At 35.6% G+C, this 71,192-nt stretch overlaps 8 protein-coding genes across 15 annotated transcripts in view; 5 read left to right on the top strand and 3 right to left on the bottom strand.

Moving 5' to 3' along the window:
* Positions 1–2,681, top strand: part of LOC147293669 (Inosine triphosphate pyrophosphatase family protein) — a 5,233-nt gene extending 2,552 nt beyond the window's left edge. The window contains 4 exon segments of the mRNA XM_086233268.1: positions 1,059–1,090; positions 1,193–1,305; positions 2,083–2,159; positions 2,248–2,681. Of these exon segments, the coding sequence (XP_086089394.1) occupies positions 1,059–1,090; positions 1,193–1,305; positions 2,083–2,159; positions 2,248–2,368 (343 nt within the window). The 3' untranslated portion in view covers positions 2,369–2,681.
* A 1,901-nt stretch (positions 2,682–4,582) lies between these two features.
* On the bottom strand, positions 4,583–9,621 carry LOC147293668 (Pectin lyase-like superfamily protein). The gene is made up of 7 exons (XM_086230307.1): positions 9,349–9,621; positions 8,930–8,986; positions 8,209–8,283; positions 6,170–6,812; positions 5,976–6,079; positions 5,576–5,714; positions 4,583–5,468 (listed from the first exon to the last, which is right to left on the bottom strand). Exons 1-7 carry the CDS (start codon positions 9,465–9,467, stop codon positions 5,244–5,246), a joined length of 1,362 nt encoding a protein of 453 aa, XP_086086433.1. The 5' UTR covers positions 9,468–9,621; the 3' UTR covers positions 4,583–5,243.
* An 18,439-nt stretch (positions 9,622–28,060) lies between these two features.
* PAP23 (purple acid phosphatase 23) lies at positions 28,061–33,522 on the top strand. Of its 2 annotated transcripts, none has more exons than XM_086231298.1 (10): positions 28,061–28,397; positions 28,511–28,702; positions 29,326–29,662; positions 30,328–30,545; positions 30,685–30,875; positions 30,979–31,260; positions 31,558–31,680; positions 32,135–32,192; positions 32,270–32,526; positions 32,861–33,522. In XM_086231298.1, exons 1-9 carry the CDS (start codon positions 28,133–28,135, stop codon positions 32,383–32,385), a joined length of 1,782 nt encoding a protein of 593 aa, XP_086087424.1. In that variant the 5' UTR covers positions 28,061–28,132; the 3' UTR covers positions 32,386–32,526; positions 32,861–33,522. The 2 variants fall into 2 exon arrangements, with proteins under 2 accessions (XP_086087424.1, XP_086087425.1); XM_086231299.1 differs by having other exon boundaries at positions 32,135–32,185; positions 32,861–33,520.
* Positions 33,523–34,866: 1,344 nt separating this feature from the next.
* On the top strand, positions 34,867–39,756 carry KAB1 (potassium channel beta subunit 1). The gene is made up of 4 exons (XM_086232140.1): positions 34,867–35,687; positions 37,225–37,368; positions 38,105–38,269; positions 39,396–39,756. Exons 1-4 carry the CDS (start codon positions 35,112–35,114, stop codon positions 39,507–39,509), a joined length of 999 nt encoding a protein of 332 aa, XP_086088266.1. The 5' UTR covers positions 34,867–35,111; the 3' UTR covers positions 39,510–39,756.
* Positions 39,757–43,833: 4,077 nt separating this feature from the next.
* LOC147293665 (putative leucine-rich repeat receptor-like protein kinase At1g68400) lies at positions 43,834–45,964 on the top strand. The gene is made up of 2 exons (XM_086231105.1): positions 43,834–44,359; positions 45,525–45,964. Exons 1-2 carry the CDS (start codon positions 43,834–43,836, stop codon positions 45,962–45,964), a joined length of 966 nt encoding a protein of 321 aa, XP_086087231.1.
* A 3,347-nt stretch (positions 45,965–49,311) lies between these two features.
* On the top strand, positions 49,312–56,772 carry LOC147293664 (PB1 domain-containing protein tyrosine kinase). 6 transcript variants are annotated; one of them, XM_086231766.1, is made up of 10 exons: positions 49,313–49,593; positions 49,922–52,582; positions 52,681–53,013; positions 53,102–53,188; positions 54,021–54,173; positions 54,498–54,661; positions 54,745–54,892; positions 55,090–55,212; positions 55,328–55,415; positions 56,348–56,772. In XM_086231766.1, exons 2-10 carry the CDS (start codon positions 50,303–50,305, stop codon positions 56,533–56,535), a joined length of 3,564 nt encoding a protein of 1,187 aa, XP_086087892.1. In that variant the 5' UTR covers positions 49,313–49,593; positions 49,922–50,302; the 3' UTR covers positions 56,536–56,772. The 6 variants fall into 6 exon arrangements, 5 of the variants coding, with proteins under 5 accessions (XP_086087894.1, XP_086087896.1, XP_086087892.1 ...); XM_086231767.1 differs by having other exon boundaries at positions 49,854–52,582; XM_086231769.1 differs by lacking the exon at positions 49,313–49,593 and having other exon boundaries at positions 50,624–50,723; positions 50,875–52,582.
* Positions 56,773–64,166: 7,394 nt separating this feature from the next.
* NCED6 (nine-cis-epoxycarotenoid dioxygenase 6) lies at positions 64,167–66,093 on the bottom strand. The gene has a single exon (XM_086230723.1). It carries the CDS (start codon positions 66,091–66,093, stop codon positions 64,297–64,299), a length of 1,797 nt encoding a protein of 598 aa, XP_086086849.1. The 3' UTR covers positions 64,167–64,296.
* A 4,490-nt stretch (positions 66,094–70,583) lies between these two features.
* The window catches only part of LOC147293662 (protein SULFUR DEFICIENCY-INDUCED 1-like), a 4,147-nt gene continuing 3,538 nt past the window's right edge, over positions 70,584–71,192 (bottom strand). Inside the window, exon 4 of one of the 2 annotated variants that reach the window (XM_086231518.1) lies at positions 70,584–71,154. In XM_086231518.1, the coding sequence (XP_086087644.1) occupies positions 70,741–71,154 (414 nt within the window). In that variant the 3' untranslated portion in view covers positions 70,584–70,740. The remainder of the gene's footprint in view (positions 71,155–71,192) is intronic. The other variant, XM_086231519.1, reaches the window with a different exon arrangement.

Here is a 71,192-nt window from a genome sequence, read left to right as displayed (position 1 = left end):
AAAAGGTTATTGTTTATGGAATGCATTTACTCCTTTCAATTAACTCCTGATAATGAAATCTTTTGCATTTCTGAAGTAATAGTACAAGCTGAAAATGCCGAGGGAGAGAGGAAATTAAATTTCTCTTGGATGGAATTGTTAAGAGAAAATTAATATCTTACTTCTTTTCTTTAAATCTGGCTTCAAGGGTTCTTAATTGAGGAAAAGTATTGTTGTTGTTGTTGCTCCTGTTATAATTGTGAAACGAATTGGGTCTGAGGGAACAAATCCTTGTAAGCTCAATATGCCTTTATTTCTTTGTTATACCTTTCAATCCCTTATCAGTTTATCATATATATGAAATGTCATACCTGCTTTGTCTAGTCTGGGCTTTGCTGTATGATGGCCATTTGTTAATGCTACCTCTTCTATTGCCCTAATACATTTGGCAGTTCACTATAACTTGCTCGTTGCTGCTCCTTTTCCTTTTGGTTGACAAGTGAGACTGAGTATGTTGGTTCATTTTTTATTTTTTTTTCTGTTTACCATTGAATATTGTTAGCACGGTGTTTAGTAGGATGGAAGAGAGGTGGGATAGAGAGGATGAATCATGAAAGTATAAGGGAAGGAAATATGTGATTTTTGCTCCTCTTCATTAGTAGAAGAGAAGGAAAGGAGAATGGAAAATATAAGACTGTCTGTTTACAATTTTACCCTTGATAAAATGGGTTAGCTTGTGGATGAAAGTATAATTTCATCACTTTTGTTTATAAGATGTTCATCTTTCCCTCCACCAATTCACTCATATTTTGAGGGATATGTTATGGTGGGCCAGAAGGGGATCCTTCCCCTCCTATCAAACTTAGCTCAAACTGAGAGAGAATCTCCTGCAGTATTGCTATTTTTATTAATCTAGTCTGATGTTTAAACTTCTACATAATACTTTTGTTTATTTTCCAATTCTATCCAGCCTAATATTTGTTGTTTTCACAAATAGCTAGACTTCCAGTTATGTGGTTTCTTTGACAGTTTTAAAGAATTACAACAATGTGGTCCTAATATTCTTTTCGACAATGCAGCAAGTGGTTCCTGCAGAAGATTGGACATGAAGGTTGTACTTATCACACATTTTCTTGTCTATTTTTGCTTAAATGCTTATTTATTTTAACAGTGATGTCTTTGTGGTTCTAAATGCTTCTCTCATTTTTTATAGGTCTCAACAATTTGTTGATGGCATATGAGGATAAATCAGCCTATGCTTTGTGTGCCTTTTCTTTTGCCATTGGGCCCAATGTTGAGCCTATTACGTTTCTGGGTAAAACTCCGGTATGTAGAGAATCATTTTTCTAATCCCAATTATCTCTGGTTTTTTCTTTTATTTATGCTTATGTTGTCTTCCTCCGTAGAAGGTTTAGAGTAATGTACCTGTTTTTAACCATAATATGAAATCTTCTGGACATGGTTTTGAGGCTAGCTTATGAAACTTAAGGCAATGCAACTTCTGCCCTAGACAAATGTTAATGTGCTTTGGTTATAATGACTATATCCTTCTTTTCAGTAAGAGTGACATCTAAATTTAACGTGCAAATTGTTCTCATTATGGAACCGTAGTTCTGGAATCCTTAAAACTAGAAAGACTTTCCTAAAACCAGGAGGATAAAAAAAAATTGTGGCGCATATAATCTAATAAGTACAATAATCTAAAGAGAAGAATATAGGTAATTGGTCTGCCCAGTAATCTATCTACTTATATGTTCTATCTTCCTCCCTGCTGAGCATTAGTGAATCACAATTTTTCAGAGATCAATGTGTTAATTGACAATTCTATTTGACCTAAAATAGGTCCTCTTAAACTAGAGAATGTTGGCTGGATTCATATGATAAAACTAAGTTCTTGAGGATGATAGGGTTCTACAAGTTGAAAAGTGATCCTTCTATGTTTCTAAAGTGTTGTGTTTGTTTGTTTTATTATTTTGACAAATAAAAAGTTAGAATTTGTGGCTATTGCAAATGAAAAGAATATGTACCTTGTGGAAATGGTTGTACAGGATAGCTAACACTCATGAATGTGGCACTGACATGTATTTTGTGGATGAATTTTAGGGGAAAATAGTTCCGGCAAGGGGACCAAATGATTTCGGATGGGATCCGGTTTTCCAACCCGATGGTTACGAGCAAACGTATACTCAGCTTTATCACTTTTCAACTTTTACTGTATTCTCAGTGGTCCATACTTGCAGCTGATTTTTGTTTCTTGTTTTGTTGTAGTTATGCGGAGATGCCAAAGGAAGAAAAGAACAAAATTTCTCATCGCTCCAGAGCTCTTGCACTGGTGAAGTCTCACTTTGCCGAAGCAGAATACAATTTCTAGACCAACTCCTCTGTGTAAGAGAGAGCTTTCTTCATCTTGTTACGTCGGCATAAGCGGCTTTGAATGTTATAGCTTTTCTCTTAGTAGGAATGTGTCCAGTTGTCTATGATGGTCTAACAAAAACAGGAGAGAAGAAAGTTGAAGTTACAGTATTTGGTATTTGTGTGCTTGCATAAATGGGAGGATAGTGTGGAGGAATAGCCTCTTTACATATGATTTTCTAGTCAATATCACAGAGAAAACAAAACATGGTGTAAACTTTACAACTGTGATTATGCTCATTTCAGAAAAAAGCATTTATGAGCTAGATATAGAATAACTCCATTTCTAACCTCAGTGATCTTACATAGAATGCTGATTTTCATTATCTATTTCAATTTTCTGAAGTTCATTGCAGCAACCCCAGCACGATGCCAACATATTGTTGTTGGTTGATCTTATAAGAAGATCGATCACACCCAGTTAAAAATAGTGATAAGTGACTTAATGACAAGTTTACCAAGTTCTACCAAACGAAGAACTCTAAGATGGATTTCGAACCAGGTCTGCTGTCAAGTGAGCAGCAGTCAGTTTTTTTCTGTTCCAAATCTACAATAGGGTTTGGCCTCTGGACAAAACTATTAAACTGCACCAATTACAAAGTAATCAACAACAATGAAAATGAAAATGACCTTATTCTGTTTAACGAAAACGTGTGATGATCGATTTAACATGAAGTGATAGAGGAATAATAAGCTACCAGTCCTCACTGCTTTTGGGTTTTGCCTCTTAAATACAGTTTCTGTTAACCTAATGACTTTGTCGGTGCAAGAATCCTACATTATTGATTGGATTGCCAAATAGGTTAAAAGAACAAAAAAACAAAAAAACTCTTGGCACCACTATAATCATGATGTGTGGATAAAACTACAGAACACCTTTGTAGTTTTCACTCCTCCACTGTTCTGCTGTCAAATAACTCTCCATTTGTAGCAGTATCATGGTGGGCATGATATCTAGCATATTGTGTTGTGAGACTGATAATTAACGCAGACATTTAAACAAAATCTGATCTAATTAACAGTTTAGATTGACAGAATGATAACATACTATGTCAGATTATCTGGCAAGAAAAAGTTTCTCATACCATGCTACTATTCATGAAAATTTATCAAGATGTGAAGCCATCGAATCCCATTGTGTTACAGGGCAAGATTACGCAATGGAACAAAAAGGAGGTCATTTCCAAAGTTGAACCTCGGTTAAAAGCCATTGAATCCCAATGGAGAAAGAAAAATAACAAATTTATATACTTGATACTTGAAAATCCCATGGAGGGGTGGACACCTCCAAATAAGGCTGGTATGTGTGAGATGTTATATGTACACATACACAAGTTAGGGAGAGAGCAATGAGGAATGAGCTAGGATGGTCCCATGTGTATTAAGCAAGGTAAAAATCCTCACATGCCAAATGGGCCCTGTCTCACATGCAAGGGGTATCCCCAATTGTTCATCATCTAACATATGAAATAGGACTCATCATAGCCATTGTTTCCACTTATCTGCTATGTTTTGTGGTCATTTACTCTGCGCCACTACATGTTAGGAGGAGGGCTTAATCAACATTTATTTTTTGCCCCACAAGTAAAGTGGTGGGGGTTTTTGGACACCACAATGGAAATTGGGTGACTGCTAGCTGCATATTCTGCACAGCAGTCAGAATATATCCATTAGGGCTTTGGTTGCTTTCTCAGCTCTAGTTTGTACTTGTCTATGTAAGGATTGGTATAATATTTCTTCGGATATGACAGTAGAAATAACTCTAGCCTATAACTTAGAATCTTTTATTCAAGGTAGGAGAAGAAGCAAGAATCAAACTGTTATTGTGAGTGTAATGGGATATATTCTCTACCACCAATTTAGATATGATGTGGAGAATAGGAGCGTTATTTTTCATTTTCAGGGATGATTGCGGATTTAATTATAATATTTCCGAGTCATGATTGAAATGGTTAGGATTTCTTCTATTTTTGCCAAACAATTCTCAAATTAAGTAATTGCATCTAGTAATGCATCGTTTGGTAAGATGATGATAAAGGTTAAAAAGAAAAAAGGTGATGATGTTGGTTGGTTAATGACTTGATGTCATGTGGTATGCTGGGGAGCGCACATGGAAGAACACAAGGAATGCCGGCAGAGAAACAAACATTGATAAGTGAACACAATAATAGAAAAGAGAAAACCACCTTGATTGCACAACCAAAAGTAAAAGATTGCTTCCATTGCCATTTGCGAAAGGAAAAACAACAAAAAAGAAAAGAAAAGAAAAGAAAAAAAGCTTAAAAAGTAAAAGGAACAAAACATCACTGCCCATTGCTATGCTATGCATCATCAACTGTAAAGACTGACTGTAACAAGGTCCTTTCATAACTCAAGTTTTGACATTCATATCATACTATTGCTTGTAAGACTAGACAAAAGAAAGAAGAAACTCACAAAATCATTCATATCCTATAAACCCAAATGTATGCAGAAAAAGAAGAAGAAGAAGAAGAAGAAGACTGACTCTGGGAGAGGAAGATAAGATAGACACACAAACGGTGGTTAGGATGTGATGGGATGGATGAAACAGAGCAAAGACCAAAAGAGAGGATACAAAAGGAAAAAGGGAAAAAATGAACAACGCTTCTGCACCTGCTCCTAAAAATGACATTGTATTTTTCAGTTGAAGCAGACCGAGGTTGAGCAATGACACACAGACAGACAGACAATCTGAAGGGAGGGAACTGACATGTGTAAATAAATGTACACTTGCCAGATTTTGAAAAATAGAATGAAGGGGGAAGGAAACAATTGATGGAATATATGGAAATTGGGTAGTTCTATATAATTGTAAATTTGGAGATGAGGTACTATGAGCACTGACGGCCTCTGCGGCAGCCCAGTGCACCAGCACCGGAAGTTATGTCTCCGACCATGGAAGATGACTTGGCTCCCAAGCTTGAGGCCCTGGCATAGCTTGCTGAAGCTCCAGCACCAGATGGAGTGAAGTAGGCACCATTCAGTAGCAGATCTCCCTCTGACCTCCAATTCCAGTTCTTCCATTGGGTTGTAGGTGTCTCCACCCTCTTGGTAACCTTCCCAATGAAATTTGTCATCAATAATCAGAAAATTTAGTATGTGAGCCTCATCATAGTGAACAAGCATTGATTGACAAGAATAGGGTACGTAATACAATACATACCTCCTTTGCAAAGGGATTGGTTGGAGCAGCATATCTGTTGCCTTGGCTGTTGATGGTGGGTTCTGCACTTCCACCAATGGCATACATCTCCCAATGAGTGTAGTCATTGTTCACCACATGGAAATACCCGTGCCTACACCTGTATTATTCATAGTTCATGTCTTATGAGCATCAAACCAAAGAGCCATACAACAATTGGTATTGCATTTCTGCTATCAATATGCCAATCATGTCATCTCTCCCTTGTTTGAATTTTAGAATTTGTCTTGTAGAAAAGGTAAAAGAACTTCCTATCATGCTTTTGCAGCTCAAAAGCAAGCTCATGCATCAGCAGGGCTACTGTTTCTTGAAATGGACATATGAAAAATGGAATTAGAAATCTTTTAATATTGAAAGTTACCTGGGCATTCTTTGGATAAGTCCCTCTCCAAAGTGGTTGTAAGCAATAGTCACTTGCATTTGTTTGTCTCTAGTATAAGAATCACTGTGGCCCAATAGCATCACCTGATTTTTAATTACATGGATGTCAATGTCAATATTACATTAAAAATACACATGGAAGTAAATGTGAATCAGAGAGAGCAATATACACACCTCATTGTGGTGGGTCAAGTGGTTGTTGGAAATGGTAATTGCAGTTGAGCCCATGACAGCATCAACAAGGCCATCAGCACAGTTGGAGAGGGAATTGTGGTCAACCCATATATGGCTTGACCCGAAGATGGAGATAGCATCTCCATCAGCCATTGTCCGCCACCCAAAGTGAGATGGTGAGCTCCTCACCAAGGCATTTCCTGTGGGCTTGCAGTCATGGATATGCAGACCATGAATAATCACATTTGTAACAAATTGGATTGTGATGCATGCTCCATTAGCAATGTGAACATTGACTCCGCGGCCATCAATGGTCTTGAAGCTGTTCATGATGAGCTCCTGCTTCAACTGTATCACCATGTCCCTCTTGAACACAATCCAGAGAGGCTTGTCCTGGATGACAGCATGGCGAAGAGTACCGGGTCTGGGGTTCACAGGGTCATCATCACCGGGGTCAGTGACAACATAGAAGCGACCATCACGACCACCGATAGCATTTCTGCCAAAACCAATGCCACAGTCTGCAAGACGCTTGCGGTTCTTTTGCCAGTTGGGATCACAACGCCAGCAGTCATCAATTGGATTGCCAGTTCCACATGAGAAGTACCCCAGCTTCCTCCTTTCAGTGCTGTTGCGGATACTCCTGCAATATCAACAGTGTTTCTACTGTCAACATTATTGTCAAAAAAATAAAAAACAAACTCTTCCATCATAATTCAAACATGTGATGCATTACCAATGGCTGAGCTTCTAATCAATTAGAAACATAATTTTGTTTATTAATTTTATTCGTATGAATATAGTACAAAAATTTATTGTGACTATTTATCCACATTAAAAATAAAAGTGGGGTAGTAATTTTTCTGGGATTTTAGTCGTGGCAATTTCTCCTAGGTTTCTTCTTTCGTCCTGTACTGTATTTGGCTCATGACGCGGCCAAAACACCGAGCACTACATGGCGGTAGCACACGAAGCCAGGAAAAAGCCAGTATTTTGTCCATTTGTGAGGACAATTGGGTCTTTACCAGTTAGTGTAACGGATATAATTGATGGCTTGATTTTGGTCCAGAAGTGGAAACAGAGTATCTGACCTTTTTCTTTCATCACTGTTTTGGCAACACATGGGTGAAAGTGAAACCTATCACTATTAAATATCCAAAATTCGACCTGGAGTCACTATAAGATCTAAATCTCATCAAACCCATTACAGCCAAATATTATAAGAACCTTATATAATAATGCCTTCACGTTCACAAAAAGTTAATAATAGCAACAGCAATGATAATTAAAAGCAAGGAAAAAGGGGGTGTAAAAAGCCTATAAAATTTATACTGGATGGCCTCTTTTTGTGACATAGACATGCATATGAAGTTTTATGAGTAACTTTACAAATCAAATTTAAACCAACATGACATCCCTCCTGCCTAAAACAGAACTAAAAACACCATCAAATTCATTTGCAGAGACCTAAAAGCTTGACGCCAGTTGAGTAAAACTGGGTGTATATTTAGACAAGAAAAGAGACATGCAGGCTTTTTTGACCATTAAACACGGATCTGGCCAGAATTGGCATGTGGAAGACCCTATGAGAAAGTGCATTGAAAAGGTCGAGAAAATATACACCTAAAGAAGTCTAACATGGAGCAGGGGAGTCCTTAATTATTACAGTGAATGCGACAGAAGAAGGCAAAGTGAAAATGCATAAACAGAGAGGGCAAATTCATCAGAGAATGCAAACAACTTCAACTTGAAGCATTTACAAAACTAGTAAGTGGGTTTAATGTAAATGCCAATTGGGACAGTTGGGGTTAGGTCCAGTTCATAAGAGTACTAATAAGAGCTAGCTACCACCCACCACAACCTCTCATTAGTGAATGCAATCAAATTTCAGCTGCTGGGGTTTTTTTTTTATTTAAAAAAATTATAACAAAATTTTATCTACCCATGTGCATTTGACAGTCAAATTTATTTATCACAATTATGCAGGGAGAGAGATGTAGTTGTCTTTTATCTGAAGAGAGAAAGAAAAAGAGACCCACATGTCAACCATGGAAGCAATCTCCTCTGGGTCCTCAACTGCATGCTTATTGAGGAATTCATCATCCTCAGCCACCCTGAAACAACCAATTAAACAACAAAAATGAATTAAAGACCAAAAACCCAGAAATTACCAAAACCCAATGAACCATAACACTCCAAAAACATTCACTGTGGCCTCTCAGACTCGTTGAGTTGGGTCAAACCAACCCATAAAAAATGTCGGGCTAATCAGAGAGTGACACGTTGCAGTGGCAGGCAGCGAGTAGTGAAACAAAAAGTAAAAGACACACGCGATTATGGGAAGGCACGAGGTGTAACAGTGCTCGAGGCCAGTGCTGCTGAGCAGACTGTGCCCAGTAAAAACGGTTAAGACAGTCGGCGGGGCAGTGTGGGCTGATGTGAAAATAAGAGTACTGGTCGAGGGTAATTCTGGGAATGCGGAAAAAAGCAAGAAAGAGAGAAAAACGTAACCGACTTAAAAGGAGAAGGAATCCAAGGGGAACGAACATAACCGACTAAACGGCCCAGATCTAAAGATCTGGATCTTAACGGTTGGGATTGTTAATTTACGGTTGGGATAAGAACAAGACAGCACCATCCAACGGTCTAAAAAAGACGAGGGACTAGAACAACGGTTCAGATCCATCCACGTGGACAAGGAGAAAAGAGAAAAAGTAATTAACGTTTGGAGGAGGAGGAGGGGTTTGGTTGGGTACGGACCTGGCCGCCATTGTTGAGTTGCTTGAGCTCTGCAACTGTCCTGTTTCTTCTTCATTCCTGCAAAATAAAATTAGAGAACATAAATAAATAAAATGACAAAAAGTTAAAGTATAAAAAAGTTATCAAAAACCACCCAATTTGTACGGAAAACTCCAAGAACTCTCTCTCTCTCTCTCACTAATACTTTGAGTGAGCTCTGTTACTCTGAGGCCATTAATGGAGTCGAACACAACCCACAAGCACAACTCAACCCAAAATTCTAAGAAGCTGTAATTTCAGAAGCTTGTTTCGTACTATTACCACTCAAACACAGAATGTAGCTCCATTTTTTCAACTAGAACTCTTTGGCTCACCCAAATTACACACAAACAAACCCAGAAAAAGAGAGAGAGAGAGAGAGAGAGAGAGAGAAGACAAACCAGTTGAGAGAGATCCCGTCGAAGCCGACCCGGCCTGACATTGCAGCAACGAAGCAAAACACGAAGATCACCGAGACGCAAACACAAAGCCATCTCTTGCTAGTCTCAGAAACAGCCATTTCCAAACCTCTCGCTCTGTGTGTCTCTGAGTTGTGTGGAGAAGAGAATGTGGAGCAGAGAAATTAAAGACACACACACAAACACAAACACTACACAAATTAATTGCAGTGCGTGTTTGCAAAGAGAGGATACAAGTAGTGGAGTCAGGGAATGAGCTCCCACAATCACTCTTTATATAGACACAGCACACACACACCCACTACTTAACGGCGCCGTTTACAGTTAACTAACTAACCCCCACAATATTACATTACTGTTCGTTATTTGACCCTCACCTTGGATTAGGTTCACTCTAACCCAACAACCAAACAACCCCTACAACCAACATTAACTGCTCCTCCTCACCCCTCCCTGTAACCAACCCCCTCTACCCAGCTTTTTAACCTTTTACTGCCGTTTCACTCAGACACCACCCCCCAACTAACTTTTTAACCGTTGGCCTCTGACCCTGCCCTTTTTCTTGCCACGTCACCCCAGGCCGTTACGGAGGAGAGAAAGAGAGTACGGACGGGTCACGGGAACAGATGTCACGGTAATCTGCTGGTATTGCGCCTAGACAATAAAATACAATAAAAGAATTTTTTTTTAATTTTTTAAACTATGGCGTGTTTGGGTTGAATTGTCATTCCAGGCGCTAATCACGGTCTTGTGAACGTTTTGGTTGACTGCCATTGAACGCAGCTTACTGCTTAGTGCTTACAGGTTGTGTGTGTAATACTTTTCTTTGGGGTTTTATTTAATTTTTGCTGTGGAATTTAAGGGATTGTTCGGTGGCAGTTTTAAAGGGCTTTCCTGCTTTTCTGTCTATTTTTTTTTTTTCTTTTGGGTTTGTGGTATGGACTTTGAAGATTGAAGACCCGCATTCCCTTTCAATGGTGGTCACCAACTCACCTCATGTGAAATTGCGAACCCCCTTTCTTAATATTTCTAATTTTCAGTCTAGATTTGTTATATTTCAATAAATTTTCAATAAAAGATTCAAACTCCATCTAATTAAATTTGGTAATAGAGACTTTGAACCATGCATGCATAAGTTTAGCAACATGTGAGTGTGCATATGTGGCTAACATGTGAACCCCAAATTTTGTGTTACATTTTGCTAGGCATGTGCCATTATGTATCCTATTACCAATATTGCTAAGAGCCTAAGAAAAAGAAATATACACAAAAATTAAAATTAAAGAAAAAAAAAAAAAAAGGAGGCAATGCACTAAATTCAAGTATGATTAAAGCTTTCACATGTTATGTGAAACTCTGAGTTGGGGTCAGATTGATTTTGGTAGGAACAGAATTGAAGCCATCAAAAAGCATTGGAATATTTAATGCACCAGAAGTTGGTGGCCAAAGCCCTCAGCTTTTTCTAGGCAAAAATTGAAGACTTTTTTGGTATTGCAATTAATTATCTATTCCAATTTTCCAACCCGCCCCCATTTTTTTACCATTTAACACCTACCTAAAACCCTATGACAATTTGGAGTACCAAAAAAAAAAAATTCCTAAGGCAAGTAAGTTAAATATATTGAAAACTATGTGGTAAATCAATTGAATTTTTTTTTTTTTTTTAGGATAAATCAATCAAATTCTTCTAAAGGACTTGTTTTGATGATCCCCTTTAATGTTATTGCTTTTCTCCTAAGCATATATATTGTGTTTAAAAGCCAATTATACAATGGGGGTCAAGTTCCTCACTCATTAGTATGGTGACACATTAGAGTACATGCATCAATAAAGAACTACGTACACTTAATGGTCAAAATTATTAAACTGCTATACATACAAGTATACAACTAAGAACTTAAATCTAATGTTTTGCTAAGAGAAAGAACTTAAATTAAACAGACAAAACCGTACAACAACTATTTCTTAAACGGTGATCATTATCTTTTATATATAGTATTCGTAATTACCACGTATATACATATCTACATATATATATAAATAGAACTTCTACTGTGCAATTAATAACAAAAATTTAATAGAGTAATCGAATGCACCAGCTTTGAATGCGCAATGTTTTTTCGTATCCGCACTTGCAGTTAATTAAACTGTTAAACACAAGAATGAAGCAATAGAATTTCAATAGTTCTACACATATTTTATCTTTATTTGAAGCATGCCATAACATCATGAGCTAGGATCAATCTTTTACGCTAAAAGAAGGGATAATTAACAATACGGATGCAGTTGTTATCATACATACATACATAAAAGAAATTAGCTAGCTACATACATACCTCAATATTTTAAGAGCCCAAAATTTGTGTGTACGTATAAAGCTACCTTTGCCCTCTGTAGTCTCTTCAATAAGTCGTAGGGTCATTTTACACAGTGTATATATATAGACATATGATAGGCAAAAGATGATCTAATTAGGTTTTTTTCTTTTTAATTGGGTCACAAGAAACCCCTTAATTATCTTGCCATAAAACCCTACTTACCCAAAATAATCCCAATGTGGAAAAAGGAAAAGGAAATTTCCGAAAAAGAATAACTGAAAATTAAAAAGGAAACAAAAAAGTAAACCGGGTCTTGGAGGCGGGAACACAAAACTTGAATGTCATTACATGCAGGACCCAAGATAATTAATTGGTATTTTTCTTTTTTGGTTTTTTTCTTGAAGTGCACGAAATTAATTAAGGGTAAAATTTGGGTGGTTTTTGAGAATTTACCTTTTCGGGGGCACGATTATGTTGCCATGCAACAACCAAGTGGTTCCCATTATGGCAACTCGTCACGCCTTTCCATTTACTTGGGGCCATGCCCTCATTCTCGATCATCATGTAGTACAAAAAGGTACACATTGCACATGAGACATAGCATCATCATCATCATCAACTACTAGAACCACCACCATTGATTGTATGGACCAATCTTATTTACTACATGTGTTAGTTATGAGCAGGTTTGACTTTTTGAGTTAAGAAGCTTAATTGAATCATTAACTTGTAAAAAAAAAAAAAAAAGTTGATCAAAGTAAAATTATATTTGTACATACTATTACAAATCAAAGAAAAAACTTGTTCCACCAATTAATTAGCTAATCTAAAAAAGATGTGTATACTTTGATCACAAATCATTAATTCGCTTCTGCTTTTGGGTTCGCATAATTTTAGATTGTTGGATTAATATTTAAAGAATTCATAAGATCACAAATCTTCTAAAGATTTAGAGGGTCATAACAAGAAAATATGAAGCTAATTAAATCTTAAAAATATAGAGGGTGAAGAAAAAAGTAAATCGAAGAACAAATTAGATAAGCATGTAGAATCAAGTAAAATTGACTCGATCATATTTTTTCTTTGAGTTACACTGGAGGGAATCAAATTATTACCTTATCTTAATTATAATGGACATATTTGTCTATGTTTCGTTTTTCTCACTAATTAGACTAACCTCAAAAACTTGACTTTAACGCATTACATATGCACAAATTACATTAAATCAAACATATGTGTATATATATAGGACAGTGTTTATCATGTTTATGTCGATTTGTGAAACCCTTTTATTTATCTTTTGCATCACTCTAAAAATATTTGTAGCAAATGAAAACCATTGCATCAACTAATCCGATGGTCGACATTTGTTGGCAATTATTTGGCCAATCATTTGACGGTTAATCAAGATGATTCTCTATCCTTTGACATTAACCAATACCAATTAATCTCTTCCTTTTGCTTTAATAATAAATCACTGTTTTTGATTGATCAATTTGGTTCGTTAATTTATATGAGTGAGATTTCTGATGGAGGCCCACAAACCCATCAAGCATGCATGAACACCATTTTGACATAGCTTAACATACACGCGAGAGAGAGAGAGAGAGAGAGAGAGAGAGAGAGAGAGAGAGAGAGAGAGAGAGAGAGATGGGTTGGGTTGGGTTGCTTTTGACAACTTCTAATATTTACTCAATTGCATCTTTTTACATAATGAAAAGTAAAAGAGAGATTTTGTAGGGCAATGTTTGGTACCACAAAAATCTGGCGGGTCTAAGTCCATGGCTTTTTTGCTTTTTTTCGCTTTACCCAAAGTAAGTGAGTTGCAGCCAGGACTTGCACAGTCTTGACCAAGCCTTGATTTGTGCTATGGAATGTTCTCTCATCGATGGACCATCCGGACTCTGGAGCCGCCGAGTATTTCGGCCATTATAGAACCATGCCGGTTTAACCTTTTTCTTTTTTAACGACAAAAATAATTCATATGTGTTTTTTTGGTCAAAGATAATTCATAAGCCACAAACATAATTCATATCTTTAATCTTTATCATATGTGTTTGTGACTTTTGTCAAACAAAAAACAATTTGTTTTCTATGAAATTCCTCATTTAAACAAAAATAAAAACAAAAAAGAGATCAAATTAGAATACTTGAAAGAAAAAGGGATTTGAGTTAGAGTTAAAATACTATGGATGGCAATGCCCTAAGATGGTGCGCCACCGCGATTATCCATGGAATGTCAGGCCACACCGAAGATGGAACATTATAGTTCTAAAATAGTATAACATAAGGCTGTGTCTATGATCTTCTTCATTACTGGAGAGTATTTTAGAGATATTAGTGAGTTGATCGAGTGCTTTTTATTTTTTAAGCCTAAGTATATGAAATGAGTTATTTGACAATTAATCCAATTTTATTTTTCTTTTCCACCTTACACGACATATTTATATATATATATATAATGAATTCTACAAAAAAAAAAAAAAACGTAAGAAATAAAACGATCGATATTAAATGAAATAATGTACGTAAACTAGAAAACAGAAGTTGAAAAAAATAGTTAGAAGTTAGAACATTAACCATTTTCAAAAAGGAACACTGATCAACACGTATGTCCACTCTCACATGAAAAATCCGATCCCCACGAAGCACAAGAGGTGACCTTCCCTCTCTCTCTCTCTCTCTCTCTCTCTCTCTCTCTCTCTCTTAATTTTCACCTATTTTCACTGCAAAACACCAAAATATCCTCATGTGCCTCTTTCTAGTCTAGAATAAAAACAAATTTAATTATTATCGCACATATATGTACCTTTTTTTCTAGAGGGCTCGCTAGAATTCATACCCAATATAACCCCACCTGCAATAATTAGACAAGTACATCAGTTAGAGCCAAAGATTGCTTAGTTCTTCATCCCTTTATCTCACCAGCCATGAAGTACTAGACGTATTTGGAAACTTGGGCTTATTAATTAGGTAAGGTCCTCATCCTCTGATTCTTTTTTCTTTATTTTGTTTTGTTGTAACTATTAATTTTAAGAGTTTATTATAAATTTAAGAATATATAAGCAAAAATTGTAATGGATCCGATCATAACATTTTTGAAGTGTTGTGACATTATATGTATACATTTATAGTTATTAGATTTGTAATATATTGCTAGAATTGTAATAAGTAAAAATATTTATAACCAAAACAATCCAATTAATCACATTTGGCAACATGTGTTATAGACTCTAGTTGTGGCTTTGTCCCATCAAACCGAAGTAAACGTTAAAAGGAAAATGAAGCTAAATATTTGGTTTCCAACAAGAATGGCATATACATGTTGTTGGATTAGGCAGGTAATACTGTAATGCATTGAAGCATGTAGGGTGGCTAACTTCATAGATAAGGTTGGGGTTAATATGGAAACCACCAAACATTTAATACCTAAACCTCTCCTACATGTTTGCTTAATTGAGATGATGGGTGCGTAAATTAGGTTGTGCTAAACGTACCACTCATTTCAACCTCTGGAAACATTAATGCAAAAATGGGTTTTAGTCTTTCTGATAAGTTTCTTCTTCCCCATTCAATTTGTATCCATGGACCATGGAAGTTCCTTGTGTGAAATTAAGGAGATATATGCTAGCCTTCTGAGCCCACAACTAAACCAATAAATATTAATTACTCACACATATATAATCATTAATATTTAAAATTTTAGGTCTTAAAAATTAGGGTTTTTTTTTTTAAAGTCTATTTTAAAAAATACATTGTTCATCCGGCCCACACGCTACAGTAAGTACTGTAGCAACCTACTTTTTAACAGCCCGGCACTACAGTAATGGCGCTACAGTAACAGTACTGTAGTGTATTGTTGCACGCAATAGTATTTTATTTTTATTTTTAATATGAGTCTTTTTTTTCCCATATATGGAGAATTGTCACTGTCGAATAGCAATTCTCATTGTACAAAAAAAACCCTGAAACAAATAATAACATGTTGTTATTAGTAGTAAACAGTAATAATAACATGTTGTTACTTGTAATTTGCAAACAGTAACAATGACATGTTGTTACTGGCAAACAGTAACAACCATAGCCTCACTTACATTTTCCAACAGTGGCAATTATAGTCATTGTTATACAGTAGTAATTTTCATTGTGTAATAATATTCAAAAAAAGATCACTTATATAAATCTTTTGTCTTTTCTTTCATAAACATGTAAAAAAAAGCATAAAACCAACACAAAACACAAAAATTCAAGTTTTTGGAATATAAATTTTTAATTTTAACAGTAACAATAATTGTCACTGCCTGATAATAACTATCTAGGACGATAGTTACTACTTGACAGTAACAATCGTCCAATACTTCCAAATCACGCCCAGCACATCCAGATCACACTCACAGTAACAATAATTGCCACTGTTTGATAGTAATTATCGTCCTAGATAGTTACTACTCGACAGTAACAATTGCTCAGTACTTTCAAATCACGCCCACAATAACAATAATTGCCGCAGTCTAATAGTAACTATCATCCCAAATAGTTACTCAATAACAATTCCCCAATACTTCCAAATCGCGCTCGGCACCTCGTCCTTGTCTTTAGAATACCTTTGTTTGGCTCTTCCATAATTACACAACAGAGTTTTTGGTCCATTCACAACATCTTTTACCAAATAAAAACAAAAATATAATCCAAATGAAAGCAACCCAATTAATTACAACTGCATTGCAAAACTAGAATCCTTAGGTTTTCTCAACAGATTTGTGGCAGTATAGCATGAAGTGGGTATAAAATTCTGAGCTATTATTAAGTAAAAACCTTTTATTATACTTGGGCTGAGAACACATGAATTGGGTATACTCAAATCAATATGCATACGTATTACTACACATCGCCATTAGGCAAGCTAACTACATAGTACAAACCCAGTAATTTCACAACAGAGCACATTTGCATACTTAAACTCGTTATGCATTAATTTAAAGGGAATTTACTATGGTAACGAAATCCGCTGCCATATTATGGTAACAAACTTTAACATTACATTGAAAAGATTGCAGATATATTACAAATTCTAAAACCACAAATTTAACTTTAAACATGAATTCTTAAAATAAATTGAATATTTAAACACTAATTCAACCAAACTAAGTCAATTCACTAAAATTTTACAAAAGGGAAAAATTTACAAACATGACATACTTTGATGGTTGTTTCATTTCAAGATATTAATTTTGATTCGTGTTAATGAAAGACATATTCTTTTATTTTGTCAGTTAATGACCCTGTTTTATCTCAACTTTGGCCCGACATTGGACCCATCAAAACTCTACCAAACTTAGCAAACTTATACTTGGTTTAAAGCTATGCATCTCCTCTTTACAACCATATAAAGATCACTCAAATTGGACATCTACAACTCCAGATAATTGACCCAAATGTCGGATACCCGAAAATGTCCAATTGAACCTCTGGGAAAAAATTTAGAAAATCGGACAATTTCGGGTACCCTACTTTGGGACCGATTATCTGGAGTTATAGAGATCTGTTTTAGGTGATCTTTATATGGTCGTAAAGAGGAGATGTATATCTTTAAAACCAATATAATTTTTTTGAATTTGGTGGAGTTTTGATGGGTCCAACGTCAGGCCAAAGTTTAGATAAAAACTGAAGAAAAAAAATATGGTCATTAATTGACACAAAATTGAAGTATGTGTCCTTCATTAACACAAATCAAAATTAATGTCCTAAAATGAAACAACCATCAAAGTATGTGTCATCTTTATAAATTTTTCCCTTTACAAAACTTGTAAGACCTATAAATGAATAAAACCTAATTAGGTTTTCCTAATCAAATCCACACTTGAGATAGAATGCCGGAAAGAGAAATTACTGAAGGGATAGATCACCAGAGAGAGACATCACCGGAGAGAGAGATCGCTAAAAGGAGAGGTCGCCGAAGGGAGAGATCGCCGGAGGGGGAGATCGCTGAAGGGAAAGATCATCGGAGATAGACATCAGCGGAAAGAGAGATCGCTGGAGAGAAATCTTTGGAGTAGAGAACGAGGAAGAGAAATAATTGAATAGAAGAGGAAGAAAGAACAAATGATTGGGAGAGAAAATTAAAAACAACACACACAGAGAGATCGAATACAGATATAGAGATTGAGAAGAGAGAGAGAAGGAGAGATCACCAAAATAAGAGGGATGAGCACGATGCGTGAAAATGAAATGTACCAAACATAACGTGGACCGGCTTAGGATTTATTGGGCCTACTTAAAACAAATAGGAAGGAGGCGGGTACAAGAGAGAATAAGAGTCCAAATCTGGACTTTTTGATCATGTACTTTAAAAGTTATACACGTGTTATAATTTGAGTAGATTGGTAACACCAAAGCATCATGTTACGTGGTATTATTGTCACACACAATAATTTTTCCATTAAGACCCTTAAATTAATATCCAAGAAAAATTAGTATAATGATGTCATATGAGTGTCTCACTCAAGTTTTTCTTATTAGTATCTAGATTTCTTATTCTTTTTATATAATTATATATGCCAAAATATAATATTTTATTTTAAATAAATGATATAAACATAAAATATTTTCTTGTTAGATAGTCTAATATGTTAGAAAATACATTTTAAATATGATATACTCTAGACTCGAATGTAAAGCATCCCCCACATACTATAAGAAATACTATACTAGTAGTCAAAAGCATTATATTTTTCCCGACTAATTAAATATAAATTTCAAGGGCATTTTAAAACTTTGATAGGATAAAAACTGAGCATTAATCATGAAACATCAACCACTCCCCATCAAATAATGAAGTTTCTTACAGGAATAATTCCCCTCTAATGCATGATCACTAAGGATTTAGGTTCATTGACGACATACATTCCCCCTTACTCTTCACATAGCCAGTTGACTTTAGACGCTAAAAATTAAGAATAATGCTATACTTACCACATTCTTATATTACATTTTTATACCATCTGACGTGTTATTACTTTATTGGACAATGTTTTTCTTTTTTTTTTTGGGTTTTTATTTTTATTTTTTAGTATCCAATGTATGAATGCCATGTAAGTTGCCACATAAGGTGGTATGAAATTATGGTATAAAAATGTGGTATATGTAGCACTACTGAAAAATTAATCAATATAAAAAACAGATTCCTACAACTGTTCAGGGAAAAATTGTTGTTTCCAACTCCTTACTATTGTTATCCTCATTGTCCAAACAGAATGCACCAAAATTATTTTATAAAAAAAGCAAGATATACTAGATTAATTAATTTAAAAATAAACTAATTGCTCAACAAAATAATTGTCTATCAATGATTGACAATGCCAACAGACTCCTTATCCCCCTGTATTGCAAAATGGGTTTATATGCTTGATGATCATATATATGAAGTTGTATGAATATTAACGATGTATCTTATAAGTTGACCACAAATTGATGTCCCAAAAAAATACCCAAATGGTGCACATCAGCACATGGGGAAGGAAGCATTATGTTATATGATTTTCATGAATTGGTGCTCAACCACTCATAATACTACAAGTTGTCTTCAAAGCCACATTTAATTGTTTGGATAAGTGTGTAGCTTCCATGGCTGAATTTGACTTACATGCAAGCGAACGTCAATTGGTTGGGAGGTGACCATCTCGCTACAACATGCATGTGCAGTGCCATGTGCATGGTGGAACCATGGGTACCACTAATTATCACATAGTTTCGATCTCTACGTATCAAACCACTATTTCATTAATACTTTTATATATATTTTTAATATTTGTATAATTGAGCAAATTTAATTAAGGAATTGAAATCCTCATATAAAAGTAGTACGTGCCATTCAATAGCACCTTTATTTTTCATTTCTCTTTTGGATTGAAAAAGATTAATTTTGCTCACTTATGATTTTGGGTCTACTTCAACAACTATTAAGTCTTTTTTATGTTATACAATTACTAAATATAAAAGATTTAAAATGCAAGGGAATGAGATAAAAATGTATCTCAAATTTCCTTTATACTTTAAAATGAATTGGGCTGACATAAGAACGACAAGAGTCCAATAATGAAAAACAGCATGACACAACGATTAAACATAGAGAAGCACGAAGGTTTACTATATTAATTTTAAGATATTTATTTTCATGTTCTAAACTAGCTGGTAACAAAGAAAATATACAAAATGGGTTGAAGTGACTTAATTATTGACAAGCAACGTTTTATTTGAATGTACAACATTTTCTAACCTCGATCTTAAGTTTATAAAATGATATATAAACCCGTCCAATATTATTGACACGTCAACGTTAATTATTGTCATTAATTTGTTTTCTTAATTCGATATTGGACCCCTCAATCCCTCATTAATATTGCACTCAAAAATAGATTTGCATTAAAATGGAAATGAAAGTTAAAAAGGGATCGAGGAAAAGAGAACGCAAACAATTAGATCTCAAAAGCTCCATAGAATTAGAATGTGCCAAATTATATATAAACATTCAAGTTGTATGCTACTCAATAAAAGGCATATATGTACACCTATATATGCCTTTCATGTCCAATATTACATGGATATGAATAATGACAGCAGTTAAGAGGCCCCAATTTATGCAATCCAATGTACATCCCCCTAGCTCCCTCCGGAAAAGAAAAAGAATCATGTAGAGAATCGTAGCAGCAGTATAAAAATTTGGTATTTATTGGACTTTCACACATAAAATTTAGCCTAGCATAAGCAATATTTTGATAAGAGCGTAGGATTTTTACCCGGGCATATTTTATGGGGAGTCAAGTATGACCCTATTTTATTACGAAAGAATGCATCATAAGACATGCTTCATTAAAGACTCTCTCAAACTTCATAAATTACCTTAACCCACCCACAAATTTTTCTGCACGTATGCATACCGATATACAGCTTGCCATATTAATTACCATGTCAATTGCCAAATGCTCTTAGAAAAGTTTTATAATGATTTAGGGGTAAGCAAGAAATTGATATTGAGAATTTGGGATGAATTAAATTAATTTATGAAGTCAATATATTTGAAATGATTGTCTTTAAAATAAAATTCCGAAGTAAAGAGCATAAAGTAATTAATTTAATTAATGCGAAGTGTCAAATCTTAGAATTCATTTTCCCTCCTCCTCACATTCTGAGCAACCAAACATCAATCACCATCACCATCTCCAGTTAGTCCAGTCCAGCTTAAATGGGTGGTCTGCACTCTGAACCCCCAACCACCTCCCAACAAGGCCTCAGCGGGTCCCACCCGAATGAGGAAGTGGCTCCGGATCCGCATGTGGGACCCACCCATGAACCAACCCCTTCTCCCACACCGACCGCAGAGGCACATGCCTTGCCCACCCACATGCCCCTGCACCGCTCATTAAGGAACTTTCCTTTTTCCTTTTTTAATTTTTAATTTTTAATTCTTCTTTATTTTTTTTAATTTTTTATTAATTGCTTGCTTGCGGAGTGATTGGCGGGGCTACCCTTCTTCTGACACGTCAACGGGAGAGTCCACGTGGACGTACGGTCAAGCAAGGTTGGTGGGAGCAATGCAAACGATCCCCAACTGAAAGAATCTTGTCTTTGAAAAGCTTCTTATACACAGATGATTACAAGGAGAGAATTCGGTTTTGGTGGTTGACAGAGGGGAAAGCTGATATGCTATGTTCTGATGATATGTTCAATTTTTTTTAATCTCCTTCTTCTTATAACATTTTCTATTGTTTAATTTTTATTTTATTTTTTTTTTTCCCCAACAAAAAAAAAATGTTCGGTTTTTGGTTTCAGAATCTGAAAAGGTAATTGATATTGAATTTATAGTAATGTTATGTTCCTCAGTTTAGATAGACATGACGCGACTTTGAATAAATAAAATACTATTATATTATTGGGTGAATATATAAGTACTTATTTTGAAAAAATTAAAATACAATTGCCCCCATTTATTTAAAAATTACCTAAACTAGTTATTAGTTCAATGATATTTTTCTTTATTTTGTTAGAAGATATCCAAATTGAATAACCCTAGCCTTCCTCCCAAGTTAATGAAAAAAATAATTCAAGATTTGACCACTCATCCAAAATATTATATTTTTATGATTTAATTTGCTGAAAAGTTTTTTGCCAAAAAATATTATTTGCTAATATAGCACATCAGCGTAAGTGTTGTAAGAACAAGTCTTTATAATATTAATAATCGAGAAATATTTCGGTGTGACTTTAACACTGTCACCTAGTATTATTAATTTGCAGTAATGTTACAATTACACCAAAATTTACTCTTACAACCAAACGAATATTGAGATTGAAAGCCACAAATGACAAATCACTCCATGACTCAATAATCACCAAATATTGTTAAAATAAATCTCTTTATACAAGAAGTTAAGAACAACCTTCCAAAATATGAGGGGGCCGGGTGTAATAGCTAATAATGTGATAATAAACTATCTGCCACAACTCACAAGAATCAATTTATAATATATACCTACGTAATATTTAAGAAGAATAAAACAAAAGGAAAAATTATAAAGCATGAGCGCACATGTAAAAGGGTTGGTGTTCAATTAATTTAGGGTCTAGCTTTCCTAGTTAGACTCCTAATTACATGTCAATGAGTTTTTTTAACCTATGAGACGTATGATTTTCTTCTTTGGTAGAATGGGGGCACAACGCCTAAATTAACAACAAGAAAAGAAAAATAATAAGAACGAAAACCTATGCTACGCATGGAATAAAGGTTTTTTTTTTCTTTTGTTTTTTAACAAACATATGTGATATTGTTAAATTCAGATAGTGGAATTTATAGAAATTGTGGATCAAATACAATCATCTCAAAAATTCAAATTTAATTTTTACTCCAATTTATCATAATTTTTTTTTTTAATTTGGAAAATGAGGATTCGAACCTATACCTCTTCAACATTTTAGAGAGAAATATCAGTAAACTAATAGTTAATTGGTTTCAACCTATTATATATATATGGCGACACTATGCTATTATTTCGGCAATGAGCAATGTTTTTATTAGTATTTTGTTCAAAAAAAATGTAATTTTGATGTATATTTTTTTCATAATAAGCAATATATACTGATGTATTTTTAGACCTGAATTTTTCATTACATATTTTGATATACGCATGCATACGGAAGTATAAACTTGTTGTTCCCATGTACTTTTTGGTTCGATTTTTCATTATGTTCTCACATAGATATATAGATCTACCAAGTTAAATACGTGCACCTATTTCATATATATTTTCTAACTATACCTAGAATCATAAAGGCATGAGTTAAGCTCTGGAAAAAAATGAAGCTTGGAAGAGTTGCATGTTGTGCCAAAAGACATATATATCAACAGGTTGAAATGAATATATGATCGCCATTAATTGTCACTTACCATTAAGAAGGTGATATGTACATGTGTTTAATTGAGTCGCTTAACTCAAATCAAAACGCGATGGCATTTGCAACAGTTTGATTAATTTGTAGATTATATATATATGTCTTCCAGCATTGGACTAATGGTTAACCTTTAACTTACATAAAAATTCAGAATAATTAAAGCATATATGTACCCACCTCAATATCTGATAAAATTTCATCAAAATGGCTTTGACAAGAAAATGCTTTTTGTGTTGATTAACCCCACACTCACATGGGTTAATCTTTGCTTTCTGTAAACTAAAATCTAGATTATTAATTAATTCATGTAATGTGGTTGGTCTTTGCTCGACCAACCAACCAAAAGACATAAGAGGGAAATACATATGGGCTCCAAAATCTTGGAAAAATGTAATAAAAATGTTGATTACCATTACAAACCCATTCTTTACATCTAACCCTAATTATCAATTTGCAGCTGTAAGGTTAATATATAGTCAATCTATCATGTTTACACTTTTTTTATGATACCAAGTTTAATCCAAAAGCTTACTTCCAATATAAAAAGGTTTAATAAAATAGTCAAAACTTTTAAAAGTACTGACCTTTAAAGATGCTTTCTCTCACAAGTGAGTATAAGTCAATATATATTATCATCACTTTGTTCAAGCTAGATAAAGCCTAACCTATTATTTCACCTTTTAATCTATATAATCAATCTTTTAATTACGCGTCTATATATAGCTTTATGCATCTTTATTTGCTTAGGGGGCTTATGGTATCCCTTCCAAAAACTATTTTTCGTTTCACCTTTGATAATTATGAATGAAATAAGGAACAAAATTTTTGAAAACTATTTTTTAATAAAATACCAAACGCCCTCTTAAATTTTCGTTCTTTGTTCTTAATTTTTGTGGATTGTTTGAAGTTTTGTAGCAACGTGCATGCTCTCAACAAAAGAAGTAGATAGATAACCAATTTTCATTCTTTGTTTTTAATTTTTGTGGTTTGTTTAAAGTTTTGTAACAAAATTGCATGCACTCAACAAAAAGAAGTAGATGTGACAACTTGTGATCACATGCTCATAGCACACCAGCAAAAATTAAGGTACATTGATTTTAACTACTAAATTTTAATAATTTTTTAGTTTAGATACTAAAATTAAATAGTATTTTAGATTATGTACTAGTTGAAAAGTCAAACAAAATAATAAAGTAAAAGGTATTATAATTTACAAATATTACATTACATGCTACTACAATAAAAAAATAAAAATAATATTACATCACAAATATTATATTAATTTATACTATATTGTATTAAAATATATATATATATCCAGTCACAACTTAACTGTAACTGTTTTGGTAAATTGAAAGAGACAACTTACACTACTATACTATATATTATTTTGAGTAAAAATATTATTGTGACCTATATTTATACTATATTGTAGTATAATTTCTCTAAAAAAAATTTAATTAAGTCACAATTTAACTGTGACTGTATCACAACTTAGATGTGATTGTCGTTCAGTTACAATTAAATTTGAAGTTGTGAGTGTCGTACAGTCACAACTAAATGTGAAGTTGAGACTACATTAGTAAATTTTCAAGATAATATAAAAGCCTCAAAAACAATTTTGTCAAAACCTAATAAATTTTAACTAACATCCATTATATGTGGGCCAAAGGACAAAAATGTCAAATGGAAAAGACTCAAATCAAAGAGGTCAACATATTTGTGACCTAATCTAAAAAATTACATTTAAATTTAGTAGTTTAATTGAAATATTATATAATGTTCATGCTATATCAAAAAATTATTAAGATTTGATATTTAATCCTAATTTTCTAAAAAAATTATCGTATGAACTTGTCATATGTGACTTCTAGCTTGCTCGTAAAATATCTTGAAGCTGATTCGGAATATATACTTTCCTTATTGGCCAAATGGATCAAACATGTACAACTTCAACATATATGCATGCATTTTGAAAAACATACTTTGCACAATTGCACTAGATGCCATGGCACAAATTGGACAGACTGTTAAGAAGAATACGTACAAAAGGAAACAATGAAACCAATAAAATTCTATGCTGTGGTGGAAGATATGATATGGTACTTTTTTTTGGACTACTTGGATCAGGGACCCAAATCTTTGAATTTGAGATTTTTTTTTTCGGTCAGATTTGAGATTTTAACAGTATTTACATTCATGGCTAACAGCTGTAGAGTACTGCTGCATGTACCCCCAGCCAAATCTCAAAGGGTTTGAAGATATATATAGTACACAAATGATTAATTGTTGCATTTCACTAAATTTATATGTTAAATTCTGTTTACTAGCTAGCTAGATAATGTGATCACAATGTTTTATTTATTTAATATGTATATTGATACATTATTTAATGAACAAATTGGGTGAGATTAGGGTATAGTACATTCAAAGTAACAAGAGCTAGTTAAACACATATTAAATCTGAAACGCAACCCAACTTGGGTCGAGTAAAGGTACCAGACATGCATTATATATATGCTGGTGTACTGTCGGTGTGTGTTAAATTGTACTTTTTTTTTTCTTTTTCTAGTGGGTGCTTAGTTAACACCCAAATAGGATTGAAAAAGGAAGAAAATACTGTGTGGTGAGATTGGACGACATTGTACACCGGCTGCTCCACATAACGTGTGGCTTTTGATTTTGTATGCATTCATATAAAAAATTTAGATATAGATTGACCATTGGTGATTTGGTATTGGATTGCTGCATATGTTGAATATAGAGGTGGTATCGATTAAAGTATATGTACAACTTATATTAGGTAAAGTGAAACACATATGACCACTTACCTCTTATGTATTGTAGAACACGAGTAAAGTATAAGTACAATTTAAATTAGGTGAAGTGAAACATATATAATCACTTAACCTAACACGTCGACAACATTACACATTCTCACATTTACAACACCTAAACCCAAATTTAAACTTTGACACTCAACCCAAATTACGAACTCGATACTAATAACATGAATTCATAACCAACTAGATAAACATATATATAAGATTGCATTAATGGATCCAATTAAATCCATACTAAAATTAACAGTACGTGTCTCATGCATATATCATATATGAGTGCACGTTTTGCATGTAGAGCGTGCACGCATGGTAGTAATGAGAGGTCCACAAGGGTCCTAGCCACATGATTTCACGTGCACCCATCAATCAATAATAAAAAAGCACTCTACAATTCCACCTTTGCCTTCATCGTTGGTTAACAACTTTACCATGCAAAATTTGCGAAAACCCAATTCACAGTTCACACGTACACACTTTTCTCTCTGGCCTCGATCTGCCCACTTCATAACTACCTGTTCCCACGTAGAAGTATTATGCATATGCCATAACACCAATTTCATTTCATGCACTGCCTGTCAACACGATCGATTAGATTCCTACCTCTATATTCTCCCACCTCATGCTTAATTGTCAACAAATTTCCTAATCCTCATCGTTTTTTTTCAAAAGAAAATAAAATATGGTTAGCTAATTAAAAGGTTAAACATTTGTTGTATTAAAAAAATGAGATGGCCAATGCGCATTAGTTACTCTAAGCTTAAAAACTATTTTATCGAGACATTTTATCAAGCAGTTTTGCCTCCACAATATTCTTTAAGAAAATTCAAAGAAGTTAAATGACAATAACTTTAACTTCAATAGGGAACAAATTGCGCATAGTGGGGTCAATTGCCCCCCTAGGCACTATGCAGATCTATCTATGCAAGTAACATTGGGGTCGAGTGGGGATGAAATCAGGATCCTTTGTTGATTTTTTTAGTACTTATTTTGTGTTTTTATTCAAAAGATTAACACCGAAAGGATAAGTAAGGGATATGCATTCAATGTGAATGTGGTAGACCCTAAGTCCAAATTATGAAATACAAATACATATACAAAATTTAGTTAAAATTTCATGCAAATTAATCGAAATCATTAAAGGACTTTGAGAGAGGATCAACAAGTAAAACAAAGTATTGACTAACTAAGGGTATTTGTGCTAGAAATGTCTCATCGTTCAAATCTCCTCCTCTATATTAAATATAAAAAAAAGTTAAACAAAGTATTAAATTGAATGAAACTGGAAATGAAGTTAAAACTTGAAAAAAAAAAAAAAAAAAAAGTCCGAAAAACTTTTTTTTCAGTTTGGTTTGGCAACTGCTGATTGGTGCTGTATGCTGTGCACAGGGCTTCATTGGACAGAAACAGGACTTTAAAGCCTTGCCTAGCCCAATATGAGATAAAGTAGCCCAAATAAGGCCCAACTAATAGTAATAAAACCCTGAGAAATGATAAGGTAAGCCCAGAAATCTGGTTAGTAATTCTTGTACAATCATGGCCATAGGCCCACGTCTCACTTTCAGCTTGTATTATAATGTTTATCGTTTCAATTGAGTAGAGAACCCTCACCCCATTCATCTCATGTCACTTTAGCTAATGTTCATCGGGGGATGTTGTGTTGCACTGTTGCATACTTTTAAGCTTGTATTGTATACAATATGTATTGGCTTTATACTTATTATTATTCAGTATTTTATGGCAAGTTTTAATATGATATTACTAAATTCTAAAGCCTCTTCTAAACTAAAAGAACAGAGGTGAGAAGCAAACGGCAAAGTTGGCAAACCAGTGGATAATGCAAGCAATAAAAACAACAAAAGAACACTGTAATTTGCATGATTAATTAATTTAATTGTATCATATTTACCAATTAACCTCTCTCTCCTATTGGTTAGAAGCTGATTAAAACTCTACATAAGCTGAGTAGCCGTCTGACTACGACGTACAATGAAACAAGTGGAGCTTAGTTCAAGCGTAATAATACCTCAAACAAATCAGCAACAAACAGCATATTCCCATATTCCATGCAGAGATGCCAAACCAATGATCAGACTTAGTTCTCTTCCCAATCCCACCTACATTATTATCGACTCTTCATCTATACGAAGGAAAAATACAGAAATGCAGCAGAACTGTAAGCTATGGATCACTTTGACCATTTTCTTGATCGTAATAGAGATGGTGGTGACTCAAACTCACATACCCACTACTCTAGAAGGCCCATTTGAGCCTATGACTCGGCGGTTCGACCCATCACTGCGTAGAGGCAGCGATGACTTGCCTATGGACCATCCCAGGCTCAAGAAGAATGTGACTCTAAATTTCCCAGAACAGATTGCCCTTGCAATTTCTTCTCCTACTTCCATGTGGGTTTCTTGGGTTACTGGTACTACTTGTCTCTGCATTGATCAATGTTGCGAAGTTTAGATTTTTTGTTTTCTTGCTATCTTTGTTTGGTTTGATAGAATTGGTGAATTGGGTTGGTTTTTGTTGGGTCAGGGGATGCCCAGATTGGTAAAAATGTGACACCACTTGATCCTTCAACGGCTGCGAGTGAGGTGTGGTATGGCACAAAAAGTGGCAAGTATAAGAGTGTGAAGAAAGGGACTTCTATTGTTTACAGTCAGTTGTACCCATTTGAAGGCCTCTTGAATTACACTTCTGGCATCATTCATCATGTGAGGATTGATGGTATGGAAACCTTTTGATTCTTATAGTAACTTGTTGATTATAACTATAATGCACATCATCTTTTGCATCCGAAAATAGAAATCTATTTGGTAGGAATGGCTAATGCTATTTATATTTAATCCAATTGTTTTATTAAAGGACAACAGTTCTGATCCGCATACTATCGGTTAAATAATGCTTAGCTGAACTTTTTGGACAATGGCACTATATGTTCTAAAATAATAATTCAAAAGAAAAGAGCAAGAACTCTTAGGTGAGTAAATTTAAATTTGTTGATGAGAAGAGAAAGATAGTAATATGTTGGGTAAGCAAATTTATGGTCAATTGATAATGGTGTTGATGGTTGCTCAAGTGTCCTGTCATACATAGTAGTTGGGGCTTAGATATATGTAGTGAGGATAAAGAGTTCTACTGTGAATGGGATGAAATTAGCTCCTTTTCATCATAGTTCAGCATGTCAATGTATCATAATTCACTTATGAAAGATATGGGTTTATAATCTCACAGAGACAGAAGATGTATTTAGGTTGCAAACATCATATCCCAATTATTAGAAAATGATAAGTGGAAGAAATAGAGTATATCAGCTCTGCTAAGATTAGGAGCTCACTTCTCTGTTGTAGGTCTTAAACCAGGAACAAGATATTACTACAAGTGTGGGGATAGCTCTATCCCTGCTATGAGTGAAGAAAATGCCTTTGAAACTTTACCAATGCCTAGCCCAAACACATATCCTCGCCGAATAGCTGTCATTGGAGATTTGGGTCTCACAAGCAATACCTCTACAACCTTTGACCATTTGATTCAGAATGATCCATCAATGATTTTAATGGTTGGAGACTTAAGTTATGCAAATCAGTACCGTACAACTGGTGGGAAAGGAGCTTCATGCTTTTCATGTGCATTCCCAGATGCACCTATCAGAGAAACATATCAACCCCGCTGGGATGGGTGGGGAAGGTAAACTTTCTGAAAGCCTTAATCATGCCATGCAGGGTGGATAGCTGTGATTAGTAATTAAACTTATGGTGTTCTCTTATCGATAATCATCTACTAACTAAATTCTGTACCTCAAGGATTCTGTTTTATTGCATCTCTCATGCACAAGCTTGTGCATTTAAATTGATGTTTCTATGATTTATTTTTTGGACAAGAAGAGTATCCACCAAGGAGACACTCAATGCACACTAAAAATAATCTCAATTATTCATTGCGAAGGTCCTCTAATTGGCTACCACTTCCAATTAACTCATCCTCCTTCCCAAAATTGATAAATTCTTAAGATCATCTGTTGCAGAAATCTGCCAATAACATGGTAGCATGAGAAGTGATAAAAGGAACTGAGTGCCAAAGAAAACAGGCATCAAATGAATAAAATTAGTAATTGTTTTTATTGGATGAATTAGTACCTGAATCCCTGTGCATCCTATTTCACTGTTGAATTCAGTTTTTGTTAGAGATTTGCCATAGAAATTATTATGTCAATCTATGATGGTAGTTAGCTAGAAGCAACATGCCAACATGTAATAAAATTTGATAGTCTGAACTATTTGAGATGCTGCTTTTTCTTGGATTAATTGATTTAGTCTGGTTTTGTTACTAACACGCTTGAAATGCAAGCTCAGGTTCATGCAGCCTTTAACCTCAAGAGTTCCTATGATGGTTATTGAGGGCAACCATGAGATTGAGCCTCAAGTTTCTGGAATCACTTTTAAATCCTATTTGACAAGGTTCACAGTTCCATCAGAGGAATCTGGCTCTAAAAGTAACTTCTACTACTCTTTTGATGCTGGAGGAGTACATTTTATCATGTTGGGAGCATATGTTGACTACAATGTTACAGGTAACCGATGCCATACCTTTTATTGATGTTCTGATGTGGGGGTGCTGCAATTCTGAAGTATGAAAATGCAACCACTTTTGCAACTAGTATATTTGACAGTTTTATTTTTATTTTTATCTCCCATCGATGTTCATTCCAGGTGCTCAGTATGCTTGGCTCAAAGAAGATCTACATCGAGTAGACCGCACAGTGACCCCATGGCTGGTAGCTGCATGGCATCCACCTTGGTATAACAGTTATTCTTCTCACTATCAGGAATTTGAATGCATGAGACAGGAAATGGAAGCACTTCTTTATCAATATGGGGTTGATATTGTTTTTTCTGGTCATGTAAGTTTAAGTTGATGCAGAAAAAACCTTAAGATCTTACCATTAAAACAAATTTCTTCTATGATGCTGAATTAATGAGTGTGATATACTGTCTACTTTGCAGGTGCATGCTTATGAGCGGATGAATAGAGTATATAACTATACATTGGATCCATGTGGGCCTGTTTACATAACAGTTGGAGACGGTGGAAATATTGAGGAAGTTGATGTTGATTTTGCAGATGACCCTGGAAAGTGTCCTTCAGCTGGAGACAACATACCAGAAATTGGAAGGGTATGCCATTTGAACTTTTCTTCAGGGCCTGCTAAAGGCAATTTCTGTTGGAACAAACAACCAGAGTGGAGTGCATTTAGAGAAAGCAGCTTTGGGCATGGAATACTTGAGGTACAAACTTAGTTTGGTCTATGCTTTGAATGAGATGACCAATTTTTTTCAGGATCATTTCCTGTAATGGAGAATGGACTTCACCTAAATGCATTTTTCTCATCTACACAAGCATTTAATAGGTTTACTGATTCTTTTGGTGTGATTTGCATAGTTTCATGTGTGTATTTATGAATATGCTTCTGAGGTGCAAATCATGAAAGTAGAAATGAACTTAGCATGATCTTTCCTGATGTATGTTTCTTATAGTTACACTTTTATATATCTCTTCAATGTCCTTTTCATATCTAAATGCAGGTTGTGAATTCTACATATGCTCTATGGACTTGGCACAGGAATCAAGATACATATAAGGAAGATAGTCATGGCGATCAAATATACATTGTGCGACAACCTCAGTTGTGCTCTCCAGCTTCAAAAGTGATTTCTTAGTTCGACACTATAAACTTTTTTACAATGATGTTTATCCTTCTCTTTTTCACTGAAAAAACAACATTTTTCAAAGTAGAAATTGTTACATCATCTAATAAATATAGTGAAAGTTGGCTAAGCTTTGTGGCTGTGATTTATTAATTCAAGCTGAAAAGAATATAGTTTCAAATTAAAAATATTACAAATACACTTAATTAATTAACTGCTGAAACATGTCATTTTCAGTGTTCAATTGGGTTAGCAAACATGTTCTAAGTGTATAGAGGTGAAACTTCCAGAATATAAGTACATATGTTTTTCAATGTTTCAATAACTCACACCTTCTAGCATTTAAGTGCATTTTTCAGTATCTCACACCTTCAAGTTGTGTCTGCCAAAAGAGTTTTTGATGCATTATTCCTACATTCACACTCACTTTCATTATCTTTTCTCAAACTGCTAGCCCTCAGTTGCTCCCTCTTTGCCCCCACACTCTGCTGCATCTCATTCTCTGGTAAGTGGTAAGCTCCTTTCTCCCTCATTCCTTCACTTTTATAAGAAGACAGTAATTCCCTTAATTCAGATTTTGATCTTCTAGGTGCTCTCTCTCACCATGCCAATCTTGGGAACACTTTCTCTCCTCTCCTCTTCCAAGTAGTCTCTTTTGCTCTATGGCTGTGCATGTGTGCTTTCTCTTTCGATTATAAATCATAGGTAAGCTGACTCTTTGAAATTAAAATTCTATGTTCTTTTATTTTTATTTTTGTGTTTGATAATTGGGAACTAGGGTTTTTTTGCCAGCTTATCTGGGCAATAGCTGCTCTATCCTCTGCTATATTGCTGCCCAAATCATAGGTACTTTATCTGACTAGACTTAATTTCTCTTATCTAATTTTATTGTCGCTAAGCAGTGCAAAAACTTCACAAATCGTTTTTGGGGAAGTTACATTTTATTTGGATATTTTTGTTTTCCTTCAATTTAGCATTTGGAGACTATGTACAATGCCAAGGTTTAATTGTGTAAATTTGTGCATCCATTGTTTTGTTGCGAAAATCCAGAAACATTATAGAACTTCAGTGAAAATTTTGTTGTTTGTTTTATGATATAATTCTTGTTCATAAGATTATCCAAATCTTGGTTAGATGAAGATGGTGTTTCTTGTGCTGAAATGTTAAGAATGAATTATAGGAACTGAATAATACACAGTGGAGATAAAGAGGCTAATGGGCTTTGGTTATGAACATGAGGTTTCCAGCTCTTCGAATTCTTGCCAGATTGCTTTAAACAATGGATTCCTTAGGCCTGAAGGATGGTATCCAGAGTTCAGATTGCTTCAAACAATGTTGTCCAGACTGTTTTATAATTTATATCAACCCTGATATGTCTGCAGAGCATTTTGATACAAAGTTGATTGATGGAATGGAAAATGGTGTGAGATACCACCATCTTGGGATCTAGAACATGAATATGTTGACAAGTTGCCGTTATGTAACTTGTGTTCTTCCATAGAAAAAAAAAAAACAAAAAAACAAAAAACCCTAATGTTTTCTAACATATGAGAATGCTGTGCTGAGATTCACTTACATTAAATATACAAGATTATGCATAATGGCTTGTATAATAACCACCAATTTGTGATAGACCAATCTACCTTTGAAGTTTGAACATAGACATTCTAGACAAATGTCCAGCATGCAATATTGTGCAAGCTTCTGCTTGTGGACAAAGAAAGGCACTCAATCTCAAATGAGTGAGTTGGGTTAGGCTTTGAGTTGGAGTTGGATTTGGGCTCAAATTGGATGGCTATGCCCATATTTTTTTGCTTTTTAGTCTTGGTTTGTTGGCCTCTAGTCCCCCATTGTATTAAAAAAATAAAATAAAAATTACATCAACCTCAAATATAATAGAGAAAGGAAACAATAGCTGTAAATTTTTTCAAAGAAGATCCGCAGGCATATACCAATTCTAAAATCTTGCATTATCTTCTAATAAAAACTTCACAAGTGACTTTTTTAAGAGTAAAAGTGAAAGTTAATCACAAAGTTATTTTCTCTTTCTTCATTAAATTTTCAGAAAATGCCACTTGTCAAATTTTTATTGGAAAGTAATGCTTTACTAGTCACCACCGTTAAAGGTGGTGAGCAAAAATGGACTCCCATATTATAAAATTAAATTTCTAAACTAAAATAATTGATTTTAATCTAATAGAATTAATAATGCAAAAATAATAATTTTTATAAAAAATCAAAAGGGTGTATTATTTATTTGAAACCTTAAAGGACATGAAAATCAAGATTTCACAACAATAACTAAAAATTTCACGTGCATTAGGCGTGTCTTTGCAGCGCCGATGGATCGACGTGGTTGTCTTGAATATATGAAATAATGTGCGTGGATTTATGAATAAGAAATTAAGTTGTTTGGATTTGGTTTCTAAAGCTGGAACATTAATAAATTATAAAAAGAGAAATGCTAGTTATCTTTATTTTTTTACATTCTCCTTTTATATGTTTGCAATGTAGTTTTATGATCAAAATCGTTTATTTTTTTTATAAATTATCTATAAAAAAAATCAGCCTAATTGAAAATCTTTTCGTAACATTTAAATTTATCGCATCTTTAGTTGATAATAATTACATCAAAAATGATCTCTCGCTCACTAAAGAACGGAGAATTTCACGCTCACCTAGCTACTTAGCAACCGCAAAACGGAGAATTTCATGATCGGTACCGTCCATTTCTTAGGTCCATTCTTAAGGGTTGTCCCAGTAAAAAATCAACAAATCTGTAATTATTTGGTCTTCCAAATTGCGCAGACAAATACAGTCCGTCAGATAAAAGAGATAAATGATGTTGATAGTAATATATTGGCTAAACAGTTTTCGATTTGTCTGATTTTTTGTAAGGGTGATCTTTGAATGATATCCTAAAATATGAACGGTTCCGATCACTGAAATTCGTTGTTGGGTGGTTAGTTGAACGTAAAATTCATTGCCTTATGATGAGCGAGAAATCATTACTGATAATTACATAACTAAACAATTTATAATTTAATTATTTTTTACCGATATATTTTTAAAGGATGAAGAGATCAGGAAGTGAGTTTTATGATCCCACAAAGAATCAAATTTATTTAAATGTTCTCCTATTCTATATTCCCTTGGAGCCAAATATGCATATCCCTCACATGAGTGATGAGAAATTGAGAATTGAGTGAGTCCGATGACTCAGATTGATCACAAAAACGTAGCGAAAATTGATGCTCCACATGCGTAGATCCCACGCAAACTGTCATTGTACTTGAGCCCACGCGTCCAGCTCTTCATCCACTATCATACTTCATAAACAAACCTGCTCATCATCTCAGATTCTGAGCTCCCCTCTCAACCTTTGACTCAGTCCCAGTGACTCGGTGGTGACTCAGTCTCATCACTCTCAAATGTCAACAAATATGCAGTACAACAACTTGGGCCGGTCGGGTCTGAAGGTGAGCCAGCTCTCGTACGGCGCATGGGTCAGCTTCGGCAACCAGCTCGACGTCAAGGAGGCCAAGTCGCTCCTCCAGTGCTGCCGCGACCACGGCGTCAACTTCTTCGACAACGCCGAGGTCTACGCCAGCGGCCGCGCCGAGGAGATCATGGGCCAGGCCATTCGCGAGCTCGGCTGGAAGCGCTCCGACGTCGTCGTTTCGACCAAGATCTTCTGGGGCGGGTCGGGTCCCAACGACAAGGGCCTCTCCAGAAAGCACATCGTCGAGGGCACCAAGGCCTCGCTCAAGAGGTTGGACATGGACTACGTGGACCTCATTTACTGTCACCGACCTGACTCCACAACTCCGATTGAGGAGACTGTCAGGGCCATGAACTATGTGATCGATAAGGGTTGGGCTTTTTATTGGGGGACGAGTGAGTGGTCGGCTCAGCAGATCACTGAGGCTTGGGGGGTTGCTGAGAGGTTGGATTTGGTTGGCCCCATTGTTGAGCAGCCTGAGTATAATTTGCTCTCCAGGCACAAGGTTTGTCATTTTTTGGTGTTTTTTTTGTTTTGGGTTTTTGTTTTTAGGTGTACCCAGATGAGATTTGTTTGTGTTTTTAGTGAGGGTTTGTGAAATTTTGGATTGTGTTGTGTACCCATATAATTGTTTTTAATATTGGTTGGATTGATGGGGTTTTGCTAATGTTATAGTGTTAAATGTGTGATGTTGAAAGTTGGGTTTAATTTTAGTGTTATATGTGTGATGTAGTTTATGGGTGTTGGTTTTAGTGGTGGATTTAGCAGCGTCTATGCGAAGTGGGTTGCTTCCATAGTTAGATGCAGTAGCTTGATTATTGATCACTTGGTAGTGCGTTTTCATTAAAAGATGATTAATATTTTTGATATAGGATGTCAAGATAGTTGATGACTGTATTTTAGATTTTGTGGTTGATGTTGCAAATGATATAAGTCACCTACTATCTGTGTTGAAAATAAGCAGATGGCTTGCTTAGTGATCAAGTGCACCCACTCATAGATACCAGAAAAGACCAGTAATGAGACATGGTTGGTTGGTCATGTACCATTCAGTTAAAACTTCACATACATAGATAACACATATCAAGGTTTTCTTAATTAATTTGTACATACAAATTTCGTATTTTAGTTTATGTAGCCACCTTCATTTTCCAGTTTTAACTCTTAGCTAGGTTTCCTTCCACTTTTTTTTTTATCATCGGTCCTTGTCCTTCTTTCAAGCTGAAGTCCCTCTGCCATGGGGACGCAAGCAACTCTCCCATAACCGTACATTCATTCAGTTATTTCACCGGCATCAGTCAAACTTTATTTCTCATTTCATATAGTTGTGTTCTATACTATTTCTCTTTCCTTGTCCCGGGCCTCAAGCTTATTCCCAATAGATGCACGTGTCGTGCATTTTCTCACAAGAAAATCAATTGCAAGAGATGAGCATTCTTTGTAAATGATCTTTCAAAATTCTTTGTAATAAGTCTGTGCCTCTCTGTATTGGCTGACTTTATTGGTTCTGAAAACCTAGAAACTCTTACCTTTCAGTTCTAACTAACAATCACAAAATCTAACTTCAATCATTTTGCTATGTCTAGCTCAATGCTTTACCTTAAATTTCCTGCATGTATGCCCATCCATGTCTGCATTTATCTTTCATTGTTACTAAATTACAGTCCACATAATGTCTGTTACTCAGGCTTATATTGTACACATTTATCCTGTATTTTATATTGAGAAATTTTTTGGTGTGACCCCGTGGTGTTATTAGTCCACGTGTTATAAAATGGGTGGACAACGAGTTTATACTTTTAGGTATAATATCAATAAATATACACGTGTTATAACATAGGTGGATTAGTAACACCACGTGGCGGTATTACGGTCACACCGAAGAATTACTCCCCATTAGCTGCACTCCCTTTATATTTTCCTTGTCCCTTTTATGGACAATGAATATGAATGTTGCAGTTATAGCTTGCAATGGATGTATTTTTGGTTCTCTCTGTCTCTCTCTCTCATCCATGATTTCTTCAACTAATGTATGGGTGCAGGTTGAGTCCGAGTACCTGCCGCTGTACACCAACTATGGCCTGGGTCTTACCACTTGGAGCCCACTTGCTTCTGGTGTGCTCACTGGAAAATATAACAAGGGAAATATACCACCTGATAGCCGATTTGCATTGGACAATTACAAAGTAAGTCTTGGATTTATTGATTATGAAAGCTTTGTGTTCTTATCTACACGCATTGTTGAATTGTCTAAATTGATGACCCTAAACTGCTGTAGTCTCTATTGTGTGTCTCCTCAATATTGATTTTTACCCTGTTGTGTAAAATTTTTGGTGCTCCCCCTTTAGACATTTCACTCATGCTTTGTATGTGCAACCATTCTGCATACTTATTGTTTCTGTAATAAAAACTTCACCTCCAGCACCCATAGATGGAAGTTTTAGGAACATTAGTTTACAATTTTCCTATGAAGTTTTCATGTGCAAAATTTTTTTTGTTCTTATATTGAATTTTTAACCAACTCTTTTAGCTGTTTAATTAAGAAAGAAAAGAAGAAAAAGAAAAAACAATCCATATCTGTATGGATTTTGCTCTATGCGGTAGTATCAAAATGCCTACAAGTTCTATAAGATGCAGGTGCCTTGATATAGGTCAATAAGGGCTTGTTTGGAGTGCTTTTGTATAAAGCGTTTTTCCTCAAGCACTTTCGTCAGTAGCAGTTTTATTTTGGGCATTTTCAAAAGCACTCCTTAGTAGATCCTAAAGGAGTATTATGGATATCAATCTTTTAGTTTCATTTTCTGATGGTATGTCAACTAACTTTATCTGAAATTATTTTTCTGATGTCAAAGTTGCATAATTTGTTAAAAACTTTCTCCTCTTCATGAGTAGGACATTAACCTTTTGATTTATGCCTTGCAGAATCTTGCCAGTCGGTCACTGATTGATGACGTGCTTAGAAAAGTTCAGGGCCTGAAGCCAATTGCCGATGAATTAGGTGTGCCAATGTCTCAACTTGCAATTGCATGGTGTGCTGCTAATCCTAATGTCTCATCAGTTATTACTGGTGCTACAAAGGAGTCTCAGGTTAGTTTTAACTTATCGCATCTTTGTGACATAATCATAGGGTCGTCTGGTTAGTGTTTGGTTATAATTCAACTTCATGTAAAAAGAATTCATCCCTGTCTGTTTCATCTCTCCAGTGAGTCTGAATGCTATTTTTCATCTTAATGATGGTGTTCAATGAATTTCATCATTCCTGTTGTTTCTGAGACGTGTTGTGCATCAGTATTATTTCTTTAGGTTGTGTGTGCTTCATCTTTCCTTGGGCGCATTAGCAATGATTTTTTTTATTTTTTTATCTTTGACTTTGAGTAGTAGTCCTATTATGTTATTGGGAGTTTTATGATTTAGGATTCAACTTTTAAATACGAATAGTTTAAGTTAATTTGTGGGTATTGGCACTTGTCTATAAATTATTTTTTAAAAGTATATTACCACTTATACGCACGTGTCTGTATTATTCCTGATTTGGCATGTACGCTTTTCATATCCTGTTATCTGAATTCTATTATTTTCTGGCAAGCCCTGAGCCTGTTGCCATAATCGCTTATTGGTTGGTCAGTACCATATGGAGGGTAAATATTGTTCCAATGTGCCATTATCTCTGTAATAAAATAAGAGAGGGAGAAAGGGATGGCTCAATTGAAAAATGTGCCAGTTTCAGTCATTTGTTGTGTAACCCATCCAATGCTTTGTAATTAAATCCAAAGTTTTAATATCTTAAAATAGTGTTCATTTACATAGGGTATGGTCTTCAATATGGGTTTCCCGGATCTTTTAACATGGGGTGGGGAAGAAAACCCATAAAACATCTAGCTACCCCAAATAAGGTAGAATCTAGGCTGTAAAATTTTTGTCAGCATGGTGGTTTTTGGTTATCCTAGACTTGCAGTCGTTTCATTTTGAATTTAAAAAACAAAAATGGCTTTGGTGATATGTAGCTTGTATGCTGTGAAGATTGTTTTCTAGACTCCACTAGAGAGGGTTTTACATGGAAAAAATATGGTCAAATCAATTATCAATCAATGATCAAATGGAAATAGTTGGATCTGGAAAGCAAATAAGGCTTTTATGATCTCCCCTTACCAGTAAAAGGTGGCAATTTAATCTCATCTTTTTACGGTGATCAAAGCTGTTTTCATTCATGCAGGTTCAAGAGAACATGAAAGCTATTTATGTAATCCCTCTATTGACTCCTGCTGTGATGGAAAAGATTGAGGCTGTTGTTCAAAGCAAGCCAAAGCGCCCAGAATCATATAGGTAAACACAGTATATTTATGGGTTCAACATGTTTCTGCACATTAGACTGTGGACTCCGTTCTTCTGACATATTGGGATTGAAGCTCATGCCTTGTGGTGTAGTGGGTTAGTTTGATTGATATTTGTATGTCCTTTGTATGGCGTTTTCTTCCCCGCTTTATGATATGCAGAGGATGTTCCCAGCACCATATTGATGTATTATGGATTTGGTTTTAAAGAGATTTTATTCAACATTGTTATAATTACTTGTATCTTCTTAGTTTGGCTTTTCATATCAGCTGAAGTTTGATTCATGAAACATTTTAGATGTTTAGTTTTTATGAAATTGGGTTCAGTAAAAGAGATTGGAAGTGATGTGAATTTTTAAGCATGAAAGGCATGCTTTCCAAGTTGATAATGGTAGTATATGAGGATGTGTCATTAAATTAAGCTGCACGGATGCTGCCTGAAGCCCAAGTATATATGAAGGGTTTCACACTCTTATGTCGTCCCCACATTTCAGGGGACTCTAAAAACAATGGTAAAGGGTTGACTGGCGATGATATATTAATATGTTATAAACTTATACTATATATAACAATAAAGAATTTATCATATTAATATTAAATTGTATGAGAAATAAAATATTATTATTAATAAATAAATATTAAAAATCCGAAAGAGCTTATATACTAAATTTATTAATTTAAGCCGTAAACGGATATGTTTTGGTCATTTCCAAGCGTTGTCCAAATCACCAGGGGGGCACTATGCGCTGTAGATGCTATCACAAAGGTTTAAGGAAAACACTGAACAGGAACTATAGTTTAATGAGTAATCAAAAACCAACAAGTTGAGGTAAATTAAGCAACAATATAAGCAAGCTAAAACAGGGACTTAAATTATTTTATTCAGAACTTCCAAAAGCTACAAGATCATACACCACAGCAAACGATGGTGCGTCTCTATCTCCACCTCCATTTAGCATATACTTTCTTTGGCCTTATTCACCTCTTCCAAACTCCTCTTCATAGCCATAAACACCACCCTCAAGCAAAGTCCAACTGCAGTCTTTTGGGCACATTTTCGTGTCTCTTTTGGCATCATAGATTTTGAACACTCCAGAGTAGTAGTTTCGAAAGTGCTCACTTTGAAACTCCAGTTCATATTTTCGTGTTATTAATCTGGAAATGTGATTCTAGGTGGGTCTATGACAATGTGTTCTGATGATCCCAACCCTACTTTGCTTCTCGCACAGATGGTTGGCACTCCCACAATTATTGTCAAGCAAATAGTGCTATACGAGTTGCCTTAAAAGCAGATAAAGAGACTTTTCTTCGAAGAACTTAACATGTAGATACATCATACATCCCACTTTCTTTAGTCTTTCAAATGAAAATGAGAATGTCTTTTCTAAAAGCAATTCTTGGCATGAGTGGCCTTTGAAGTTGGAAGGAAATTGAGTGGTCTTTTCAAATAGCAATTCTTACAAAAAATGAGTCGTCTTTGTTGGGCCAGAGTACTCTTTTGCCATTTTTTTTTTTGGGGGGTCAGAAAGTAACTTCTTAGACGCCGGAAGACAAATATAACATGGGAATAGTAAGTTCAATTTCTTCCAATTTAATAAAAAAAATTAAAAGAAGAATTAACTCAAACATAACATTTTTTTAACTGATATATTCAGTGACAAATTTGGTTTGGGTCCTCATGTTTAAGGACCAACTTTGTTCTCGTTGCTAATTAAATGAGTTTTACTATGAAAGAGAAAAGAGAATTGAGATGGTGAACTCCATTATGGACTCATTTGATTAGCGATGAGGACAAGGTTGGTCCTCAAACATGAGGACCCAAATATTGCTTTTTTTTTTTTTTTTTCTTCTAATACAAGGTTTGTTTTCTTATTTGTGGTGGTTGTTCTTTTTATAGTTTTGTATTGCTTCTTTGTGTTTTTTCAATTTTGGTTGTAACTTGTAAGAGAGGTCAAACAAAAAAAACAAAAAACACAAGAAGAGACATTCATAAATTAGTTAGGCAGTCTATATCCAATAATATCTTGTAAATAGTCTATCCCAACCAAGGAGTAAAATTTCGGTTTCGAGGAAAATTTCGATGGAAATTTTCGTGGAAATTTCGATTAAAATTTCGATTTCAATAAAATTAGACAAAAACGACGAAAATTGCTATCAAAATATGGAAATTTTGAATGAAACTTGACCATATGTTTATTTAACATATTATCTACTACATTGATAAAAAATATTGAAGAAATCAAATAATATAGTAGATTTCATGTGATATGTGATGAATATAATGCGCGCCGGAGACAATACTGTTAAAAAAATATTTCACTAATTAATAATTACATAATAAAATTACACGAATAAATCACCAATGTGGCAACGGAAAGTAGCAAGCTTACTCAAAGGGACTTAGAAATGGTTTTCGATAGTTAAATTAAGCCGAATTGGGTTAAAATAGAACCAATCTGATGACAGCAGTGGCGACAACGGTTTATCTAAAATTTCAATTTTACAAATTATCAAAATTAGAAAACCAAACATTAAGGAAATTAAACTTCATGATAAGGGGATAAATTTTTTTTTTTCATAATTTATGTTTACAACTAAACGAAACACACCAAAATGACCAAATCAAACCCCAAATAAAATCTCAAACCTTTTTTTTCTTTCCAATTGCCTAAAAACTCCAAATCTCAATCTACCTTAAAAAAAAAAAAAATTTCTTTCCTTTTCTTTTCTTTTCTTTTTCTTTTCTCTTTCCTTTTTTTTTTCTTTTCTCTTCTTTTTTTTTCTTTCCTTTTTTTTTTTCCTTTTCCTTTCTTTTCTCTTCTTTTTTTTTTCTTTCCTTTTCCTCTTCTTCCCCCAGTGGTCTTCGTCTTCCAGTGGCCTTCCTCTTTTTTTTTCTCCAGTTTTTCTTTTCTTCTCTCTTCACCAGTTTTTCTCCTCCCTTCATAATCTCTCTCTTCCCTCTCCCTCCTCCCTTCCTAATCTCTTTCTTCCCTCTCCTTCCCTGGATCTCTTCTCTCCCTCTGACTCCGACGACGGCGCGCCTCTGCAGCTCCCTCTCCGATCTCTTCTCTCCTGCCGGCGACGATGCTCTGCCTCCCCTCTCCCTCCGGTTTCTACATCGAAAATTTTGCCGAAATTTCAAGGATTTCGAAAAATTTCGGCAAAATTTCGGCGAAATTTTTCGAAATTAATTTGGTATGGTGTTAAAATTTTCATATCCCTAAAAAACGAAATTACACATACTTAATACTTTAGTGAAAAGTCATGGTGGAACCCGTTTTGGGCTATCTTCCAAAGGCTCTAAAATATCTATGAATTAACTTGTGAGCCCATCTAAATAACCTAAACTAGCCCAATAAAAAATCAAGCAAGTAATCATTTTCAATGTTTTAAGGCCTACCGCTGAAAAATTCTTATTAGATGGCGCCATGTCTAAGTTGGAGTGAAATTTTTGTATTATTTTCCAATCACATTTGAATTGGGAGAAACAATACACTACATTGAGGACATAATAATTACCAGTTGTTTAATGCACTCCTTTGAAACCCACCCCAAAAAAAATACATAAAAATAAAGCCGCTTCCTGACTGTAGTGCACTACTATACATTCGATCAGTATTATTTTAATGGATTAACTATCCATTTAAAAACAAGTGTGGTATGGAATGAGTATGATGAAGTGCACATGTCGTATGTTTGTGATATTGGATATCTCCTCAATTCAATATCTAATTCATATATATAGATACTCTCATCCTAGAAAATCTTTTCTTGCCAACAACTCCGTTAACACATAAGATAAATTTATTGGAAAGAGAGAAAGTTAAAGGAGAAACACACATTAAAATAAATTTAAAAAGCAACACCAAAATAAAATAAACTTAAAATTATCTTGAACCATTGGATTTAAATCGGGACAAATAGTAATATGCCAATATGTAATTAAAAGATTAAAAAGGTTAGAAGTGGATTTCATTAAAGAAAATGGTATACTTTTTTTTCAAAAAAAATTAAAATTAAAATATCTTATCGATCACATGCCAATCACCTACGTGCCACGTCAAATTATTACAATAGTTATAAAAATAGTTGATCAAAAATTAAACTACAGGACATGACGGAAGTGGAAAATGACTTATGCCACGTAGACAATTGTCATTTGGCCTAATTTTATATACGTAAACAGTAAATCCTATACATTGAGACTCCAACTTCCACGTTCATTACACAATTTTATACGAGTGTGAGTCAGTCACACTTGTACATTGGCTCTCTTCTCACTCTCCAGATTCTATGTCTGGTCTCGTTTGCAGAGGAATAATGGCGGCGAAAGCCACTCTTTTTGTCATGAGCTTGTTTTTCTCTCTCATCCAAGCCTCATCAACAGCGAACAATGGAACAGTGAAACTAAGTCCAGGGGCTCTGATCGGCATCATAGTCGGCGATGCTTTGGCTGTCATTTTTGCATCGCTAGTTGTATACTGCTGGTTCAGGCGGAAGTACGCGGCGAAGCCCGATGAGTTGGAAAGGGGTGAACTGGTGGTCTTCGATGGGATGGTGAAGCCGTTGAAGCTAGAGGTTTTGCGCAGAGGGTTTCGCAGTTTCTGCACGGCGTTGACGAAGACTGTTCTGGACGGTGGCAAGGTGGTTGTGTTTGTGAAGAGGGTTACGGTTGATGATGAGATTGGCGAGGAGAAGATGGGAGAGTTGGAGGAACACATGGAGGTGTTACGGCGGCTTAGGCATCCCAATGTTGTGAGTTTGACGGCTTATTACTCTTGTAGGGAGGAGAAGTTGTTGGTCTATGATTACATGCCCAGCTGTACCTTATATTCGATGCTTCACGGTAAATGGATCATGATCGATGAGTGGATTCAGCTAGTTAATTGTTGATGCAAATTCTCGTAAGGTAGATACAACAACTTAGATAAGTTGACCTGGCTGATCAGGTGCTTTGCTGGATGATGAAGTGGATGCTGGTTGAGATCTTCCTGTAGACAAAAAAAACAAGATCAAAGGAGATGGACCGGTGTGGTACCAGCCAAACACACTCCGATGATGAAATCAGTGGTGGTGTTTGATGGTGGATGAGGAAGAACAAAGGAAGAACTTGGGAGAATGGGAAGAACAAGGCAAATGTTCTGGGTTATTCTCAGCAAGTTGGGTAGGCCCTTTTTTTTTAGAAAGGAATACAAGTGTTTTGCGTGTATGTTTGTAGATTGCTAGATCCCTCATTTTGTGCATATGACTTGGTATATATAAGCAAAGGAAACCTTAATGAGTAAGATACCTGCATGTGAATGAATGGTTGCCAAAGACCCACGCACCTGGTCAGACCTAGTTGCATGCTCAGCTGCTTGCTTCCTCAGCATTCAATGCTGCAATGAATGCTCCATTAAATGCAAGGTTGGAAGGTTCAGGTAGACTGCTCCAACATTCATGAATGCAGGCCTGATATTCTATCTGTCAGAAGAATGTGTCAGGTGCATTTAAGTGTGGCAGTTCGTCCCAGCGTGATCTTCCTGGGAATGGCGGCGGAGAGCCGAGCCGAGCCGATACGAACACATGTTCCCATGCGAAGACACGAAGTCCATATGTGGTCGGATCGGGCATGGGACTCCAAACCGAGCCGGTCCATAGATTGGAATCTTTCCGAGCCCTAACTGGTCGACGCCAGAGCTCGGAAGGAAGCCATCTCGTGTGCCGAGCCGAGCCGGGATGATCGTGGGAAGATGGACACTCGATCCCAAGGAAGATCATCGGTTCGGCTCGGACCGAACAAGGAGGGGCGGTGTGGAGATCCGGTCTGAGCTGGTAGAGGAAGTGCTGATCAGTGATGACGTGGAAGTCAAAGTTTGACCACTGAGAATCAACTCCGAGGTGGATGTTTGACCAGCCACGTGTCGAGCTGTGATTGGCTGTTCGGGTCGATGTGGGTTTTCCCACAAACATTAATTTCATTGGTTTCTTTTTTATTTCGATCTGCCATATATATATATATTTTTGAACAGGTCGCCAAGGGCCCGGTGGAAGAACACTAGACTGGAGCTGGAGACTGAAAATCGCAGCGGGAGCAGCTCGAGGCATAGCTTTCATTCACAACTCCGGAGGATCCTCCCTTAATAAGCTGCTGACTCACGGTAACATCGAATCCACCAACATTCTCGTAGACGGGACCGGAAACGCTCGAGTCTTCCACTTCGGACTCTCCGTGTTTGCATCTCCAACCGCTACAAAACCCTGGTGCTACGACGACGTCTGCAGCGGAGAAATAACGCAGGAGTCGGACGTGTACGTGTTCGGTGTGCTTCTACTGGAGTTGCTCACAGCGGTAGTACCAGATATGTATTCATATCATGGGCCCGGTGGTGGCCATACGAGGAGGAGGCATGTGAGCCGTTGGATCAGTCAAGTGGTGAGAGATGAATGGAGGTCTGCTAGAGATAATTAAACTTAGGTCCTTTAGAAAATTAATTTTTAGATGAAGACCGGATGTGTTTTAAAATTTATAAGAAAATCATTTTAATTCATAATAAAGTCCTTCCCCGATTTGAAGGGTATTTCCCTCTATTTGAAGGTATTTCCCTTTCTAGGATGTAGAGTGAGCTTTGTAGAGGCTACATGTTAGGTTTTAACTCCGAGATTTTTGGCGTCCAAAATCTTGGAGTTAAAACTTAACATAAAGCCTCAAAGAAAAAAAATAAAAAAACTTAATTAAAACTCTAAATCACTACCGGTTTTAATCTAAGAAAAACTTATAAAATAAACTAAACTCTAAGTCTCCCTAATATTAATGACGTCCATCGATATTATCATACGTGTATTTGGTTATAATACATAATAGTATATCACTATATCCAATAATTTCTTGTAAATAGCATCTCCCAACACATACTTAATACTTTAGTGAAAAGTCATGGTGGAACCCGTTTTGGGCTATCTTCCAAAGGCCCTAAAATATCTATGGATTAACTTGTGAGCCCATCTAAATAAACCAAAATAGTCCAATAAAAAATCAAGCAGTAATCATTTTCAATGTTTTAAGGCCTACCGCGGAAAAATTCTTATTAGATGGCGCCATGTTTAAGTTGGAGTGAAATTTTGGTATTATTTTCCAATCACATTTGAATTGGGAGAAACAATACACTACATTGAAGACATAATAATTACCAGTTGTTTAATGCACTCCTTTGAAACCCACCCCAAAAAAAATACATAAAAATAAAGCCGTTTTCTAACTGTAGTGCACTACTATATATTTAGTATTATTTATAAAAATAAAGCCGTTTACTTTAATACATTCAGTATTATTTTAATGGATTAACTATCCATTTATATATATATGATTAAATCTAACTTTAGACCAAATCATCAACGATATATTCCAAAGTAACAATCAATTAATGCTACTTTTGATAACATTTTAGTTACTTTTGGAAATGTGAAAACTAAGACTAAAAAGAATGATAACAAGTTGGTCCAAAAGGCACGGTGTAGCTCTACAATCAACATGGCATCTGTGATTCTGTATGGCTTATGATGAGTTTATGAAACTTTGGTCTTGCCACAAATTCTAGATTATAAATTGCACATTCTACATATTCGAATGGACCACATGAGGAGTGGAAGTAATGCACTCTAATTAATTAATTAGAACCTTTTTTTTTTGTCAGCTAATTAATTAGAACCTTAACCACATACTGTAGGGAGCATCAAATGACTGACTGATTTTATTCTAACGATGACAGTAAAAAAGCGAAAGCAATGCCCTCCAGACTTCGATAACAAGACATCCTGCCCCAGCATCCTGCAAGCAAGATTTCAAAGCTTAATTACCAGATTACCCCTTCGGTAGAAGATCCCATTTATTTGGCCAAAAAAACAAGAAAAAGAAATAGAAGATCCTGTAATACTCGTTATTCGGTTGTTTTTTTCTAATAGTTACGGTATGATTATATTAGAGGTTAATGTCACATTTTAAATAGTTACTCTGGTTATCATTTGTATTGTTCTTTATTTTTGTTTGGCTAAATGACAATTTTGGTTTTTGTAATTTTATGAATTTACACTTTGGTCATTTATTTTTATTTTTGACGATTGTGGTCCTATATTTTATATATAATAACAAATAAGTTTAAATAGTTAATATTATTTAAATTTTGATGGAAAATTTAACGTGAAAGCACGTGCTTCACACATGAGTGATATTTTGAATAATTTAATTCCCCTAAATACGTATCTATTTAAGCCCCCATTCGCTATTTAACATATTCAGTTTGATGTTGAAATTTTTTATATTTTCAATTTTTCCAAACTCATTGTGTAGAATGATGGGTATGACTTATATAGGTATTTAGGTAGAGTAAGATGTCTGAAATGCCACTCATTTACAAAGTACATCAGATTTTCCATTATTAATTTAAATAAGGTTAACGATTTGGACTTAATTGTTATCATAATACATGATTGAAATTGTAAAAATTAAAATAACAAGACCAAAATTATCATTTAACCTTTTTGTTTTATTTCATTTGAATTAGTGTTTTTTTTTTTAGGAAAATACTTGAGTACTTAGAAATAAATACTAAGATTGTCCTTACCACCAAAGACATGAGCCCATAATAGGGCCCACCATCTTCTCTCTAAACCCCATTATGCAATCATGTGATTGATTGTGAGTATAAACTTGTACTCATTTCTAAGTACCTAATTAAACACTGCTTTTTTTTTAATCAATAACCACGTTACTATTATTTATTAACTATAATTCTTTATAGTGATCAAGAGTCTAGTTTATGAGCCAGTGTGGCTGTTTCAGACTTTAAGTCAATCTCAATAATCACATATTATAATAGAACATTGACTCATTTAATGAAACATGTGATATGAGCTAGGACACGTGTGTCAGAAGATCGTGTGAATATGGAAGATTGTCTGATTTACGGTACAAGAATCATGCGTTTGGCATGATCCAAAAGCTACCAAGTCCCCACGTGTCAACTCCTTGTTGACTGGGCAATGCTCGTCTACAACCCGGCATAAATTCAATTTAGACACATAACTATATATGTCATTTCAACGGGGTTCACGAACTTTAAAATATTTCAAATATACACCCGATCTACTATCTAAATTGGAAAAATGGATTTTCGTCCATTGATTCGTTGAGAGATCAGTTAAATGTCAGTTTGGCTTTTGCTGACTAGGATTACTTGGCGACGTAGCGCCATCTCAGCAAACCTTTCCCACCAAATGAGCGACACGGTGACACATATCCACCTAACCTTGACACGGGCTCACAAACCCATCATCGATTTCCCGCTCGTCCAACACAGGTGAGAGATTTATATTCAAATTTGGGGAAAAACGTGATGTTTTTGGGAGACTAAATGGTCAGGAGAGCGTTCGACGAGCGAGAAAGAGGTGATGGGTGTGTGAGCCTGTGTAAGGTGGACGTGTGTCGCTCATTTGGAGGGAACTGTATGCTGAGTTGGCGCCATGCTGCCAATTAATCTCCGTCAGCAAAAGCCAAGGTGACATTTAACTGATCTCTCAACGAATCGATGGACGGAAATCCATTTTTCAATTTAAATAATAAATCGGGTGTATATTTGAAATATTTTAGAGTTTGTAGACCTTGTTGAAATAACATATATAGTTATGTGTTTAAATTGAGTTTGTAAACCTTGTTGAAATAACATATATAATTATGTGTTTAAATTAAATTTATGACTAAATATTAATTAATAAACCACATCCCATCCCCAATATTTCACCGTTCATATCCTTTAGCTGTTAGGCATATTGGTTTCCCTCCATTCCCTGTATTGATGGCGCGTAATCCTTAGTTTTGTTGTCGCTTCAACTCCGTCCCTTATGCAACGCCCTCTCTCTCTCTCACCTCCCTCTCCTCCTGACTCGTCTCAACCCACACCTCACAAACAAAACCCCAACCCCAACTCAAAATCCATTTTCCTCTTTTTCGTTTCCTCTGATTTGACCCAAAATGTCGAAATCCCAGTGCAGCAATCTTTGAGCTTCAATCTATACGTTCAACACAAAATTTCAACAATCACAAAGGTACCCATTTTACTATTTTTTCTTTTTTTGTTCTTTGCAAATGCAATTTTTGACATTTGTCAAAGACATCTATCTCTTCATTATTGTTTGCTTTTTATTCTCATATCGTTTGCCAAAAGTACAATGCATAATTATGGGGAATATTGGGTTTGTTTTTTCATTGATTTCTGTAGGTTGAAAGGAAAGCAATATTGGGTTGGTTTGGTTATTGTAAATATTTTCTTCATTGATTAATCGATTCTATGCAAATCATTGCGCAGTTTTAAACTTTTAATGGTAATTTTGATTATGGAACTGAGGAACCGTGTGGTGGTTAATTTTGCGACAGATACGTGATCTTGTTGGTTTTGGATGGTGGTGAATCTCCTCTCTCATATGTGCACTTTGATCATTTTGTCGATGGCACTGGCAAAGACAGATAAATTATGTACATGACCCATCAAAGACTTTTACACAGTCTAATTTCCGTAGGCATTCATTGTCAAGTTCAGGCTGGGATTCATTGCAAACTAAGAATTTGAAGCTATATTATTTAGGGTCCTATTAGACACAATCTGGGTTTGAGTTTTTACAAAGAATTTTTCCTTTTTGAGCATTATGTATTTAAATTTGGAGAAGCACATTTTGAATTATGATTGTCACCAACGACTTGAAAGGCTAGATGTGTTCCTAGGTAAGCCTTCAATGAAGTAGAACTTCTTTTGAGACCATGACTAGTGAGGTTCCTGGTACTTTCGGCCAACAGTTCCGCAAAGATACAATAAATGATTTTCCAAGTGACAGAAATGCTGCAGGTAGAAGTGCAAATATCTGTGTACAGACTGGTGAGGAATTTTCAACCGACTTTCTGCAGGATCGTATTGCAGAAAGAAGATTAGCCCCAGTAGTAACTCATGTTGATCAGCACCAGTCAAAAAGAGTCGGTTTTAATTTAAATCAAAACCAACAGCTGGTTTATGAGGACCCCACTGGTGCTCTTGGGCTAAGGAGAATAGATTCTGAGGGCACTTCAGAATTCTCAGATTATTTTCCAACTGCTACAGGTTTTGTGGCTGACATAGAGAAGAATGTTCATCCTAGTAATATAAGCAGATACCAGTGGGAATATGGTGCTATGGGGCAAGCATCAGGTAAGTTTGCTGATGAAGTTAATCGTGATTGGGCTATTCCAGGGCCAACTGCTTCACCTCTTTATGCAGTGGAATCCCCTCAGTCATACAATCCTTTTTGCCAAGGATTTCATGAAGGTTCTTTCTCTTATAAAATGAAATTTCTCTGCAGCTTTGGGGGAAGAATATTACCTAGGCCAAATGATGGGAAGCTCAGATATGTGGGGGGTGATACACGGATTTTAAGTATTCGCAAAGGCACCAATTTGGAGGAACTAATGAGGAAGACATTTGCAATTTGTAACCAACCTCACACTATCAAGTACCAACTTCCTGGTGAGGAACTTGATGCACTTGTATCTGTTTGTTCTGATGAGGACCTACTTCATATGATAGAGGAGTATCATGAGCTAGAAAGAACTGAGAGTTCTCAAAGATTGCGGCTCTTTCTTGTACCTTTAAATGAAACTGAGAGCAATAGTTCTATCGAATCAAGGGTCGCGCATCCAATTGGTGCTGACTGCCATTTTGTTTTTGCTGTTAATGGCATGCTAGACCGAAGTCCCCGGAAAAGCTCCAGCGGGCAGAGTTTGACCAGTCAGACTAGCCAGTTCGGAAATACCTCAGATTATAGCCCAAAATTTCATAGAGACTCTCCTACATCTGCATATACTTTTGAGAACAGGGATGGTAGTCCAAATTCCTCAAATTTGTTGGGGACAGTTACTAAACCAGCTCCTCAGTTCTTAGCTACTCTTCAGATCCCAAAAAAGTCTTTTAATCAATCCCCTCCCATATCTCCTGTTGCACTTCAACATTGGGATCCCAAGAATTCTAATGTGCAGCTTTATTTGGACCAAGCATATCGTGATGGTAATGGAGGCATTGTTCCCTCTGTTATGGAAAAACTTCCATGTGACAATACCTATTATGTTGATGCTATGGGCTATAATGATAATCTTCATCATGCGTCTCCATTGATGAATTACCATCATCATAACAAATATTTTGCTGACACTTATCGGACTAAAAGATCCCAGAACATGCAACACTCCCACAATCGCAGCTTAAGTGAAGATTGTGTGCCTTCTCCTCGGTATGGTCAAAGTGGCATGAACTCTGAGAGACTTGTGCTTTGGGAAAGGGCCTTGCATCCTGACAAGTTGATCTCTCATCCTGAAGATGCAGGGGTTTTATTGTCAGTGTCTGATGATATAGATGCTTCTCCTCACAAAATTATGCATGCACATTCTGACTCTCAGTTGCAGGAACAATTTGAGAGGTCCTTAAGAGGAGAACTCATTTCAGAGTCCTCGTTAAAATGCATAAGAGCAAAATCACCTTCAATTAAGATACCAAGTTCCTCGCAAGAATGGCTTATGCAACAGCAAGAGATGGTTGATGGGAAACATGAAAAGGCTAAATTTGGTAATCAATTCACTATCAGCACACCTGAGCATTGCAAGGAGGAACAAGGTCCAGAGATGTTGAACCAGACAGACAGGAATGACACTTGTGCTGATAAAAAATGGAAGCACTTTGAAGGAAATGTTGAAGTTACATCAAATGAAATTTTCATGGAGTTTAAGAACCTGCCAAACATGAACTACCTTCGCAGTGTTTGCTTATCATCAGAAGATTCACGATGCCCTGGAGGCTGGGTCTCCGGTTCTCCATTCCGTGAAATTGAAGGTTCTGGAAATATTATGGACCCCCAAGGGTACGAATTAGACACAAATTCTCCGTTACCTCTTAGGATCCAAAATTGTACAAGGGATCAGCAGTGTGCTACAACTGAGAGAATAAGTAGTCAATCAATTTCCCGTCAGTCACAAGAACTATTAACTGTTGCATCTCAGGAATTCTTAGTCCCAAGATCTGTAAGTACTTCTCCTTTTTGCACCTTTGCAGTAAATGTTTTCAATGTTTGTCTAAAATTTCGTAATAATGTCTCCTCAACTGTGGGAATTTATTTCAGAAATTGTCTACAAGTGCTGATTTAGGCAGAGAATTTTCTATCCATGATAAGGACCCTGTGTATTATCCTGAGTGTGTGGTTGAGAAGGTAGGTCTTAGCAGACAGTCTTTTGAGAGACTCAAGTCCGAAGATGTTTTCCCCGTTCAGTCACAGCCCTTAGATAATCATCATGACAACAAGGTGACAGAACCAGTGGTTATTGTTGAAGACTTAACTAATAAAATACCACCTGACATCCCCTCCTCTAAAGCGGTCTATCATGTCACGCATATAGAAGATGAGGCCAGTGATGAGTCAGAGACAGAAAGTGAAGCTCCAGAATCTAATGGCAAGGTAAACATTCTCCCCATGAAATTAAGCTTTCAGCTTTATGGTAATTTGTTTGGTGGGTAAATTTGAGCTCTTATCCTATATTTTATAGGGCGTGACATCTGATGGCCAAGATAGGGATGAAATTATTAGTGATGTTGCAATAGCTGAAATGGAAGCGGGCATCTATGGTTTGCAGGTTGAGAACTACTATCTTGATTGGTTTATGCATGATCTGATATTACTTATCTCTTCTTAGCATATGATGGGTGCTTGATTTGTTTCTTTACCATGCATTGTTGTTTACTTCGCGTGACTCTTTCCATATGAACTTTACATGTGCAAGTTGTCACTTTCTATGATTGAGCAAATGTCAAATACAATTGGCTTTGAATCATCTTCTTTTAATCGGAAGTGTGATAAGTGTCTAATAATATCAAGGTTTTAGAGTTTTGTTTGGAGGGAAAACATTGAGGAAATTTTACAGAATTCAAGTTTTTTCTTCTTAGTTTTAGAAATGATTGTGATCACCTGAATCAGTGTCAATATTGCATTTGAGAGGCAATGCAAGTTCTGGAACAAAAATTTCTTTCATATAGGCTTAATTTCTACACATTTTAATATTCAATGCAGTTAGTCAACTACCATGAGACTTATTTGACCTTTAAATTGAGAATGTTACCATGGGTTTTTCACAAGGCACCTAGCTCCATTACGGCATGGAGCATAATGCAGTGGGCTTTGCATAATCAGGATTGAATCAATGACTACTTGTGCCATAATGTTTTCTAAAGTTTTATCTAGCCTAGAAACTATAAGCAGCTAATTTTCAAAATATTATCTGCTTGTTTGATGTGCATTTGGACCATTTCCTAGCAGCTTAAGCTTTTGAGATTGCTTCACCAACCTTGGTTCCCGTAACTATTTAAGGCTCTTAATGGTTGTGGTACATTACGAATCTCAATATTTTAAACTGCCTTTAATGTAAAATTGGCTAATGAATGCTGACCTGCCACTTTGCTCATATGCAGATCATAAAGAATGCTGATCTTGAAGAACTACAAGAGTTGGGATCTGGTACATTTGGAACTGTCTATCATGGAAAGTGGAGAGGAACAGATGTTGCTATTAAGAGAATAAAAAAGAGTTGTTTCTCTGAAAGATCATCAGAACAAGAGCGATTGGTGGGTCTCCAAACTCATTAGTGGGTCTCCAAACTCATTAAAGCTTTTTCTTTTTTTTTTTAATCAGAGAACTCATTAGTGTTTGAACTTATGAATTTTGTATCTATTTCAGCTCTGGTTGTGATGTTCATATGTACTCTAAAGTTTCTCATAATGTGCAACCTGTCCACAACCAAAACATAGGGGAAAAAATTAAATTTTATATGCTAAATTCACGTAACTGCTTCCCAATGCCTCAATTTATGTGTAAAATGGCTTCGTTTTAAAGGTATATGCAACAGTTTAAAATTTGGGGAAAAATGCAAATTTCACTTGTTTTGACAGACTAAGGACTTCTGGAGAGAGGCAAAGATTCTGTCCACCCTTCACCATCCAAATATAGTAGCATTTTATGGGGTGGTACCTGATGGGCCTGGCGGAACATTGGCAACCGTAGCTGAATTTATGGTGAATGGATCGTTGAGGCATGTCCTAGTAAGGAAAGATAGGTTAGTTGATTCATCCTTTTTGTTGGTTGAATATATTGTCTAAGAAGAAATAAATTTATGTAGTCTTCAGATTGTTCCTGCAGAGTGCTTGACCGTCGAAAGAGGCTCCTAATATTAATGGACACAGCTTTTGGCATGGAATATTTGCATTTGAAAAATATTGTTCACTTTGATTTGAAGTGTGACAATTTGCTTGTCAATTTGAGGGATCCTGAACGACCCATATGCAAGGTAATTGTTGCAAAACAAAATGTTGTGTATCCTCCTTGTATTTAATTTATGTTTTGAAGGTGGATTTAAACATAATTACTAGTTTTACTATATTCTTCAAGAACCCGTTAACAATTAGTTATTTCAATGGTCATGAATGCATTTTCTTACGTAGGAGGCAATATACAATTCTCCTGGGGTGGTTATCTGCTTTGCAGGTTGCAGACTTTGGGTTGTCAAGAATTAAACGCAACACACTAGTATCTGGTGGTGTGCGAGGAACCCTTCCATGGATGGCACCAGAATTATTAAATGGTAGCAGTAGCCGGGTCTCTGAGAAGGTTTGGAACTTAGTATATAACCAATCATTTTTATAAGCGAGGACCGCGAGGTTGAGCAAAGCGGAATTTGGAACCAAATTAACCTGATCATCTGGGTGTGTTATTTCTTCAACAGGTTGATGTTTTCTCATTTGGTATTGTAATGTGGGAGATCCTGACTGGGGAGGAACCGTATGCTAACATGCACTGTGGTACTATCATAGGTAAGTTTTCTAACTTACTGCATAATTGGCTTCTTAACTTGCTTCATCTGAGTTCATTCTTAAGCCTCCTCAAGAGACTCCATTCTGCCTAAATGAAGTGTATCCAATAGTTAATTGCTTATAGATTTAGTTAAGATATATGCATATGTATTATTCTCTTGAAGCCTATGAAAAGAATAGTGTCCTTGGAGGCAATTCAAAAAGGAATAACTCCTGGCAGTTTCAGTGTATGACACAGTCAAGTGGGAAAATGTAGTTCTTAGGTTGTGAATTGAATTCATTTGATTATTCGGAGGTAGCCAATTCTTGGAATTTACTTCAACTACTCCAACTAGAGTAAGGGTACTGTCCTTTGATTACTCTTACAGTAAGTTATTGTCCAATATGAAGAATGTATGCCTTCAGCATTTCCTACATAAATCCATACATCCTCTCTTGCGCTTGATTGAGAAGACAATTACCATCTTGGGAAACATTCCCATCAGTGATGCCTTGGGCCACTGTAGGAAATTAAAAGAAGTTACATAAAGTGATTTGACCTTCACATACAATCAGACAAATTTTGACCTTCATGTAAAGCTGGGAAGAAGGCCAAGCTTCATCATCTTATTAAAATATGATGTTGAAGTTCACGTATTATGAAATGTTGTTATTCTCAAGATAGCTATGATATTCAAGCCCTTGTTTTAGCAAACCATGAGTGCTTAAGTATAAATAGATCTGCCAGTTATACAAAACTAATTTATATATCTGAAACTTTGAATTTTCCAAATAACTTTATACTTGCCTGTGCCTTATTCCTTGGAACACACCTTTCATTTTAAAACTTGATTTGTTATTGTTTTACCAGGATTACTAGCCATTATATTGTCCTTTTAGTGGCTTTGTTACAAATTTTGATGAGTTTCTATTTCTATCAACTTTCATTGAAGGGGGAATTGTAAATAATACGCTGAGGCCTCCTATTCCAAAGCGTTGTGATTCTGAGTGGAAAAAGTTAATGGAAGAGTGCTGGTCACCGGATCCTGCTGATCGGCCATCATTCACAGAGATAACACATAGGCTACATGATATGTCACTGGCACTCCAGAAAAGGTGGCCTAATCTTGCAAGTAGATGAAACTTAAAATTCTCATGTAAGTCAGACTCACTAACATAGAAATAGCTTCAACACATAATATTCCTCTAAAATTTTGACCATTGTAGCTTGAATACATGAATGAAATCTGTAAATCTTTTTCATACACTCAGTTGGGAACTTGGGATTGAGTTGAATTAAGTTGGTGTCAATTCATCTTTATATCATCTTTCATTTTAAAAAACTTGGAATCATTTATATAGGTAAATTTATTATTCAGATATCTGAGTTATGTTAGATTCTTAAAATTTGTTATCACTGACGACAATATAGATATTCTATTAAGATGTCATTCCCACTCCGGAATGCTAATTGTATTCCTGATTCATCTTTGAACCTTGAATTGGTGAAGTTGGGTATTTAGATTTCAATATCCCCAATTTTATGGCCTTACATTATGGTGCAAGATTATCCTTCCTGTACTGCCAAATGAATCAACGTACTGAAATATTTTTCAATTGATGGGTTCACTGCATATCTTTCATGACCAAGAAAAAACCACACACAGAGACCTGAAAGTGCTTTACCTACTTGTTAAGCTTGCTCAGTCAAGGTTGGGACTGCATAGATGTTAACCAAACCAGTGAATATGAAAAGTTAAAATTGTGAAGAATAAATGAATAAAACATGTATGGATTCTTTTGCTCAATTGTTAATAAGTTTTGTATTCTAAGTTATTCTTGTTAACTGCAAATGTGAAAATAAGAAGGTTTTCAAATTAGAAAGATCCTTATCTAAAGAGTATATAGTAGCACTTATTAAGACAAATGAGAAGCATGGATATTTGTGTAACCATTGTATGATATAATTTAACCAGAATCATCTGACATTTTATTATTTTCTTTACAAAACAGTAAACCCAATTTCATATATATTGGATACACATTGGTTTTAGCCTTTTAGGATTGTGGCCAACAGCTGTGAGAGACTTCATTTAAAATATCAAGTCAATGATAATATGAATTTGTTTTTGTCCCACCATTAGATAGTATGATTTTATCTTCTAGGAATGAGTACTTGCATTTGAACAAGAATGGTGATTCAATCACCATATATGAAAGTGAATCCAGAGTCATGCATTTATGCTATTAGGACCTAATTTGCTAATGGACTGCATAGTCTATTATGCTCATGAATTGTCCTGTGAAAACATTGATTAGGCTATTTTTCTGTGTACGACCTGTTATTGACTTTTTCCCTTTGATTTTATCTCAGTGCACTCGATTTTAGTCAAAATTTTTCCTCTGCCATCTTATAGTTGAATTGTTGAAGAACATAAGAGCTAGCCTTTGACTTCATAGTTTATTAATATCCTTTGACATGTGGGACGTGGCATACCATGTAAACACTAAATTCCATAATGGAAATAAACATTAAATGGGTGCAAGGCTGCAAGCAAAAGACATTTCCTCACCAACCTTTTTGGCTATAGTGGAGAGCTTTTTTCTTTTATTCGGTCCATCTATTATATTTAGTAAACTTCTGAACCAATTTCCAACCTCCATTCTGATACTCTTTATCCCTTAACGTGACATTAACTTTATTTTTCTTCCATCTTTTCAATTCAAGCACAGTCCACTTATTCAAAATAACTTAGACTTGTAGCTCTAGTAGTTCAAGACTTCAAGGCATCTAGCCCTACACCCAAGCCAGAATTTGGACCTCCCTTCCCTTTTGGCTTCTTTTGTTGATATAGTCATAGATGTAAATTAAATTAAGTTCAAACTTCAAACAGATTTAGAGGTGGTAAACTATAAAATTAAATTATACTAGAGGTACCAAGAGTTTTTTCAAATTTTAGTTGTGAAGATGTGGCAAGCAACATGACCATATCTTAGTTTTTAATAATAAATGAAATTCAACACAAATTCAAATAAGGGAGGCTTAGAGTCCAGTCTATTTTATGAGTCTTTCTTAAACTAAGACCGGCAGTGATTTAGGGTTTTTAATCAAGTCCTTTTATTTTTCTTTTTTAACAGCTTTATGTTAGGAGGGGAAATACCTTTCAAATCGTAGAAAATACCCTTTAAATCGGGGGAGGGCTTTATTATGAATTAAAATGATTTTCTTATAAATTAAAAGAATTTTATTATGAATTAAAAATGATTTTCTTATAAATTTTAAGGATTTTATTATGAATTAAAATGATTTTCTTATAAATTTTAAAACACTCACGATCTTTATTTAAAAATTATTTTTTTAAAGAATTCAAGCCGAATTATCTCTTCAAATAATAACAAATAAAATACTGACGCATTAATTACATGATCCAAAATTTTAGGATTTAATTTGGTGCTGAGATACTGGTGCTACTCACAGCTTTCCTAGCATTCATCAAACACTAATTTACCTACGTACCCTATGCAGTTTTTTTTTTTTGGCAAATTATTAGTAAGAGAATGAATTAGTTCTTGTATTGCCAGCCAGCTCTGTGTTGAAAGTTAGCAAGTGCGAAATATATATGTTGCTAATGGTCAAATTGATAAAGGTTATGGAATGCTAATTGGTTTTATTACAGTATAAAATTATAAATGTTAATCATGCATGTGCTCAAAGCCTCAAATAGAGAGATGAGAAAATGCTCTAGTTTGACCTTTGTTTTAATAGGCCCTACTAGAAGTAGTAGTAGCACAATTTTGATTGACAAAGTGTTTTCAATCAAAATGTCCAATTGGCTTACTTCTTCACCGCCATTTCCTATCTATCCGTCCAAATGTCCAATTGGCTTCTTCTCTTCTCTATGGACTCTATATTGTACATAAATGAAAACAAAAGATTAACAAGAAACATGTATTAGTGGCTAATCCTATCATTAATGTCTACGCATCATAATTAAAAGCAAAAAAAGCACTTTGCTTATCAGTTATCATGTCACTCAGTGTGTCCTGTCCCCCCATATATGAGATGACGTTGCTATGCAACATAATATAATTGTAGATAAATGATATATACGATGTTATAACTAGTGCTGGCGTGTACGCGCTTATATATATATACAAGCTCTTTCTATTGAGGTATGTATCTCAACATAAATATATTAAGGTATACCCTATTAGGGCTCACATGAGTCGTTTTGTATCGATCCGAACCGTTCATTTTTTACATCTTTATTAATAGATTATCCTTGTAAAAAATTAGTCAAATCGAAAATCATTTGTCTATTTAACTTTGATCAAATAAATGGATGAACCAAATATTTTCGATGAAACCGTCCATTTGTTTTATCAAAGTTAGATAAGCAAATGATTTCCGATTTGGCTAATTTTTTACAAGAATGATCTATCAATGGAGATGTAAAAAATGAACCGTTCGGATCGACACAAAACGACTCGTGTAGATCCCAATAGGGTATACCTCAACATAAATAAGTTGAGATATACCTTAATAAAAATGGGTAAAAATTTAAATTTGTGAATTACTCTTATATCTGTTTGCACAATATAACAAAAAATCTAATATTGTAAAAGCATTAACTTTCATTTTTTTAGCATGATTTGTTTATGTATTAATAATTTATGTTTATGTGTATGTAAATGAGTAATGATAGTATTTGTAGAAACATGATTTCTTGTATGACTAGATTTAATTTCAAATCTCGGTAATCCCAATTCTCAACGTCTTACAACCTTTCATACCAAAAAAAAAAAAAGAAGCATATTACCTTTCTATTTGATGATAATAGTTTTTTTTTTTTTTTGAAGGGATGATAATATATAGTACTTTCAATGTCAATTCAAAAGATTTATTCTTTTTTATTTTTAAAGTGTTATTTCTAGGCTGAAGTCAACCCATTAGGAATGCAAAAGTATATGGCAAACATAATCGTCACTACAAAGTACAAAAACATCATCAATCTCCTTTCCATTAATTTTAAGTTGGAAATTAGTCGAATCTTGTCATCCCTTTTCTCTCTCTCTTTTTTTTGCTAAACCTTTTCTTTCTCTTTTGATGGATGTAAATTTTTTTGTTCTTTCTTGACATGATATATTACTATGTTATCTTAACATAATATAACAAGTTGAGAGTTGCATGATTGTTTTCTTCTTAATGAGAATACTTGGTACATACGTATTAAATCCTCCATCTTATTGTACTAGATAATGGATTGTTATGTACACACTCTCTTTTAATTAAGTTTCCAATTTCCCTTTTTTTTTAAATCCCTTGAGATAATGTTGATGGCTAGCTAGCCTACCTCGCTACCTTAATAATACATTTGATGCATTGATGTATTATTGATGTGATAACATTTAAAAGTCAGTGGGACGATGAAACGTTCTGAAGATCAATAGACTTCATTCACCTTTTTAATTAATCATCAAATTAATTTGTGGCCAAAAACAATAATAATAATAATCACCAAATTTACTCCAAGTGAATAGCAATATTTCGTCAGAAAAGCATTAATGGCCTTAAACTTTTTGTATTTTCAGGAGATTAATTCTTAGGTCGATGAATGTTGTGTTTATATAAGATATGGTCAGTTTATATAGCCAAAAATATATATATATATATATATTAACAAAAAAGAGATTGACAAAAATTTGTTTCTTATTGATTTGGGGTGACAAAATTTCACAAGATATAACAGATCGATCGATCTGAAATGAATACAATGATCTTACACGGACTAGGATTCTCTATCCATTTACCTACTTATTTCTTTACTATGTTTTAATCTTGGCCATCAAAGAGAGAGTAGAGAGAGAAAGAAAGGTAAGAGATAAGAGGGTTGATGACCAATATTAAAAACATGGTAGAAAAATAAATAGGCAAATGGGTAGAGGATCTTGGCCCATCTTACACTAATTGAAGATCTTCTTATAAGGTTGAAGTGCTATGAGCTTCCAAAACTTATATACTCTTTATACATTGTGTTGTATTCAACTAATGTAAAAAAAAATATATGTTTCATTTTATTTGTTGTTTAATTAATTATATTATAATTGTAATTTTGATGTAATAATGCAATATAATAGTTTTTAGTTTTTACGAGTATTAATGAAGAAAAAAAAATCAAATGAATATACATTAATTGAAAATCGAAAATCTCATTTTTATGGTTGGTTAAACCCCATAATATATCTCAACTCCAGTCCTGTATAATAACCATAGTTCTGGAATCTCGAAGAAGCCTTGCAGCCTTCCAGAGCTCGAGGTGAAGATACCTCTAAGGCATTTATAGACTTATATAAATTTTCTCCAAAAAGGGAAACAAGTGTAGAAGATATACACATTCTTTTTGAGTGAAACTTTGGCATCACTTTAGTCCTTTTCTTTTATCAGAGAATCTTTCATCTTCAACAGTGAATATTCTTATACTATTTACAAGATTCCTATTTTCATAACTTCATATTTTCAACTCATGCAAGCATATTCAAGGAAACAAAATATATCATCGAATCAAAAGGGTTAAGCAATCAATCTTCTGACATTAACCTATGCCTAACCAATTCATATATTTTGGACAATCAAAAATCAAGTGGCCAATTAAAAGATTCCTCCCTCACATGTATACAAGGCTACAAGCATTCTAGAGATTTCTAGGAAACAAAACAAATCATGGCACCAAATGTGTAGGTCCTACTTACTCGTTAAAGTATATATCCATTGCGGATCCTGATCGTTTGCATTTACTTAGTGTGCAGTTGTGTGGGACACGTATGAGCATTACCAAAAGACGGTGGTGAGCATTAATTATCACATTCATAAACGAGTGAGATGCGTCTCACTATCATAATATTCACCGTGATGAGCAAAAATAAATCCGTGTGCATTTTGGCAAGACGGCTGCACACCACTTTTTCTCTCATGACACACCTTATTGCTCATTTAGTATATTAAAATTTTAATTTCTAACTTAAATGACCATAATACCCTCATTAAATCTCAGAATAACAAAACCACTTATCACTACTTTCAGTCACTCCAAGTCCAGACCCCACCCCAAGCCCACCAATCATCGACAATTCAACCTGCGAACCTCCCTTTCTCTTTCCTTCCCGACCTCTTTGTCTCTTTCCTCTTTCTCCTCTCTACTCTCTCTTTTTCCCTCTAATCAAATAAAAAAAAAAAGTTTATCATCTAAATCCTTGACGGTTGTTTCTATGACTCATACTACATATGCATTTCTCATCAAATTCATTTTAAATTTATTTATATGTCTACAAGACTACAATATTTCTCATTCAATTTATTTATATGTCACCATATGGTGATATACTGATATCTGTGCCTCCAAAGAATCTGTCTGTTAGCTGGTTATAGAAACAAGTACATTTATAGAAACAACTCAACAAGCTAGTACATTCATCCAGTACTACTGTCCAAGCTTAAGTGACAAGATCCTTTTCGAATATTACAGAAGACACAACATATGATATAGAGCAAATTACAATTTAGTATCTCAACTTTACATGTTGTTTCAATTTAGTACCCCAACTTTGAAAACTTGCAAAAAAATACCTCAACTTTTATTTTGTGTCAAAATAGTACCTCCGTTAGTTTTTCTGTCAAATAAACAGTTATCTGTTGATGTGGCAGAGGTATTTTTGTGTTTTTATCCACATTTAAAAAATAATAATACTTTTAAAAATTTTGAATAAAAAAATTTCCTAAAAAAATTTCTTAAACAAATTAAAATAAAAAATTTCTTTAAAATTATTTTCCCTCTCCATCTTCCCCAGCCCGCCCCCTATCCTCCCCCCACCCCCAGCCCCTCCACCTAGCCCTTCCCCTTCCTCTCTCTCTCTCTCTCTCTCTCTCTCTCTCTCTCCCTCCCAGCCCCCACCCATCCCTTCCCCTCCTCAGCTCACCCCCCCGTCTTCCCCCTCTCCCTGCCCGACCACCATCTCCCCCCCACCACAATCCCATCGCACCCCCTCCCCCTCCCCCCACCCCTAGGCTCGTCACACTTCCCTTCCCCAGCCATGCCCCACCCCCAACCTCAGCCACCCAAACCCAACCCATCCCCTCCCGTCCCCTCCACTCAAACCCAGCCCGTCCCCTCCCCTCCTAGCCCCCACCCAGCCCAACCCAGCCCACCCCTCCCCTCCCTTCCTCTCCCACCCCATCGTTCCGACCCGCCCCCTCCCTACCCGCTCTGACCCCCTCCCCCTCCCTCCCTCCCTTCCCCCCGCTTCGACCCCCTCCCCCTATCCCTGCCCGACCCTCTCCCCAGCCTCCGCGCACCCCCCTCCCCTAACCCCCAGCCCTAGCCCCATCCCCTTTCCTTCCCGCCCCCACCCAGCCCTCCCCCAGCCATCCCAGCCCGCCCCCAGCCATCCTCCCCCCTCTCCCTGCCCGACCACCCTTCCCCCCTCACCCCCCTTACCCAACCCCAACCCCAACCCAGCCCCCTCACCCCTTACCCAAACCCCCGACCATCCCCCTGATCTCCCCCCAATTTTTTTTAAAAAAATTTAAAAGGTTTTAATTATTTTAAAAAAATTTTGTATTTAAAAAAAAATTATTATTATTTTTAAAATTTAGAGAAAAAGACGAAAAATACCCATGCCACGTCAGCAGATAACTGTTTATTTGACAGAAAAACTAACGGAGGTACTATTTTGACACAAAATGAAAGTTGAGGTACTTTTTTACAAGTTTTCAAAGTTGAGTTACTAAATTAAAATAACATGTAAAATTGAGGTACTAAATTGTAATTTGCTCTATAATATATATCATATATGGCATATATTAATTATCTGCCCAACTATATACACTATCTAGCTGTAGCTAGCTTTATGCTTGTCCCTTCAAATCTTGTTCACTAATAAATGTACCATGAAACCCATAAGGAACCCTAGAGGGCAATCTCACTGTACCCACTTGCTTCATGTTCGAAGCCTTCACTATCACCACCTCAGACCTCTCCTCCACCTCATCCCTCACAAAACCCATTATAAACCCTTCATCTTCATCTTCACCATTCTTTTCCTGCACGTAAAACGGTTCACCACCGAACCGGCCGGTTCCGTACATGTACTTGGTCACCAACCCGGTTTCCAAATTTACCTTAGCGAAACCCGAACACTTGGGCCACGGCTCAGCTATCGCCATGTACACGTACCGGGTTTTTCTCCCTAAGAGCTGCTTATTCACCAAACCCACTTCCAAATTCAAACCCGGAACAATGACCCGGCGGGTCGAATCCCCGGTTCTCAAGTTCATCCTGATTTCGGATAATTCAGCCCGAATCGGTTCATTCTTATGCTCGTTGAAAACCGAATCGGGCGGGTTCATGCACGACCCGATCACAACAATGATTCTGTCCCCGGTCTCCGAAATTTCCTCCCACGCATTGCACAAATGGAAGCAAAAACAATCGGGTACGTGGATCCACTGAATACCCGATTCGCAAACATCATTTTTCGGCAGAAATCCGAACCGAGACGTCTTGTTTCGGTCGTAAATTACGGGCGACCCGCCTTTTACCATTTCGGATAACTTGAATATCACTTGCAGATCCGGAATCACCACATAGTTTTCTGTTATGGCGAAGTCGTGTACCATTGTGGGTTGCTCAAGCGTGATCCCAATGTCACGTGACTTCCTCCCGCACGTGTCGAACTTGAAGTACTTGAGATGCGGTTTCTTCACCACGTCGTAACTCAGCACGTGAAGCTCACTCGTCACGGGGTCCACCTTTGGATGCGCGATCATCGGACGCTCCAGACCACCATCGAAATCAAACCGTCCGATCGTTTCAAGATCACCGTCACCGTTGATCTTGACATTGTACGGAAGGTCATCTTCCGACATCGCGAGTAAGCGTCCGTTGAAGTAGACCAAGCCGGCATTAGCCACGCCGGTTCCCTTCGAGCCGTCGACCAAACCGATCCCGGCTCGAGCGAGGAATACGAGGAGCCGAGCTAGGCCCGTGTGGCCGTGAAGCTCGCCGATCGGCTTGGGAAATATGGGCCTACCCAGCTTGGCTTCTTGCTCAAGCCGGCTTGTGCGCGTGTACCTACAGCTGTAGCTGGCTCGATTTCCCGCGCCCAAAGTGAGCGCGTGGACCATACCGTCCCCATCAAACAAGTGGTGCCCGCCTGACGGCGCGAACCTGGGATTTGCGCCGTTACGGACGTAAACGCCATGTAGGCAGTCCGGGATTTGGCCCACCACTTCGAGTCCATGGTGGACCGGACACTCCCGGACCGGGGCAAAATTACCGGATATTTGGACCGCCGGGTCGATGGTTTTGGGCAGGCTCTTCTTCTTTTCCAGGGGTTCTATGATCGAGGCCTCTAATGTGTCTAAGAGTGAGGCTGCAAGCTTTTGAAATGGGTTTAGGTGAGGTGGGTAATTGGGCTTGGGCCTTGTTGGGTTGAGTTCTGGCATGGGCTTGATTAATGGTGCGGAATTTGGTGGTGGTGGTGGTGGGTATGGCAATGGTGGTCTCACAGCTGGTTTTTGAATTCTTTGAGGGTTTAGGGTTCTTTTAATGAGAATTTTGCATGTGGGTGTGTGAGTTTGAATGGGATTTTTGAGTGTAAGAGAAGATGGTGGAGTGGTGATGAAGTGCAAAGAGACGTGCATGGCTACAAACAAAAGAGAGAGGGGTATGAGTAGTGGGGTGTGGAGAGAATGGGGAGTGCAAGGGTGGTTTTATATAGTAGAAGTGGAAAGTGTGAAGTGAGGTCCATTTAAGATGTCTAGCTCACCGGGCCAAAAAAAAAAAAGATGTCCAGCTCGGAAGAGGAGAAGTGGACACGTGGGAGGTGAGAATGGGTGGGTAATGCATGTAGTACAAGTAAGTCTACTCTGATATGTCATGGTTAAAGCTATAGGTGGTGAAGATTAGACTTTAGAGTGTTTGATGATGCTCTAGGCTTCTCTACCCAAATTTTGGAAGAGAAAGAAACCCCAAACAAGGAAATTATACTTGTGCAGTGAAGCAAATATCTGTGGACACGTAGTGTTGTATATGTATGTGAATGGAAGGACACGTAACAACTAACATATATATTACATATATGAATCCACAAGCTGACAAAAATAGCTAAATTGCTTGCTAACAAATAACAATCAAAACAAGTTCATATTTGCGAGAAAGAAATACGAAAATGGCTCACTACAATATTTTATACATTTTAAATTTAGCTTTATTGATCATATTCATATCTAATCATTTTAAATACATTTTATATAGCATTTTTGTGATTTTTCTAACTCAAAAATTACAATTCTATCTTTAGATCTTTTCTCCCAAAGTTGTTCAGATATTGTATGATCATTGTCACACCCAATAATTTTTCTTCTTAATTAATATTATATAAACATAATAAGTTAAGATGCATGCAAATCGTAATTTTCTTTTTTAAGTATCATTTCTCACTTATTTAAGATATCACATTTGACTTTTATCTAATGACATTGTGGCTACATATATAGGATGCTCAAATGGACAAAAGATCGAGCATTCATGTTATTATTCTACACGCTTATTGCTTCGTAGACATAACAGCACAGCAGCACTATATATACTTTTTTGGTTGAGATATACACAATTGAGTTGATAAATATACATTATTTCAGAAGGTTATGTGATCAAGTTCAAATTCTCTTCCTCATTAAATACTTTCTTAGGAGTCCTTAATTTGTATAAATTTTCATCTCAGTGTATGGTTTATAATTATCAACTCATAATAAATTTATATAGTTTAGTATTTAGTGTCAAATATTGATTATTGTATTGAAAATTCGATCCCTTAACATATTTTCTCTGTTTGTTATCTAATAATAAATTAAGAAGGCATGAGATAAGCATGAGTACGTAAGATATGGGTAGGAGGCACGTGGGTGAGGAGGTCTTGACCACCTCCTGGCCTCCCTCGTCCGTTTGACCTCCATGCAAATGAATGCGAAGGATTATCAGAAGCCCACATGCTCGATCGATCTATATATCTATAATGTTATTGTCATTCCCAAGCCATGGTTTCCTTTCTTTCTTCATCTGCAGAGCTTGTGCATTGTGCGTGAGAGTGAGCGTTTCACGTGCCCTAAAAGACAGTCCCACAGATACGTGTCTTTACAGGCATTTGGAACCCACGTGCAGTCAACCCACCACACACCAACCTATGGTTACTTTTGTTGCTTTCTTGGCCTGCCATTTATTTCATCTGTTAATGATTTAATTCATCAGAGCTAGCCAGCTAGGTTAATTAATTAGTATTTTTTGAAGAGTAATTACTAGAATAATGTGTCGATATAGGCTTATAGCTAGTGAACAATTTGATGATCGACGTTAACAATTTTATTTGAGAAATATAGTTTAACTACGAGTAGTTGATTTATACTACACTACTTAATTATCGTGGAATATACACCAATGTTAAAGGATGATATTTTCAGATGATTCACTCGTTTGGTAAAATATTAATGATACTAAAACCACCGAAATTGTTAAACTACTAAAATAATGTGTTCGTATAATGAAAAAATTTGATGACGTTAATAATTTTGATCGAAAAATACAGTATACAGATCACTACGAGTCGTTGATTAGTACAACACTTACTATGAAATTTACACCAATTAGCGATAGCCAGTTTTCCTTGCATACGAACGCGCTTACGTACCCGACCAACACGAGTAAATTTTTCTGTATATTCTTTTTCTTTTTTCTTAATTAAGTAAAATTTTTTGTTTCACTCTTATGTTTCTCTTTCGTTTTCTACTTTGTTGGAATATACCCAAACATCTAGATTACATCATACAACCCCCCACATTCCCCCTATACAAAAGATCATTTCTAAACCATAGGCATAATGTCAACTACCATAAAAACAGTGAACACTTCTATTGCAACAAAAGATCATTACTATTTTTCCAATCATATACAGGGGACCTTTTCCAGAGAATTTACTACAAACAAAAACTAACAAGAACTGTAACATGTGCTTCGTTACCTCCACAAAAACACATGATCGATTTATTAAGTTCCTCATTGACCAGCCTCAAAGTGGTATGTCTTCAAACGTCCAAAGACACTAACGATCTCCATAAGCTAGAAAAGCAGCATAAAAGGCCTAATCGATGAACATAGGGAAAAATAAAATCAAAAGAGTAGATGCGATTTTGGTAAGTAAAGAGAAATAAATGCATCATAAACATCATACCATATTACCATTTTCGATGAAAGAGCCTTTGAAATTCCACCAATGAAAATCTGAGCAATAAGGGAAAAAGAAAATATGATAGATCGAAGCTCCAGATATCAACAAAGACAAGTAGCACATCACAACATTCATCATGTGTATAGACTCAAACACCAAGATAATATTTGACACAAACTAAAATCTGAACTTTGATATATTAGTAGGAAAAGCCAGTAACCAACACTGCAACATCACCGTAAGTACAGTAAAGCATATAGAGAATCAATTATGGTAATCCAGTAAGGCCTTCACCAAGACTAAAAGTAATGATAAGGCTGATGGCAACAATGATTTTTAAATAGGGGATTATTAATTAATTAATTATATAGGGAGTTTATGTTAAATGATCATTTAAATAAGCTTATTATTTAACGGATCTCTTGTGGGGCTTACTCTATATTGTATTTTAATGATCAAAATCATTTACTTTTTAGATCTCTATTGAAGAATCATTTTTGTAAAAAATTAGATAAATCAGAATTCATTTAACTGTTTGATTAATTGGTTATCATTCAAGTGTTTATTGAAAACATTTTATTTATCTATTTATTTGATCGAAATTAGATATCTTAATTGCTTCCGATTTATCTAATTTTTTTTTTTTGTAAGGACATCTTTGAATATAGACTAAAAAATAAAAGACTTAGATCGTTAAAATACAGTATGAAGTAGGCTCCACAACAGATCCCATAAATAAAATTATTTGATGTATCCTTTAACGGTTGCTCCTTCTATTTATATACACATGCCCCCTTTATTGAGGGACCCCTCATTTAAGGGTAAATAAGGGACTCTTGTGGGGCCCACCTCATAGTGTATTTTGACGATTCGAGTTATCTATCTTTTAGGCCTCTATTAAAAGATCATATTTATAAAAAAATTAGACAAATCGAAAATCAATAAAATATGTAATTTTAATCAAATAAATGGACGAACATAATGTTTTGACAAGCACTTAAATATTTACCATTTAATCAAGAGTTATTTACACTTACACCCTCTGAGGTTTCAAAACTGTTGCACAAACCCTCTACAGTGAGACGAAAAATGATGAGAATGTATGCAAAAAGACATGCTAAGGGGGTGGAATGGCTTAATAAGATTACTCAAAGTGTAAGGTCCAACCTCAATACAAATATTTTCTTCTTTGTTAATTTATTGTTTTCTCTTGTAGGGGTTAAATGCAACAGTTTTGAAACCTCAGGGGTGTATGTGTAATTTTTGAAACCCAAAAGGTGTATGTGAAAAGACGATAAACCTCAGGGGGTATAAGTGTAAATAACTCTTTAATCAAACCATCAATTGGTTTCCGATTTATCTAATTTTTTGCAAAGTGGCCGGATACTTTAATAAAGACTTAAGAAATAAACGGCTGCGATGATCGAATTACAATATGGAGTAAGCCTACAAGAGATCTCTTATTTTAGCCTTTAAATGAGAGATCCCCCAATAGAAAGGCCGTTTACATATATATATATATATGAAAAAAAAAATACAAAAATTATTATCAAATCATATATAATCACAAATTGTAATAAAATTATATGTGAAATGAAAATTAAATGTTAAAGAAAAGCGTTTGGGGAAAAATTATTATTTATGACCATGTGACATACTAACATGATGTTACCAATTCATTCAAATTATAATATGTGTACAATTTTTAAAGGTATTGTTTAAGACTTTAGATATTATTGATTGTACGCGAATTATAATTTGAATAAATTGACAACAACACGTCAGTCAACATACCACGTAGTATTACAACGACAGTATAATTTCTCGTGTTTTGGTGTATAACGTATCAACTTATTTAAATTACTCATAACGTATCAACTACAGATCGACTACGGGCTACACAATTACATATGCTAATGGCAAGCAATACTTTGATTAATACATTTACCTTTGATCGATTACTCATTTGTTATACAGCCATTCCGGTCCAAGTGATTATCTTTATCATGCTATTTATACATGCATTCAATAATTATGAAGCTAAAGGAAGCATCTATGTTGTATAGAATCAACAAGCTAATTGATCTCTAAATGAAGAAATCTCTTCAAAGATAGGAAGTCGCCTTGATCTTAAAGGAGTCCAGTGATTCACCAAGTGGTCAAGCCCCTCCAAAAATGCATCTTCTATGTTTAGACTTAATGAACTATTCGATGACAAAACTACAGGCTGGCACTGCTCTAGCTCCTGCAGCAGTTCCTCTGCACGATTTTTCGACTTGAGGTCGTCGGATCCAGAAAGCTTACCCTGCAACACTTCGTCGAGAACTGATTGTGCCTCGGTGTATCGGGTTTGCTTGATCAGGCACAGGCATAAGTTGCAGGCCTTGTTGGCATCTGGGTCGATGATTTGAGCTTTACAATACACTGCCTCTGCAGCCACATGATTCCCTTGTTGCATGTAGGCCCAACCTAAGTTCCCCTGCTGACAGATTTGTAAGGTCAGGTCTGGTGATAACAAGG

The sequence above is a fragment of the Dryas octopetala genome, chromosome 2 (genome assembly GCF_963921425.1).
Source record: "Dryas octopetala chromosome 2, drDryOcto1.1, whole genome shotgun sequence".
Lineage (NCBI taxonomy): Eukaryota > Viridiplantae > Streptophyta > Magnoliopsida > Rosales > Rosaceae > Dryas > Dryas octopetala.
This window is presented reverse-complemented; position numbering and strand designations above follow the sequence as displayed.

Excerpts from the sequence above, each read along its gene's own strand:
- PAP23 (XM_086231298.1), top strand. The coding sequence starts at position 28,133 with ATGCAGCAGAACTGTAAGCTATGGATCACTTTGACCATTTTCTTGATC. Across the intron at positions 30,546-30,684 it reads TGTTGACTACAATGTTACAG|GTGCTCAGTATGCTTGGCTC; the intron begins GTAACCGATGCC and ends TGTTCATTCCAG. Across the intron at positions 32,193-32,269 it reads ATCTCATTCTCTGGTAAGTG|GTGCTCTCTCTCACCATGCC; the intron begins GTAAGCTCCTTT and ends TTGATCTTCTAG.
- LOC147293665 (XM_086231105.1), top strand. The coding sequence starts at position 43,834 with ATGGCGGCGAAAGCCACTCTTTTTGTCATGAGCTTGTTTTTCTCTCTC. Across the intron at positions 44,360-45,524 it reads CTTATATTCGATGCTTCACG|GTCGCCAAGGGCCCGGTGGA; the intron begins GTAAATGGATCA and ends ATTTTTGAACAG.
- LOC147293664 (XM_086231766.1), top strand. The coding sequence starts at position 50,303 with ATGACTAGTGAGGTTCCTGGTACTTTCGGCCAACAGTTCCGCAAAGAT. Across the intron at positions 53,014-53,101 it reads CTCCAGAATCTAATGGCAAG|GGCGTGACATCTGATGGCCA; the intron begins GTAAACATTCTC and ends TATATTTTATAG. Across the intron at positions 55,213-55,327 it reads GTAGCCGGGTCTCTGAGAAG|GTTGATGTTTTCTCATTTGG; the intron begins GTTTGGAACTTA and ends TTTCTTCAACAG.
- NCED6 (XM_086230723.1), bottom strand. The coding sequence starts at position 66,093 with ATGCACGTCTCTTTGCACTTCATCACCACTCCACCATCTTCTCTTACA.
- LOC147293668 (XM_086230307.1), bottom strand. The coding sequence starts at position 9,467 with ATGGCTGTTTCTGAGACTAGCAAGAGATGGCTTTGTGTTTGCGTCTCG. Across the intron at positions 5,715-5,975 it reads CTTATCCAAAGAATGCCCAG|GTGTAGGCACGGGTATTTCC; the intron begins GTAACTTTCAAT and ends TGAATAATACAG. Across the intron at positions 5,469-5,575 it reads CCAATCCCTTTGCAAAGGAG|GTTACCAAGAGGGTGGAGAC; the intron begins GTATGTATTGTA and ends TTCATTGGGAAG.
- KAB1 (XM_086232140.1), top strand. The coding sequence starts at position 35,112 with ATGTCAACAAATATGCAGTACAACAACTTGGGCCGGTCGGGTCTGAAG. Across the intron at positions 37,369-38,104 it reads TTGCATTGGACAATTACAAA|AATCTTGCCAGTCGGTCACT; the intron begins GTAAGTCTTGGA and ends TATGCCTTGCAG. Across the intron at positions 38,270-39,395 it reads GTGCTACAAAGGAGTCTCAG|GTTCAAGAGAACATGAAAGC; the intron begins GTTAGTTTTAAC and ends TCATTCATGCAG.